At 42.6% G+C, this 72089-nt stretch overlaps 1 protein-coding gene across 1 annotated transcript; it reads left to right on the top strand.

Moving 5' to 3' along the window:
* The first annotated feature begins 24685 nt into the window (after positions 1-24685).
* enpp2l (ectonucleotide pyrophosphatase/phosphodiesterase 2-like) lies at positions 24686-68365 on the top strand. Its single transcript, XM_080734453.1, has 25 exons — positions 24686-25093; positions 28836-28938; positions 30391-30543; positions 31533-31658; positions 32255-32315; positions 33886-33983; positions 34205-34284; positions 35050-35169; positions 35985-36040; positions 36980-37045; positions 38657-38729; positions 39187-39295; positions 40498-40623; positions 41899-41930; positions 42413-42540; positions 43216-43294; positions 43785-43872; positions 44676-44848; positions 46369-46429; positions 46549-46688; positions 48210-48351; positions 49117-49194; positions 54140-54272; positions 56000-56153; positions 64660-68365. The coding sequence occupies exons 1-25, from the start codon at positions 25076-25078 to the stop codon at positions 64831-64833; spliced, it is 2571 nt and encodes an 856-aa protein (XP_080590579.1). The 5' UTR covers positions 24686-25075; the 3' UTR covers positions 64834-68365.
* Positions 68366-72089: the final 3724 nt, after the last annotated feature.

The raw sequence follows: 72089 nt of genomic DNA, 5'->3' as shown, positions 1-72089 counted from the left end.
TGGATGCGTTGAATAATGGCTACCAAAAGGAAACAGATTAAGGATAACATTGAAGCATTTGCCATTATTCCTACCTTCATCCCCGCAACAGCAGCAGGCCCATGGGGCTCCACGGTCTGGATGTGACACGGTCTGTTTCCTCTCACCACAAACCCCCAGCCTAACACGTCGCCGTCGATCTGTGCAAAGACAAAACAACAAGTTATTTTTTCTGTGAAAACACAACAGTAGTAGCGCAGACAATGTGGCGTGTATGTGTATATATGTGTGTGTGTGAGTGTGTGCATCTTTTGAGCTACTGTATGATGAAGTGTTAGTCCAGAGCTGTGAAATAGTGTGGGTACGTACAGTGAAGGTTTTCTTCATGTAGGGTCCCCCTGGTTGCTGTAGTTCCTCCTTACTCACTGTTTTCTTCAGGACTGCAAAATGAAACATGCATCATGACTGACATTGTTGTGATTTATCCCTTCCGCATGCATGCAAAGATCAAGCCACAGCACTATAGATTTGCGTATAGAGCCCGACCAATATCTCGATATATGTCGAACGAAAATAGTTCATGTGTTTGTTTGATCCAAATGATGTTTGTTTATACATTTTAAATATGTTCAAATAGAAACTTGAATGAAATCAAAACGATTAGAACATTTTTCACAAATTATCTGTGAAAACATTGGTAGTCTTCAGTAGTCTTGGACTCTCCGATATTGGGATCCTGACCCATTGGCATACTGACCCATAAATCTGCCTGATTTTAATTTGCAAAATCGAGAGAGAGGCCACGCCTCTCTCTCGGTTCCATGCAGATTAATTATACAAGCACGGCTATCAAAAAATCTATTGAGTCATTCCCTTACCTCAGTGTGGTTCTCAGACTTGGGGTCGGGACCCCAAGTGAGGTCCCCAAATTATTTTGTGGGGTCCCCAGATGATTAGCTTAATGTATTTTTTTTTCACTCAATGGTAAACAAACCAACACACAGTATAAGTGTATACAGGGTATCTGCACATTTATAAAGTGACAATTTAAGGAATTTCAAGACCATTTTAATACCAAACTGGCCAAACTGTCAAATATTAAGTAAGCAAGAGGCGAACATTGTGAAAATAGCCGATCTACATGCTCACAACGCCTCGCGTTATCTGTGGAACCGAATCACCTTAAATGTAATACCTACAAATCCAAGTGCTTGTCAGGGTGGAGGACCCCAGGTCAAATATGTTTATTTTGGGGGTCACAGCCTAAAAAGGTTTGAGAACCCATGCCTTACCTGATCTGGGGTTGGACAGCACAGGGGGCAAGGTGGGTGGGGCGGGGAGTACGGGCCCTCTCCTGTTGTACAGTCTCCTAGGACTACTGGCGATCATCATGTTTTTGGGGAGGATTGTGTTGGAGGTGGCGATGTGGGGTACATCTTCTCCTCTCCTGTTGTACAGGCTCATACTATCACAGTTGTTCAGCAAGATGACTCCTTCTATCTGACCTCCTCCTGTCTGTTCTGCCGCCTTCACCACCTCCTTCGATGATGGAGCAACTATAGGGGAAAGAGACGCAAGAAGAGTTTGTGAGCGAGAGTGAAATCCAATCCAATCCACCTTATTTATAGAGCACACTTGAAACAACAGTGTTGAAGTGCTGTACGTTCAGTAAACAAATATTAAATACAAAGAGTAAAACAATATAACTGGGGAAAACACATAGAGGGTTCAACACAGGGTTAGACACAATGCCTGGAAACAGCAACTCTCAGTCTGGATCATCGAAAGCCATGGAGTACAAGTGAGTTTTCAAACGTATTTTAAACACAGGCAAGGTTTGAGATGCTCTAATATGGGGTGGTTCCACAGTTTGGGCACTACAGCGGGAAATTATCTGTCTCCCCTGGTCTTTTTTGTGGTACCAGAACAAATGACTGGTCAGCAGACCTCAAGACCCTTGGGTTATTGGGAGGTAGAAGCTGGAGCTCTCAAAATGGTAGCAGTAGGTGAAACTAATTGAATAAAGCACATGCAAGTACAATCCAACCTCTCTCAGTCTCAAACACATGCAGAGATGTTGTGATACCACCAGGGTTGGGTAATAATGGGTAGTTACTTGACACATGCCATTTGGCTAGGTGTAAAAGAGATGTAAATACATATGGATGAGTCTCACCCACCTTCTATTGTGAAGCTAATTCTCAAGACAGGAAGACGAGGCAAATTATAATTAATTACAATGTCTGAGGATGGAAGAGGAGATGGACTGGTTAAAACCACCATCTGCCAATGAATTAATTTCTGTAAAAGAGTGCAATATTGGGCCCAATGCTATCTTATCAAAATTTTTTATATCAATGTTTATCAATGTTTAATTCGAAACTGATATTATCCTAGATAAAGTAGGCCTACTATGTTCTATCCGTCTGTCTTTCAATGGTATATGAGATACTTAAAGTGAGGTTCCTGTGGAAATAAGCCTCGGCTTTCTAGGATCTCCTTTTAGTTAACCTTGTACCTGCAGTGATTTGTAGATTTTGTACTGTACCTTTTTCTATTGCAAACTCCTAATACATTCTTCAATCAATTAATCAATCAATATTTTACCCCCCCCCCCCCCCTGCAAGCTTTTACCCTACCAACAAGCTCACAACTTCTCTTCGGGCTGTGTGAGCTTGTAGATCGGCTATTTTCACTTTCACTACTAGCCTACTTCTTAAACATTTGTTTTCTGAATTTCTTCGATTTTTTTGAAATAATGGAAAGAAATATTGAATTCATGAAAGCTCTTTTGGGAATGTTTTTGGAAAATATGTTGAATAATAATAATAAAAAAAGGGACCCTAAAATGTGTCTGCGCCCCACCCTCGCCTCCCAAGCCACTGTTTGGGAAACAGTGCTGTAGCGTATCCGCCTCCGGTAATTTGCACGCACACAATGTGTACACACACACACACACACACACACACACACACACGGACAGGAGTGTAGAAAGAACTCCCAATCGCATCCAATATTCTATGACAATAACACCAAGCCAAATGCATCACGAATAATCACTTACAGTCAAAGCATTCAAAGGCCTCGGTCATGGATATCCACTTTGCTAGATTCATGTCCTACTGCAAACAAGTCCTGCTGCAGACCTCGTTATCCTAATCCTGTCTTCAGCTGAGAAGACGAAAGATTCAGATCCCAAAGAGAAGTCGCCCAGGTAATTGATTGATGAAGGTCGGGATGATAATTAGGCTACATTTATTTTAGACCTTCTTAATTCTAAGCTGCTCTCCTTGTCGTCGTCATTACAGTAGAATGCCATATTGCCAGCTCTGGTTTTTATACTGAGTGAGTGTGAGGATGTGGCTGGTTGAGGACTTTTAATGTGATGGTCTTTATGCAGAGCCGACTATTGTTCTTAACAACACACACACACACACACACACACACACACACACACACACACACACACACACACACACACACACACACACACACACACACACACACACACACACACACACACACACACACACACACACACACACACACACACACACACACACACACACACACACACACACACACACACACACACACACACACACACACACACACAGTGGCTGGGGGGCCTGGCTGGCCGACCACAATAACAGGTAATACAGTAATGACTGAGTGAGATGCGACTAGGCCAAGTCGATACTGAGGTGGAAAGCAGGACATTGAAATGGGGAGAAATTGTAGGCCTACTTATATTATAATTTTGCATTTTCATATAGGCTACAATATGGTTTGGGAAAAGGTGTTTGAACACATACCCAGACCCCACATTCAATAACCTAGTGTGTGATGTCAATTAATGGAAGAAGGCCAAGCACACTGGTTAACTCCCCCAATCTATAAACAAATAAAACTATCTAGCCTATATCTAATAAATACACATGTAATTTAAAAGTTTACAGTAGATGGCTCTCAGAGCATTGCAAATATAGCTTGCTAAGAAGAGCATCTGCTAAATCCTGAATTGTAAAATCTGGCTTTGAATGCTAGACAATGCTAGACAAAGTACAATTATTAGGCAACTGTTTGTACTTACAGTAAATACGAATTTTACTAACAGTGACCTTAACTCTCATTAAGTAATTCCCATAACGGTATAAAAAGAAACAGATATTGTTGTTGTCCATAGCCTATAGCAGTGGTTCCCAAACTTTTCAGGTCATGACCCAAAACCTGGGATCCAAACTAGTGAAAATAGCAGATCTACAAGTGCACATTGGCTATTTTCTTAACTTAATTATTATTTATTTATGTAATTTCTTAGATTTGATTGTTTGTTTGTTTGTTTGTTTTGAAATGTACGTATACAGTTATTTTAGAAAATAATTATAAAAAATAGATATACTAGTCCTGTGCCCGGGGGGTATACACACTCACAGTATATGAGGGATTGAATGATACCTTGTTTCGATACTTTTGAATGCACCCCTTTCGGGTAGCATCTGTAACAGTTGGGCTACTGAAAGTTTAATGACTGCTTTAGTAGGCTACACTCGTTACTGTGAAAATAGCAGAGAATAGCCTATAATGTTTATTATTATGTCGATAATGATCCAATGTCTATAAAATAGCCCATAGAAAAAGGCAAATAATAATTATAATAATAATAATAAATAAAAAGTATCGAAAATGGTATCGAAAATGGTATAGAAAAAGGTATCGTATCGATTCCCAGGTATCGAAAAGGGTATCGTATCGATTAAAAGGTGAACGATACCCATCCCTAGACCCCATACAAAAAAAAAAAAAAACTTTTAACTGGTTGTCCCTTATGTTTTCCCTAAGATTTTCTTTTCATGTGTTGTTTTCTCTTCAGGGTTTTAAAACTCATGTAGTGTGAGCCTGAGTGTCTGGTGAGTACTTTTACAATTCATCCAACAATTCTCCCCAACATAGGCTACTCCCCCACCATGGTGGTGTGGTGTCATAATGTGTTAATGAGTCAGTTAGCAGCACTGAAAGGGTTCATGAGAAGTAATGAAGCCTAATGGTGCAGTCATTTGCATTGTCATTTAACTCTACCGGGACAGGGTATGTGTGCTGCAGTGTGTACATGTGTGTGTGATCTGCATTCTCATTGATGGAATGTGGGCTCAGACCGCTCTCTCTGCCTTGAAACGTGCTAAAATGCAGGTAATAGAGTGCCCCAGTTGCAAATTTGACCTGCAAGGTAAAAAAACTTGAACGTAGCCCCAAAATGCATTAAAAATGTTGGCCCAATCAGGGGTGTCACACCAAATTCTGGGCCCTGGATACAAGGATTCACTGCGGGTCCCCCATGAATGTTCTTCATAGGGGGAGGGGGTTTAACCCATTTAGACTGGAAACGCATTATTACGCATTATTTTGTGCTTTAACTATTGAAAAATAGCAGATATACAAGCTCACAGCTTTTGCGAGCTTGTAGATCTGCTATTTTTGAAAAATCATGAAAAAGTATTTGAATATTTAATTAAAATCCTTCTAAGGTTTTTTGAAAAACCCATGTTTCTGTCAGTGGTGCTCAAACCTTTTCATGTGAAGGACCCCCAAAATGATATGTATTTTTTGCTTTTGTTGTGTTGTGTGTGTTGTTTGGTATGTAAAAAAAGAAAAAGAAAATAAACATTGTTTAAAAAAAAAAAAAAATGATATGTATTTGGCCACGGACCCCCATCTAAAAATATTTAGTTTCAGGGACCCCCAGAAGCAAAATTTAAGTTACAAATGTTCGCTTAAAATACATATATTCAAAGATTTGCACTCATTTTCACGACTTTTCAAAAATATCAGATCTACAAGCTCGCAGTGTGGCACTCGGTGTATATATGCTATTTTTCAATAGCTAAAGTATATAATAATTAAAGCCCCTTCACCTTGGGCCCTAACTCAGTCCCACTCCCCCCCCCCCCTTGTGACGCCCCGGGGCCCAATATCCCCCCTCAAGCCCATCTGCCCCCAGCCCAGCCCCCCACCCCACCCCCGAACAGTAAACCAAGGTGAAGTCTATGGTTGAACAAACACTGATCATATCTAATTTGTTATACCAACATTTAGATTATTTTTTTTAGAATACAGCATTACACTTGAAGACACATGAAGAAGTGCCTTATATCAGTGGCTTGCATTGCATTGTCTTGTATTGTCTTGATATTGTTGCTGCCTGAATACATTGCTGCTCTGCTCCGCGTGTGTACATGTATACGAAATTAATCAACAGACTATGTAACTCCTTGAACAGTCTATTCACTGGAGATTGAAAGAGAAATTATAGATTGACGTACAACTGACAAATCCAACAAATAAGATCCCAGTCGCTACAGTAAAAGTAAGGCTTGAATGTGTGAAACTCCCTAACAACCAGTGGTCCTTGAGGGGGGGTTCCAGGTGGTCCCCAGCTAAATTGTGGAGATTTGGCAACCAAATGGACCCTTATTATCTTGACTCAAGAGTTAGAGAGGGTCCATTTGGTTTCATTTTACACTCAAGAGTTAAATTATTGTTAAACATCTGCATTACTTAATTGAAAAGAACTAAATTGAATTGTTATTTTGATCAATGATTGCCTGTTATCTCTCCTATGGCACCAACATCAATACAGCAAGTTGTGGACAAAATCTTATCCAACGACAACAAAATACAGTCTTGAGTCTGAGAGGCTAAATCTCATCAAACGGTGGTCTTTGGCTAAAATGTCCAATAAATAATGTACCTTAAAATGAAAAAGTTTGAAAACCACTGCTCTAAAACATTGTCTCATGTCAGTCAAGGCAGCCCACATTCCATCGATGGTAATGGAGGTCACACAACTGTTCACAATGCTTCACACATTCACGCCCTGTCCGGGTGGAGATGCAATGGCAATGCAAATGGAATCACAATCACAAAAATAGTAGCAACTAGAGGTGGGCAAACCCGTTCATTTCAATGAACGGATCATTTTGTTCACGTTCACGGCAATGATCGGTTCAAATGATTTGTTCACGTGAGCTTGTAGATCTGCTATTTTTTCAAATGATTTTTAAACATTTGAAAACTTCAAATAGGACATTCTGCATAACGAGTACTTTACGCTTTGGTACTTTCAGTACATTTTGATACGAACACTTTTGTACTTTTACTCAACGTACATTTTGAATTACAGATTTTTACTTTCTAAATTGCAGTATTGACACTTTTACTTAAGTAAAACATTTGAACGTTCCATTTTAAGGAAATTAACGAATCTTTCATGGTTCTTTCTTGTGATTCGTTCTTATGAAGGAATCACTCGTGAACGACACATCACTAGTAGCAGCCAGCAAGTGCCATTGATTTGAGGATTCTCAGTAGCCCTGGATGTAATTTTTCTCTTTTTCAATTATTATTAAAAACAATGTAAATTGCATGTAATGTCTGCAATAGTTATGGTGATGTGAAATGAAATTAAGGCAGTAGTGCCTGGCCAGATGTGACCAAATTTGATCTGCATGCCCCCGTACTTTGTAAGGACAACATGAGCTGATTGAGCTCAGCCACAACCTTTTGAGCCCCCCCCCCCCCCCCCCCCCCCCTCCAACCAAACAGTGGGTCTTCTGACCTCATTTGAGTCAGAAGAGGTGATGATCCTTTTGTTCAGATTATCTCTAACCACAGTACTTTTTTTTCTCTCTCTTTTTTTGTCTTGGACACAAGAGTTAAACCAACCCAGCACATAAAAATGCACTCATTATACAAAATATTTCAACACCAACGCATTCCAAATATCACAATCCATATAATAACAGATGTCATGGGTTGTGATCTTAGGGCTGAATCATCCGACCTTTGCTCCTTTTGCGCTAAAACAGAGTATAAAATAGGGTAGTCACTTTTGGGGGGGGAAAAACATAAAAAGATTACATTTGGAGATACCCGACAACAACAAAATATAATGTAAGCAGTAAACTGTTTTATTACTTACCACAGAGAACAGTATACACGAAGTCCACAGCGGCCTTACCAGCTGTCCGTGGTCCCATCGTCCCTTGCCTCCGACAAACTGTTCACCTTCAGTGAGAGCTGTCACAATAGTATCCTGGCAAAGTCAAAAGTCTGATGCTTCAGTTTGTTTTTCTGCACTCAAGTAGTCATCTAGTCAGTCAAATCAGATATGTCAGCTCATAAACCAGTCAGTACAGCATGTCAGTCAGTGAAGCTGTCACTTTGACAGCCATGCTACTACAGTATGTTGATCAACCAGGTACAGTAGCCGGCCACACCGTCAGCCTTGCAGTGAGTCAGTCAGTAGGACAGTCATTCAGCCAATCAGTCCACGGCCTGCTAGTCAGCCATCCGTCAGGCAGGCAGTGTCACAGCTCTGCAGTCCACACATTAATATAAACCAAGGAGATGACTTTCTGAGACGGCTTCAGACTCAACGCGTGTGCAGAGATCTGCAGGTGGGGTACAAAAAAGAACCCTGCTGGTGCATGTGAGCTAAATATTAAACCATTAAACAAACACATGGACTCTTAGGGGGAGGGAGTAGGAAAGGCAGGGAGGAGAGAAGGGTGGTACTGGTAAATAAATAATTATGTGTAGTTTTTTCAAATAATCTAAGGGTCTGTTTTGGGACAACACACATTGGTGCAGTACAGCATAATGCACTGTATTAATATTCTGGACGGGTACACATTAAAGTGTATTACCCCCTCAGGCCGGGAACACATTTTTGTGTATTACAGTAATTTTCAAATCTGACTTGGGTCTTTAAAGGCTTTTTTCAAATGAAATTAGGCCTAAATGGGTTAATAACAAATAACAATACTTTTGAAACAAGATGTCTTGTTGGTAACGTCATGCTGTGTTGAAAATACAGCTTAGAAACTTCTCAAATGTACATTGTCCCAAGTAAGAAACATTTTCTTTAATTGTAACTTATGAGCACAACTCAGCTTATAAATAGTACAATGTCTACTAAAATTCGAATAAGTCTAATGCTCATGCCGCACACCAATGATTCACGATGCAACAAAACAGTTGCAATATGTTGCAGAGAGAAATCACAGCAGCCTGAATTGTTTTGAGATTCCGTTGTCAAGTGGTTGCAAGTTGCAACTCATTGCATTGTGACTCATTGGTGTGGACCAGGCTTAAAAGTCTAATCAAGTCTAAAAAGCTGGGCTGCTCCTTTCTACGCGACTGGTGGAGATTTTGGCCAGAGGTTGTCACTTGAGGAAAGGTTATCCCAGAGGAAAGCAGAATTTAAATTTGAGATCTCGTCTATTAGGCCTACACTTACTTTGTTTCTATATAGCCATAAATGAGATCAATGTGAAATCTCAGCTTATTTATTTTTTCTCACCTGAGAAATGGACTGTCTGTCAGCATGTCTCAGATGTCATCTTTGATTATCTGTACAGGAAATCTCAAAAATGGCTTAGATGATGCTCAGTTAGCAGAATTATTGCATCTCAAACTTAGCTCAGACTGATATAAAAGAAAGCTATCAACATAATCAGACTTTTAGACAAACAGACTGACCGACCGACATTCAGACATCCTTAATGGATCCCTAGAGTTACTAGTGGGGCTAAAAACAGAGTTGGATCTCTGCTCTTTCTATATTGAGACTGTAGCAAAATGAGAGAGAGGAGCTCTGGGGGTTTTTGAACCCAAGCCAGCAGGGTTTACATGTTAACCACAATGAAACCTAGCATCCCCATTCTGGGGGCAAACATTCTGTGAAAAAACAGATCTAGAAGTTAACAGTGTGTCGAAATGCAACGCGTGAGCTTGAAGATCGGCTATTTTTGGTGAATAAATTTGGTATAGAGGGGTCTCCGGTCAACGAGCATATTATAGAGTTTAAGTGTTTTTTTAATGGAGGTGTTAATGCAAGTGTCCACATCTTCTCCGGAGAACCAGTGAACTTTATATATCTGTGAAGTTAACCAGAAAAGGAAAAGTAACACAGCCATAGCATGGTTGCTATGCAGGCTGTATATAGGATGTGACGAGGCAGAGAGAGACAAAACACCAGCATCATTAATGGGTGGATGGAGAGGGCAGAAGTGGGCCAAAGGCAACAGTAGTGGAGTTTTCCACTGGTCAACATGGACCAGTTAGGCCAGTGAGGGACTGCAGTTGGTATTTGTGTTATCAAGCACACTGATAAAATGATGTCTGCATGTGATTGTGATATACAGTATATAAACGTATGTGTGACAGAGAAATGCACTACATGAAGGTAAATATCTAAAGGGATGCTTTCTAAAAAAGTGGCATTTGTTTTGAAACCTTTGTATCTGTAACAAGCGCCTGCCTTAAGGCCGCAACCTGTTTGCTCAGACTTTGGACAGCATGTCTGGGAATGCATCGCCGGAACAATTTGTCACTGTCATTATCACCATCGTCAACAATAACGACGACGTGTTGCTAATGCATTTGGCCGACAAAGATTACATTCCGTCATCGGGTGAAGAATCCATGACATTCCTGAGTTCTCTTACAACACTGTGTTCAGAGTGGGATTGATCAATGTTGCTGTTTTGTTTTCTGATCAGTGTTGTGGTTCACAAACGTTTCAGGCCGCGACCCCCCCCCCCCCCCCCCAAATAATCATATCTGAACTGGGGACTCTCCAACCTGACAAGCACTTATTGGAATTGTAGGCATCACATTTAGTTTGACTCGGTTCCACAGATAAATATTGTGAAAATAGCCGAACTACAAGCTCACAATAATTAGCTCACGTAATTAAATCTCACAAAAAGCAACAGATTACCTCCTCCTCTCATCTGCATTTAAAGCCTTTATAGAAGCAGGCACAAAGGAGAACTTATGCCTGTTTGTTTTGGCCCCTGGAACTTTCAGGCGAAGGCCAGAAGGAAGCAGCTTGTACTCAGAGCTCAGAGGATGAGAGCTGTCCATACGAATGGACTTGGCTTTCTTAAGCACCTGCTTTTGGAAGACATGATCCAGGCTACTGAAGTTTACTCCAGCTATCTTTGAAGCCGTTCTCACAATTCTCCTGAGGTGATGTCATCTAAGGTGATGTCATCTGGTTGACTTGATACTAGCAAGGTCAATGAGCAGATCCAAATGTTGAAAACCAACAGGCAGATAAGAACAGAGGTCACAGGTCTGTCCTGAACTCGGTGACGGAAGAAGTACTCACAGGTTTTACTTAAGTAAACAATGCAATGTAGAAATACTCTGTTTCAAGTGGAAGTCCCGTATTAGGCTGAAGCCACACCAAAGAGAGTAGAATCCCCATTAGCCCTATTCACGGCCCGCCCACTCAGCAAATTTCTCAGCAACTTCCTGGTGCTGACGTCAGTTTAGAAGGGGAAACTATAACAGAAATAGCTGGACTTAAAGCCAACAAATCATTATTTCGAACGGTAAAGTAAATTATAATGCTTTGTGCCTTTTACTATCTTGTGTTCTTGATCATGCTAGCCGTATTTTATACTATACTATTCGGAAATTGCATTAAATTTGCGATTTCTGTGTTAACTCTATGGGCTTTTAGCAGGGTTTTACCCTTCAAAACGTGACTTCAGCACCAGGGGGATGCTGAGTGGGCGGGCCGTGAATAGGGCTAATTCTGCAAATGCATTTAAATGGGAAGGGGGTGGTTTCATGCCAGTAAAGGATTTCTGAAAAAGGAACGCTCCATTCTCATTGAAATACATTGGCGGAATGGGGAATACTTTGGTGTGTCTTCAGCCTTATATCTTTTACTTGAGTAAAAGTACTCAAGTATTGGTATCAAAATGTACTTAAAGTACCAAAAGTAGAAAGTACTCATTACGCAGAATGTCCCATTTCACAAGTTCAAAATGTATACAAAATATATTTAGAAAATAGCCGATCTACAAGCTCACAATGTGTTGATTGTGCATGAGCTTGTAGATCGTCTATTTTCAAATGGCTGAAATATATTGAAGTGGTTAGTGTGTTTTGTAATAATAATCAAAATCTAGAAAAGTAATGTTTTGTCACACAACAGTAAACAAACCAACAAACCAGTGGTCCCACCCTAATTTACAGTAGTATACAGTATGTGTATGCAGGGTCAAGTTTTGAGGTTGTAGATTGGCTATTTTTGCTATTTTTGAATTGGAATCCGGAATTCTTTTTTGATTTTTTTGAATTGGAATCCTGAATTAGTATTATTATTTTCAGATGCGTTTAGTTCCGCCGTGGTCTGAAGACTCGCCTCTTCAGACTCGCCTCTTCAGACTCACCTCTTCAGACTCCATTCTAGCCCATAGCACTTACCGTAGCACTTGCCTAACCTCAATGACCATACATGTTATTTAGATAGATTGTTTCCCATATGTTTTTAGATTTTATAAAGTTTGTACTGAATAAGTGCTTGGTCTACTTATGTTATTGTTTTTCTTAGATGACTATTTCTATGCATTTGATTGTGCCATAGGTTGCATTTAGTATGAAAACCTGCAGATCACCCCATTTGAAATGTTATGAGATCAATGTTAGACCATATGATTCTTTTGTTTAAAGGATCTCAATTGAAACAAACCATAGGCTTTTTTGGGTGTATCTTTTTAGTTGACCGTGTACCAGTGAACTATACTGTCATGAAACTGTACCTTTTCCTATATGCAAACTTCTAATAAAGTCTTCAATCAATCAATCAATGTCTGAGAATGAATATGTATTACTATTTATCCTGCTCTGTAGGGCTAGTGAGGCTTGAAACATTCCAGGGAAATACAACCCATATATGCTTTTAATACTAGTTGAATGGGAGATGTGTTTTCATTTGTGTTGGTGGCTATCTGCACAATCAGTGACTTTTTTTCTGGCATGGTTTCCATTTCATCTCTTACACTACACCACCCTCTACTGGCCAGACTCAATGTCTGCACCATATTACCATATGTATGGCTCAAACAGTCTTGTCATTACTGAACGCGCCCCTGTAGGTCTACTGTAGCATCTAAACCAGGGGTCTTCAACAGGGGGTCTGGGACCCCTAGGGATTCTTCCGAGATAATAATAATAATAATAATGCATTTTATTTATAACGCACTTTACATTCAAAGAATCTCAAAGTGCTACAAGTTTAAAAGCAGGGCATAAAAAAACAAGGCAGACATTCAGTTCGTTATAGGCTACTAAAACAAGTTTCAAGGAAAACATTTTGAAATAAGCAACACAGGGCAAGAACAATAAAATAATAAAAATAAAAAGGCAAGTCCCAGTAAAATTAAGAGAACGCTTTGTTAAAAAGGTAGGTTACTCCAGGGGGGGCCACCAAATCTTCATGTGACCGGACTTTATTTATGTTTTACATTAAACACTAACAATCGCATTCATATTCTGTGGGGGACATTAGCCGAAAATAGGCGATCTAATTTCGACTATTTTCAGGCCAAGAGGTTTGGTGTACAAGGATTGTAGAAGCCATTGCACTGCTTTTGTTTGTTGCATTAATATTAATATTATCATTATTGTAGTTGTGATTATTTTGTATTATTTGGCATTATAGTAGTTCATTATAGATTAGTTTGTTAGATAATTGATTGATTAGAGCACCAAGGGCATGCCTCTCCCAGGCCCTGCTGATTGACAGCAAGGGCATAGGCCTGGTGATGAGAAGATGGTATGCACCATGGTGGACAAAATGTGTTTTTTTTTTTACCAGAGTCACACAACAATGCCAGCAAGACAGAAACTGAAGCTGTTTGTACCAGTGCACTTTGTGGATAAGTAAAATACATGCAAAACACTGTGGACAATGTGTTCTTGCCTGCGTACAACCAAAGTCTGGGTGCATCAGTGGGTTTGGAGGAGGTTTGTTTCGAGCCAACAAACTTACAGGGAGAAAGGAGCAGACCAAGTACCAAGCCCAAAGTCAAGTATACAAAGTAATTGTCAAGGCAGTCAGAGAACCCAAATGCAGACAATGAATCAGTCAGGGAAAACGTTTAAATGCAAAACTTAGTGTCTTTACTTCAATACTCAGGAACTGAAAAACAGGCTTTCAACATGAATAGCCAAGTGAGCCAAATAGGAATTATTAAAGTCCAACATAAACTAGGCTCCAAGCAGAACAAGCAGAACAAAATACCAAGGTCTTCTTGGGGGGGGTCAGTCTTTAGGCCTGGTCCTCGAACAAAGGTTGGAGCTGCGTGGGGAGGCAGTCTGGCTGGCTGAAGGAAGAGACCAAACATTAGCGTCCAGAAAAGACAGGGATCCCAAACAAGCAACAGGCTATTAGGATGAAATGACTGACCTAGTACTTGAAGCACAAAGCGTGCACTGGCGAGAAAAAGGTCTATCACAGAGCACTGGCGTGGCGCTTCTGCCAGGTATTTGTAGCCAGCCAGGTGATTGCCGGATTGAGGCCAGCCAGGTGATTGCCAGGACACACCTCCCCACAGATAGAATGCAGCTCCAACCTAATAAACATAGAAACAGAACAGTCAGAACAGAGAGACAGTCATACTGCCATGACAGTAATGAGGGTTTAAGTGGTTAAATGTCTCAATTTAAGCATTTAACATGAATCCAATATGCAAGTGAGGGGGTCCCTGCTTCATCTCTCTCAGCCAATGGGTCCTTGGCCTGACAAACATTAAAGACACCTGAACAAAACTGCTTTTATTTATATAGCTGATTGAATAGTAATCCCATTCAGATATTTGCGTATTCACAATGCAACCTGCATGTATTCCATTTGCTTCTCTTTTAAGTGCAAGACTCTCCAGGCCATGCTCCATCCAGGTCAAGGTTATTCTGTTCCACTCTTGACAATGAATTTGAATGGCAACAGAAGAAGTACCAGGTAAAGGTTATCCTGGTAGTAACGAATAAAGGTGAAATAAAGAAGTAAAGACTTATTGATGATGTGTTGATGTAATTTCCCCCTCCCCCAGTTGTAAGTACTTATTTTTGATGCTCAATTGCGATTGGCCAGAAAGTGTTTTCAGACACACCTTTAACCTTTTGAGAGAACATAAATCATATTGTGTTCAGAATACATGTGTAAAAGATGTGGTTATTGTCAGGTGATGCAGTTGGTAAGCTAATCATTGCGACCGTAGGTCGCACTTACTACAGAAAGCTCCACCAGGTGTCCGTGCGTCAGTCAGTCCGTCCGTCACACGTCAGACGTCACACTTTTGCCCTGCTCATATCTCCGCAACCGTTGCCCCGATCCATGCCAGATTTTGCACACACACTCCTTACCTGCCAAACTACAACCTCCAAGGACCCCCGGAGTTCCAGGGACCCCCAGGTCCCTGGGGGACCCCCAGGTGTAAAAAAAATACCAAATGTGCAAAAATGACCAAATGACCACCCCCACGGGGCTGCTCACGGGGAATTCCCGGGGACCACCCACTCCTGCTACTCCAGAACGGATGCAAAAGTGGTGGCGCCCCCAGTGGAGGACCCCCTCCACTGCAGCTCCCATAAAATGCCCTAACTCGGCCTAGGAGCGTCCGGGAGAGCCGGGGCCAGTACCTATTCGTCCGCCAAGGCAACGCGGAGACCCCACCCCTCATTTCTCAAATGGCCCTCTTCTAGCGAGACCTACGGTCGCTTATCTCCCGATTAGGGAGTCTTACTGGTGTACACTGTACATTGTACAGCATTTGTCTTACTATGACTTGTTCCACTTGATGTACTAGCAAGGTAGTGTTTATGCTTGTAAGTTAAAGTTTATTCCTCTTGCTCTAGTAGTGGGGTGCTGTGGTAGTAAGTTTATTGCGACCGTAGGTCGCATTTACTATCAAACCCTGCACAAAGTGTAAGTCAGTCCGTCCGTCCGTCAGTCTGTCAGTCTGTCTGTCACACCTCACACGTCACACTTTTTCCCTGCTTATATCTCCGCAACCGTTGCCCCGATCCATGCCAAATTTTGCACACACGTTCCTTGGCTGCCAAACTACAACCTCCAAGGACCCCCGCAGCTCCAGGGACCCCCAGGTCCCTGGGGGACCCCCAGATGTAAAAAATGACCAAATGCGCAAACATGACCAAATGACCACCCCAACGGTGCTGCTCACGGGGAATTCCCGGGGACCACCGACTCCTGGTGCTCCAGAACGGATGCAAAAGTGGTGGCGCCCCCAGTGGAGGACCCCCTGCCACTGCAGCGCACAAGGCCGATTCTTGCAAAACACATTTTTGGACACTGCTCCTACAATTTTTGCCCTAAAATCACGCAAATCGGTACACAGTATGTCTACACTCATCCCATCAACATGAATCTCTCCCATATAGCGCCACCTCCAGGCCGATTTTTAAAAACACATTTTTGGACACTGCTCCTACAGATTTTGCCCTAAAATCACGAAAATCACTACACAGTATGTCTACACTCATGTCATCAACATGGATCAGGAAGATTTTGTCAAAACACATTTTTGCCCTATTTGTGGAGATAAGTGACTTACGGTCGCTTATCTCCCGATTAGGGAGTCTTACTGGTTTGGTAGTAAGTTTATTCCACTTGTTGTAGTAGCAAGGAAGTGTTTATTCAACTTTCTGTTGTAGTAAGGTAACTTTAATTCCACTTACTATAATAGGTTAGTAATATAACTATTATTATCTCTTCCAGAGCCAAGATTATGTTTTTGCCCTGTGTGTGTGTGTGTGTGTGTGTGTGTGTGTGTGTGTGTGTGTGTGTGTGTGTGTGTGTGTGTGTGTGTGTGTGTGTGTGTGTGTGTGTGTGTGTGTGTGTGTGTGTGTGTGTGTGTGTGTGTCTTTTGTTTCTTGTGTGTGTCTTTGTGCACAACTAATTTACAATTTAGGCATTTATCTACTCAAGCAAAGACGAGGAAGAAGAATTATGCACATTTGCGTCGCCCCTGCCTCATTCATGCTGCATCAACTTGTGTCTTTGCATTGACTTTGTATGGAAGCCTCCAGTGTGAATGCAACTTTTTGGTGCACTATCAATGGAAAAAACTCAACAAAAAATATACCAAAGTGTAAAAATGTAAAACCATATATCATATCATAGCATTAGGTCTACAAAAACTGGCATGCTGAATTTGGCCCAAAGACACCCCTGTTTCTAAACCTTCCGCTTGTCCTAAATCTGTTGGTGTTTGCCCAGCGTTGTTGTTTGCATTGGTTCATTTTGTGCACGTGTGCGGTGTGTGTGTGTGTGTGTGTGTGTGTGTGTGTGTGTGTGTGTGTGTGTGTGTGTGTGTGTGTGTGTGTGTGTGTGTGAGTGTGTGCAGTGCACACGTGCGTGTGTGTGTGCGTGTGTGCACACGTGCGTCCGTGCGTGTTTGTGCATATGCATGTGTGCGTTTGAGCTCAATGTAAACATCAAATACAAAAAGATATGCTGCCTAATCATTTTTCTCTGAAGATGTAGGAAATCAGTAGGCTAACCCGATTACGGGGATGCACATTCATAGAAAACATAATTTTTACAGCTCACATCGCATTGTGAGTGATGGGTGATCTTTCTCCAATGCAGTCATAGTTTTTGCTGCGACCATAGGTTGCATTTACTATGAAAACCTGCAGCTCATGTGCGTCAGTCAGTCACGGCTCATGTTACGCTTGCAAGTGTGGTTCCCGACGGCCTTTGCTTCGTGTCACTCCCCATCTGTTTCCCTGTTACATGTCTACCTACTGTACTATCAATAAAGGCATAACAAGCCCAAAAATAAAACTTAAAAAAAGTGTGTGTGTGTGTGTGTGTGTGTGTGTGTGTGTGTGTGTGTGTGTGTGTGTGTGTGTGTGTGTGTGTGTGTGTGTGTGCGCGTGTGCGTGTGCGCGTGCGCGTGTGCGTGTGTGTGTGTGTGTGTGTCCAAGCTCAGTGGTGCAAATATTTACAAACTTTGTCCAAAGTGCATTGGTGCTCCTGAATTATTCAGCCCCAAAAGTCAGCAGCACCAATGTATTTCAGAGCTTGCCCATGTTGAAGCTCAATCTGCCCGTGGACATAATGGTTCCCTGTAAACAATCGATCAATTGCAATGAAGGGCGCAGGTCACTTGGGAGTCACATTTATCAGGGTCATTGTGTATGGATCCCATGGGAAATGTGTGACGTGTTGGGGGTCAGAGCACAGATATAAAGAGCTAGATGCCTCGTTCGCCTCTGCAGTTCATTGGAGCGATGTGCAAAAGTTCCAGTCCGGACTTCCTGAAAAAACTAAGGGAACGCTGTCAGTCAAAGTGACCAATCAGTCAAAGTGGCCAATCACAACGTGTCTTTTCCGTGACTTATCCAAGGACCACAATTCAATTCAACAGAGCCAGTTCCGATGTTGCGCTGCTCAGCTGTTCTTATAGGCTGCATACGTAAAGACCAGCCCCCACCTGCCTCTGATTGGTTTACCGACTTCCGTATGTGTGACGCACGCGGAAGCAATGAACACGGAAGCGACGAAGATTCCCTTAGTTGCTCAATGCATATGCCCCCTAGCCGAAGGAGGCGTCTACCTTTCTATGTCTATGTGTGTAAATAAATCTGTGATGTATTTCTCAGGGCATGGATACACTATGCAAACATTTGAACAACTAGGGGCATTTTCTTTATAATTGTCTCCACCAGCCGAAGGCATGGGGGAGAGTATGTTTTCCCCTCCATCCGTCCGTCCGTCCGCGCGCGCCCGTCCGTCCGTCCGTCCGTCCGTCCTCGCAGTTTGTTACCACCTAATCTCAGTCGCCGTTGGCCCGGTCGCTGCCAAAATGAGCACACACACTCCCTGGATGCCAATTCAGAACCTCTGATCCTAATTTTTTTTGGGGGGGGGGCATTTTATGCCTTAATTTGATAGAATAGTAGACTGACAGGAAATGGGGGGAGAGATGGGGAATGACATGTGGCAAAGGTCATCCGGATCGGGAATCGAACCGGCGACGCCAGCAGGCATCATAGCCTAGCATGTGGTATGCGCCTTGACCACTAGGCCAGTGGGCGCCCCCAGATCCTCATTTTTCAAATGGGCCTGTTCTAGCGCCACCATGAGGCCGATGTTTGCAAAACACATTTCTGTACACTATACTCTTACAGATTTTGTCCAAAAATCGGTAGGCAGTATCTCGACAGTCATGTGATCGACATGGATCTGTCCGATTTTTCTTATTCCATCCTGATTGGCTAATATTAGCTTCCAAAGTTTGCAGGATTTCTCCGTTTTTGAACAAAATGCCTCAAATCATCAACGCAGCTTGCGATTACCGTGAAATTTGCCATACATATTCCCACTATGTCAAGGAACAAATGCTACCCTTTTCGCATTGGCCTGTTATAGCGCCACCAGCAGGTAGACTTTAGCAAAACACATTTTTGGAACACAATGCCTCAAATCATGCATGCAGCGTCCGATTGCCATGAAAGGTCTAAGGTGAAGAACATATGCTACCCTTTTTACATTGGCCTATTATACAGTAGCACCACCAGGACGCCTGGCCTGGTGGAGACCTGTGCTCGGAAGAGCACTGCTTCTAGTTAACATTCTGGATTTGTACCACTTGAACCCCAGATTCCCTTTTCTAGTCATGACAGGATATAAAATACCCCAGTCATCGAAGTATATAGGGTTTAAGTGGTTTTAGAGGTTCTCAAAGTGGGGGCGTCCTTGAAGGGTTTCCAGGCAGTCCCCTAAACGTGTTAACAGATTGTAGCATTAAATTCAGTTTAACCACTTGAACCCTATTTCATACTTTAAAAAAAAATAAAAAGAGCCGCGATGCAACACATTGCGAGCTTGTAGAGATTCTGTTTTACAATTTTGTAATAAGTAACAACTGTTCTCTTATGGGGGCACAAACTGTTTTCAGATGGCGACAAATCCATAATTAACTTGGGGGGTCCTTGACATGAAAAATAGCCCACTGCTATGAAACAATATCTCACATAAATGTATTCCAACAGGCAGTCAGGAAGTGTGGACGCTACCTACCTGTGCACATTCCTGCGGAGCAGCAGCTCTCTCCACTTGGACCCGGCAGTGCCCAGGACCAGGTGCACTGAAACTCTAGCCACTGTTTGACTTAACATCAGGATCAGTAAGCTAAGCATGGCCCCAGGTGCCAAGAGGTGCACCCAGCCAATCGGCTCACTGTGTGGCCTCTGACATGATAATCTACGCCAGGGGCTGTGTGTGTGTGTGTGTGTGTGTGTGTGTGTGTGTGTGTGTGTGTGTGTGTGTGTGTGTGTGTGTGTGTGTGTGTGTGTGTGTGTGTGTGTGTGTGTGTGTGTGTGTGTGTGTGTGTGTGTGTGTGTGTGTGTGTGTGTGTGTGTGTGTGTGTGTGTGTGTGTGTGTGTGTGTGCGCGCGTGCGTGCGCGTGCGTGTGGGGAAGCTGGGAATCATTCTGCTGTGTCATTCACTTTAGGCACCACAAACAATGATGAATGAGACCCCCCAAAAAAAGATATAAGATATTTTTATGATGTTTTAATTGAATGCATGTGTGCACTGAATATGTGCCAGCCAACATGTGTGCATGATTATGTGTACATGTGTGAGCATGCATCTGTGTGTTCATACATAGTATTGTGTTTGCAATATGCATATATTTGTGTGAGCCTGTCTGTAGATGTTGTGTGTGTTCTGTGCGTGCGTGCGTGCGTGCGTGCGTGCGTGCGTGCGTTCGTGCGTGCGTGCGTGTGTGTGTGTGTGGTCTCAGTAAACTGAGGATGCTACCCCGAGGCTGAGGATGCATGTGCAGATCCATTTCAAAGCAGGGGGGAGGGGGGTCATCGTGGGACCCTGACTCGCTCTGTGTTTGTTCACTGATGATAATGGTATCTTTGAAAAGCCCACACAGCAGGTGTGTTTTGATAGCATCAAGGTGTCCAATACTCAGTGGTCTGCCCTGCTCCACCATGCAGTGGTATCCAGCTGTGAAATGACACTGATCTGTATCTGCACCTTCCAGAGTTAAGACGGCAGAGAAACCAGAGAATACTTATTATGAACATCCCTCTAGTCCACAGCTCTGACTTTTTTATTGTTGTTTTCAATGGGAAACTACTAGTGAATTATACTGGCAATTGGGGAGTTGGCAGAAGTTAATTAGACTTCAGAAGAACAGCACCACTACCATCCTGGTGTCCCAAAATGTTCCAAATTAAAAAACAACAAAAAAGAATGTCTATTTTCAAATAGCTGAAGAATAAAACATGGTTAAGTGATGCAATGTTTTTTTTTTTATATTTTATTGCTTCATAAATAGTGCACAACAGAATAGCAGGCAGCTCACCTGCATCTTTTCCGAGCCCAGCCTGTTTTTAATGCTCAAAGTGCTACAAGTGTTAGTTCGCATTTTATTGTCTCCGCCAGGCCGAAGGCATGGGGAGACTAGGTTTTGCACCCTGTCCGTCCGTGTGTGTGTCCGTGTGCGTCCGTGTGTGATTTTTGCAAAACACATTTTTGGGCAGTTCTCCTACAGATTTTGTCCAAATATCACGCAAATCGGTAGACAGTATCTCTACAGTCATGTGATCGACATGGATCTGTCCGATTCTCCATATTCCATCCTGATTGGCTAAGATTGGCTTCCAAAGTTTGCATGATTGGTCCGCTTTGAATAAAATGCCTCGAATTATGAACGCAGCGTGCGCTTTGGTGAAATTGTGAATGCGCATTCCCACTAGGCAGAGGACCAAATGCCACCCTTTTCGCATTGGCCTGTTATAGCGCCACCAGCAGGTTGGCTTTTGCCAAACTCATTTATGGAACAAAATGCCTCAAATCATGCATGCAGCGTCAGATCACCGTTAAAGGCAGAAGAAGACATTGCACCCTTTTCACTTTGGCCTATTAAAGCGCCAACAGCAGGCCACAATAACATACATGACGTGCTCGGAAGAGCACTGCTTCTAGTTCTTTGTATTTTTGTCTTTATTCAAAAATATTTGAATACTTTGAATGGGATTTAGTCTCATGGCAACAGCAGTAGCCTCAACCACAACCACTGCTTTTCACAGACACCTGATACATTTAAAACAAAGTATATCCGTAGGTCAAGGTCCGTGGCGAGATTGTGCAGAGTAGATTAGCAAATAAAATCAATTGGAGCCTTCATTAAAACATTTAATATGGATTTACTGACGTCAAGCTGTTGGCCTCAGTGGACAGAGACATCCTTTAACACTAATAGTTTTAGGGTTTCTGTTTGCTGCACTGCTCACACATTAACACTGCCAGGATTCGTTGCATCCCATTGCTGCCGCCTGCCCACCCATACTGTACTGATGGTACTGTGAGATTTCTTGTGATAAATGTCCTCCCAGGTCTTCCTCAGGTTGGTGTGTGGCATGCCGCCGCTGTCGCATGTAGCAACTGGCAAGCAGACGCAGACTGTACGGAGTGTACGCACACACTAGAGGTCATGCCCACCATCGCCCGGCCAGTGAGTTGATGCAGTGAACCATCTGGATCTTTCCTGCATAGAGCGGCTTCGCCACTGAACAGTGCAATGTGCTTTGTGCACCTAGTACTGTTACTGTATTTTTACTGTACATATTTAGGCCTAGTCCAAGTGCAGGCAGCCTCGCAAGGTTTTGTTCTGTAGTAACCTGGCGTCTTGTTTTACTCCTTTGATAGTAGTAGTATGATGTTAACTTCTGACCCTTTTATATCTTTATCATAACTATTAGTATCTTGTGATACCCTTCTGTATCTCATTGTCTTTACAGCATCTGCCTTCCCTTTTTACCCTCTACATTAATACCTTAACTGGAAATAGCTAATCAAAGAGTGTCTATTCATTCGCCCCTGAATAGGGACGCTATAGCTTAATGTTTCATAATGCATTGAAAGGTAAAGCTGCATTACATGTACTAATGCCTAACACAGATGCTAGTGATACTGATCTGTAGTAATCGTGTCCCACCCAGGACCCTCACTTTGCAGAGTAGGCCATGGGGGTGATTTGTACACATAGTGCCTGCAGGTAGGACTTCTGTTTTTGTTATGAAATGGGATGTTTTTTGGGGGGGATGGTAAGCAAGTTAGCATGGAAAACAGTTAGGATCTTCACAACCGGATTAGGTGCTGTTCTGTGGGTCCTCGAATGGTCAGACTCAAGTTGGCTCCCTCCTGTTCCATTATAGCCAGCTCTCTTTTCCAATGAATTACAGTAACATACATAGGATACAATTTAAACACAAATAATTTCAAGATAATAGACATATCAGAATGCACAAGTACAGTTAGATATCAAAGTATTCCTCACAAGTATTTTAAAGCGATCAAGTGAAATCAAGTTCTCTAGTTTCAAAACTGATTGTAAGCAGTTCCACATGTGAGGGGCATAGAAAGGCTGTCTTACCCAGTTCGGAATCAACAGTGGGAATCTTTAAAACAAAATAATCTTGAGAACGTGTGCGGTGATTGCCATCTTTAGGTTCTGATGGGCTGTTAAGATAATTAGGACATTTCTTTAGTAAGTCTTGTGCAGTGCTGTTCTTGTCTTATAGCCAATGAAGGCCAACCGACTTTTTCATGTATACGTAAGATACGTAAGAAACCCATCTCCAGTTACAAACCCGAGGGCTTAGTGGTAGACTGCACAAGTGGCTATGACTGTTGGGCTGCCTGCTAATTGTCTGGGCCCGGGGCTAGAGCTCTTCTGACTGTAACTTGAAATTCACAAGTTTAAAGTTGTGACTTGTGACCGGTTGGTCCCTGGCCATCAAATATTCATGCATGGCAGTACCTGCATCCTCCTTGCAAGGCGTTCTGGGTAAAGGTGTGTCAGCTAAAATGTGGATGTCTGGATTCATGAAAACCTTAAAGGATAGCTTGATGTTCCTCTTTAGACAGAGACTTACAGAAGTCAGCCAGCTGGCTTTTATGTTGTAGTATTTTGTTCTTTTTCCCTCTGTGTTCCTCTTGTGCAAGAGGCAACACAACAAAAGCATCTGCCAGGCCAAGGGAGACAGATGGGCTTGGTCCAATGTTTTTCTAATCTTGGTTGTCATCCAGCGAGTTTCATCAGGGTCTAACTAAACTGTTATTATAAAGAAAGGATGGTTAAATGGTTCCTGTTGTGTAGTTGAAGCTGGGCATTGCTAATAGACTCATTTGTTGAAGTGGGCAATCTTTATTACATAGTGGTGAGGGCATATGGTATGGAAATGATTTTAGGAACACCCAGACTATGTACAGTAGGCCTACGCCTACACACTGACATAGGCATACAAGTGGCACCCAAAGCAGTGCCGTTTTGGACATGGCATTATTGGGTAACTGACTGCTCTCTTTGCATTGTGACAGTAAGTAAACAGATCACAGAGATTCAGGCCCACGCAGCCAGCCCACGCAGCCAGCATTAAACATATAGGATTTAGGTGGGTTTCTGGGAAATGAGATTTAATCCTGATAAGAGGATCAGATCATATCCTGCTATATTACCTACGCAGTAAGTACACTAGTATTGTGCAAGTGTAGAATTGGATGGATGGATTAGTTCAAGAAAGTTGGGTTACTGTAAATCATCCAAGTTGTTCCCAGTAGTAGCCTACCGGTACATCTCTCTACTCTACCTCTCAGTGAATGGACCTTGCTTCACACAGTGAAACGCTGACAGCAGTGTTGGAGCGTCACCCCGACCCCAAGCATTGTACCAGAGAGCACAGCTGTCAGCCTGTCACTATTAGTCCATCCCCACTTCAGCCAGCGGCGCAAGGCAAACAGAGCAGAGCAGAGGAGAGAGAGAGGAGCCAACGGTGACAGGCAGATTGAGCAAGAGAGAGAGAGTTGACCCCACTGCATTGAGAGAGAGAGTTAGAGAGAGCAAGGGGAGAGAGAGAGAGAGAGAGAGAGAGAGAGAGAGAGAGAGAGAGAGATGCCCCCACTGCATTGAGAGAGGGAGAGAGAGGAGAGACAGTCAGAGAGAGAGTTGATCCCCCTGCATAGTAGAGAGAGAGAGAGAAAGGGAGAAAGGAGAGACAGAGAGAGTGTTTTGACCCCCCCACCCGCAGAGAGAGAGAGAGAGAGAGAGAGAGAGAGAGAGAGAGAGAGAGAGAGTTGACCCCCTAGCTCTGCGTCCTTGCCATTGATTCGGACAGACAGCGTCTCTGCTGACTTATTACCGGGAATGCAAAAAGCGGATCATACTGCATAATTTGGAACATCATGCTTCTGGGAATTTTGGTACGGTAAGACTGTAGACCGCTTGTGTTAATAATTTAATTTGGGGTATCGTTTCCCCCCCCCCCCCATGCATTTAATTGTGTTTTCACGGCAACTAGTTGCTGCCTGCTCCTCGATCCTGGTGGGGATATTGCAGTCTTGCAGAATTGATGCGGCCGGCCATTATTATCGACCTGCGAACTGCACTTCTATATATATTATGAGAAGAAGTCACGACTATGAATAGTTGAAAGACTACAAAGCATACTAGTGACATTACATAAGTGGGTTTTATTGAAGTATTATCAGGACGTCTGTTTAGCTCTGGTCCATATAGCGTCAGAAAGAGTTCTCCTTAACGCTATGAGGATGAGCCCTTGCGCCGCAGGAAAGGCTGCGCATCCTCTCGTCTGTAGTACAAAATAAAAAATACAGTTTCGCTACTCACCAAAACAAAGGCGTCTCTAGCGAGTTGAAAGCCTACTGTCCTTAGTGGGAACACTCTGAGCCCCCCACTTCACGTCTAAAATACACCTTTTTGACAGAAAAGGAAATATTTCACCGGAAGGCAAAATCTGGTCTATGGAAATGTATACTGGCAAGATCTGTAGAGGGCGGTGTTGAGTAGCTAAAACTTCAGGTGACATATTTTCTTTTCTGGACAAAAAGTGTATTTTAGACATGAGGTGGGGGGCTCCGAGTGTTGCCACCAAGGAAAGTAAGCATTCAAAATGTTAGAACCGTCTTAGTTTTGGTTAGTAGGGAAAGGGTATTTTGTATTTTTACTACAGACGATAGGCTGAGCAGCCTGATCTACCGCGGCTGTGAGCGCAAGGTCTCATCGGTGACACAAAACGTCTGTTAATTGCTCTGTCATGTTGTTTCTAGGCTTTGTGCTTCTGTTGACAACGTCAGCCGGTAGATAGCCTACTGTATGATGATGAATGATGAATTGCCACTTCTGTCAACAGTGACAGATTGTTTACATGAAAGGGTGTAGGTAAACAAAGCCTTACTAAGTGTTGTTGTTAATGGGTTACCCCCTGTCCTCCCTTTTACAAACTGCTCTCTCTGCCATTGACGGCCATATGCCTCTTAATTATTTTGGCAATGACTGATGATGATTAATTGCCACTCCTGTCAACAGTGACAGATTGTTAACATGAAGGGGTGTAGGTAAACAAAGCTTTACAGTTAATGGTTACCCCCTGTTCCCCCTTTCACAAATGCTCTCTCTCTCTCTCTCTCTCTCTCTCTCTCTCTCTCTCTCTCTCTCTCTCTCTCTCTCTCCAATTTGTTGTATAAATAGTTTGATGGACTTCCCTGGTGTGTCCCTGAGCCCCATATCACTTTTGTGAGGTTATTATTACCTGGAGTTGTTGAAGTACCAGATATATACAGCAGTTTTAGAATCAAATTTAATTATTGTATGGGTTCAAGTCCAATCACTATATGGGTTAGGTTAGTGTCCCATTTGTTGTAGCCTAGTAAAACCAGCTTTCTGTTTATTTATTTACAATAAATGCTGTATGCAAAGCACTTTGAATTGCCTTTTTATGCATGAAATATGGTAGACCAATGCATTTTCCTTGCATTGTGATACCTTTAATCCCTGTCGCCTACGGATAGCCCTAGCATGAGAGCATGTTGTCAAGTCTTTCTTCCCCTGAGCTGAGTCAGGCTGATAAAAACAAGCTTACATACAGTATTCTCATTTTGGTGGGTTATTTCACTTATTTAACAATAGGCAGTTTTTCAGTGCAACAATCAGTGTGCCGCAGGGTTTCGCTCAAGGACACTTGGACAGAATGCATGATGTGGAATATGGTCCCATGCAGCACACTAGGCCTCCATACTGTAGCATTTTAATCTAGGCTTTTAGCCCTGAATCATAGTTTGAGAAAGCTCTTTTTGCAATGCACGCAATAGCTAAATGTTTGCCGGCCTGTTAACCTTGAGTGACTGTCTTTGTTGTTATCAAGGTCTATGCTTTGTGTGTCTATTTTGAATCCTATTGATGCTGTAGAAACCTAAACCAGTGGTCTTCAACAGGGGGTCTGAGTTACTATAGGGTCCTCCAAATCTTCTAGTCCTTTTTATATTAACAACTTGATTCACTTGAACCCTAGTGTCCATATTCTGAGAACTGTAGCCTCTCACGCTGCGAGACGTTGTGAGCTTGTAGATCAGCTATTTTCAGCAAAGAGGTTTGATGTAGAGGGGAAAAAGGGCAGACTAAGTACAGAGTAGAAGGTCAGGTTTATTAGGTAATGTTGCCTCAAGTGGCACCTCAATCTGAAAACACAAATTGACTTGAATCCAAAATACACTGATGATTTTTCTGTCAAACGATGAAACTATGGAATCTATGAAAAGGTTGTGGGGGTCCCTGCTTCATCTCTCTCTCAACTAAGGGGTCCTTGCCCTGAAAACGTTGAAGACCCCTGCTTTAGGCACTTGGGTGGCGCAGTAATAAAGTGCCTGCCCTGCACCACAGAGACTGTGGGTTCAGAACCTCTGTGGTGCATCCTGCTTTGTCGAGCGTCTATATGCAAACACAATTGGCCTGTGTTTTGGGGAGGAAAGCTGGGCGGGGAGGGCGATATTTATCCTACGGGCTGAGGCGGCACCTGTCAGCGGGGAGTGGTGGGTGGGCTCCTCACTGGCAAGTATGTTAGTAGGATACAACAGTAGTGAGAAAGGAATCCATCTGCATAAATTGGGGAGATAAAGGGGGTAAAAAGCAAAAAAAAATAAAACAAAAGGGGGAAAAAATCTATAAATTTTCTTGCCATTTCCATTACGCTCCAGTCAAAGTCCTGACTCTCAGTGCACTGATAATATTATCATAATAACAACTGGGCTTCCATTGATAGCACTGACATGATTCCACCAATCACAAAATGAAACCGTATAACTGACTCTTGAGAAACGTAATAAAACAACAAAAATCCTTTTTTGTCTTCGAGGGCTATGACGATGATAATAAGTATGGGCGGCTGTAGCTCAGGAGGTAGAGAAGGTTGGCCAATGATCCATGGTTCAAATCCAGGCTCCTCCTGTCTACATGTCGAAGTGTCCTTGGGCAAGACACTGAACCCCAAGTTGCTCCCGGTGAGCAGGTTGTTGCCTTGCATGATTTCCACCGCCACTGGTGTATGAATGTGTGTGTGAATGGGTAAATGTAATGCACATTGTAAAGCACTTTGGATAAAAGTGCTATATAAATGAACCATTTATTCTATATTATGTTAAGTTGTACAGTAGTTGTCAGATGCTGTAGAATTCTCAATAACTGGCAAAAAGAGGGGAAGAGATTGTGAAGACTAGGTCTTGATCATAGGTTAGGATTCATCCCCCCTTCAGACCTGTGTGCAAGTAGGACTCTCAAGTGTTCTGCTACAGTAGTCAAATCATCAATGTCTTTCTCCCTCTGGGGTGCATGAATGCACTCAGCTCAAGTTCAATGGTAATCCATCTATTAGATTTTGGATTTGTGTAAGAAGGGAAATTTGTGCACAGCAAATTCCAGGCCAATCCAGCAGGTAGTTTTAAAGATGTCTTGCTTGCTTGATATAATGTTGAATATGACATGGAAATTCCTTGTTTGCGAGATCTGTGGCCATTGCTGTAACATTTTTGGATGTCAGATGGAGTGAACGGAGATGACACAACTCTTCCTATCTCCATCTGGAATATAAGAGCTATACTTACTGTACCAGCAGGCTAAATAAAATGTCCATTAATACTGTGTCGTCCTCAGGTAGTGGTGGTGTTGACCTGCCTGTTAGGTAGTGACGTCAGCAGAGCATATGTCTTCCAAGCTAGCCGACCTGGAGAAGGAGAAATTCCGCCGCCACCCAAGAGTAAGACAAGACATGGATGTCGATTACTGCTTTATGAATGTATGGTTTCATTTAACTGAATTTGCTAGAGCTCCTTATTTCAAAAGATTGTTGTCACTATCACCTAATTTCCTGGTATCTTTTCTTTTACAAGCCCTTGCCTTGCTTCATACCAAATGTTCTTTATTGTGCAACAGACGTGTGTCCAAAAAAGACTATGAAAGGAAAGATTGTAAAGGCCTGCCCATACTTTCTCCAAAACAAAACCTAAAGTCGGAGAGTTCCGACATCCCGACGTGCAGCTTTCCGAACTCTAATTCGGCGTAATGGTTTTCAGAAGTTCAGAGTGACGTCATTTAGTAGTTGAACGGGTTTCAGATAGAGTATGGACAGGCCTTAACATTTTGATCTACTGTCTCACCTTTCCACTATGTGTTAGACACACCATCAGTGCACAGAAATAATGTATTCCTCCCTGTTGTCGGATCCAATTAGTCTTCCTTTCATAACTAGGCTAGTAATTAATGAATTACTACGTTAAGACTGTCAGCCCAAATCAGATTTTTTTGCCTGTCCACATTGGAATCAGATTAAAGGACAACTTTGTTTTTTTACAACAAGGGTTCATATTTTAGATTGTAATTAAAGAATATAAAAGATTAGTGTTAAAACTATTTCATTTACTTCTTTCTATTGTTTTAGAGATTCTTATTTAGGTGGTTGGGGGCATGCGTACAAGTGACTAAATATGTCATTTTACACAGAATAAGCCCATTCCCAAGATACAACGCAACCTTTCATGGTTGGATGTGACTTATGGGGGCTAGTAGTGTTACTGTAAATAGCAATAAAAAAGAAACTGCTGGCTTTTTGTGTTAAAAAGACATATTTAGCCACTTGTACGCATGCCCCCATGCGTACGCATGCCCCACATTTTAGCATGGTAAATGCAATAAAACAATAGAACGAAGCAAATGAAAACATTTTAACACTCACTTTTGCTTTTCTCTAATTACAATCTAAAATATGAACCCTTGTTGTAAAAAACAAAGTTGTACTTTAAGTCTAAAAAGCCAAAAAGCACACGGAAACAGAATTCTGCGAATCAGATGTGGTTTGAAATGCGTCTCAAATCTGACTTCTAAAGATGTGTCTTGAGTCTGGACACTCGGACACTGAAGCCTGATTGTTCGCCAAAAACAGCAGATACAAACTCACAACCAGTATACCTGAAAAAAGGAATACTGATAATAATCATTTCACCCACTTCTTTACACCTGTAAACCTGTGAGGTGACAATAAAGACGGCACTGAGCAACCAACACCGTTAATATAAATTGACGGTGTCTCTGAAAACACAAATCAGATCTGATCGCTTGCAAACGAGAGCGTGGACAGTCATTCCTAAAGATCGTATTTGACTTGCCTGCAGTCTGAACAAAGCCATAGTTCATTTCCTCTCCACCCCACCAGCTATCACTATCGTCACGAGTCCAACAGGCACCTGTAAGGGGAGGTGTTTTGAACTGGAGGAGGCTGACACTTCCATTTCGTGCAGATGTGACAACCTGTGTAAGACCTACTACAGCTGCTGTACTGACTTTGACGAGCTCTGCCTCAAAACAGGTACGGTTTATGCAGTCTGCTTCGATATATTTAATACTATGCTGTTAATGTATGTATACTGTACGTGATTGTATTGCTGGGGTTATTTTTCTACTTGTTACTACCACTACTATACTACTACACTTTTGAAATGCAACTAAAGACCTTTGATTGACTTACTTTTCTTATTTATTTTTCTTTTCTGCACTGTAATTGTAGCTGTTGTATGCATCCTAATGTTTTTGTATAATTGTGTTTCCTTTGCTTGATGTTCTGTGTAAAGTAAAGCACATTGAATTGCCTTGTTGAAATGTACTATACAAATAAAACTGCCTTGCCTTGCCTTGCTACTAGAACAACTACTGCTATTACTACTACTAACAATAATACGACTACTGCTATATTAGCATTAAAACTACTACTGTTATTCTTAATACTACTAAAACTACTAATGATATTGCTATTACTACTACTACTGCAACCATTTAGATGTACACCACTACTAATATTACCAACTACAACTAATGCTACCACCACTATAATGATATAATTACTACTACTATTATTATTAATAATAATATCAGCTCTGTAGAAGTGCCTGCCATTCTACATATCATTGCATTCGGGTATAAACCTTTGTATCTCCATATTTCAACTTTTAATCTTTTTAAATGTTCTTAAATAAACGGCCTACTTTGACGTACACAAGTGTGTGTAAAAAGTAGCGGAAATAGCCGATTTACAAGCTTGGCAAAACAGACACACTTCACTTGAAGGTGAAAGTGAAGTGTGTCTGTGGTCTTTTTAAAATATTGAACCAATGAAAAGATGCTACATTGGAACACATGTTTCTGTTTCCCCTTTTTCGGAAAATAAAAAGGTTTCCAGTTTCCACCTGACAGCAGCGATATGGTTACTGACTGTGCATGGCCTCCTGTTATTCAGTTATACCCGTTTTATTTGGTCCAGTGTGTTGACTGATAACCTGTGGTGCTCTTCCGCTGTGTCAGCGGGGGGGTTTGAGTGCAGTGAGGCCCGCTGCGGGGAGGAGCGCAACGACAACCATGCCTGTCACTGCTCGGAAGACTGCCTGGAAAGAGGGGACTGCTGTACCAACTACAAGTCAACTTGTAAAGGTAGACCAGAAGAAGGCTCATTTATATGACATTACAACCACAAAAAAAGGCAAATATCCAGTTTTATGTACCAATATAGTAAGTTAATGAATTAACCTCTATGTCTGAGGTCCCCCAAGGGTCTATTGTTGGCCCCCTTCTTTGCACGCGAGACTAGGACACTAGGGTCATGTTGTTAAAGGTAAGAAACCACTCGACAAAGGTCCCCTATCATGAGTAAAAAGTATTTATAGGAGTAAAAAGCATAATAAAACACACTACACTTGGAGCAGAATTAACCACCATATTTTCATTAATTTTAATAGATTAATATTTTATTTTTTATTTTTCAAGCTTTTCTTGCTTTTATTGATAGTCACAGTGTGGCGAGAGTCAGGGAGTGCCATACACCAAAGGCCTGTAGAGTTTTATGTGGGTAAACACCTTAACCACTCAGCAATCAGCGCCCAAAGCATATTTACCAGCTACATAAGGGAAAACTGAAAATGAGGTATGATTAGCTCTGAAGACACATTCTCAGTTGCTGTACTGTCAATTGGTACAGGTAGATGTTAACGTTCTAATGTGTTTTCTCTGCCATCTCTGTTCTGTGTCAGGTGAAAGTTCATGGTTGCAGGGTGACTGTGAGGAGATCAAGAGTGCTGAATGCCCCGCAGGGTGAGTTTAAATGCACGCCCTTCAGCTACATTTACTTCACACACTTTATGAGTACATTTCAGACCAATAGCATGCATTTAGCGTGACCTTTCCTGCCGACCCCGAACCTTTGTGTACACACCACCATGGGAGCTGCTCAGAGGCCAACAAGCAGACGACTGTGGTTGAGCCGCGTGGCAGCGCCCAGGTGTGAACGTGTGAGTGTGATGCAAGGCCAGGGGTGTCGCACCAAATTCTGGGCCTGGGTACAAGGATTCACTCACATTTTGTGCTTTATCTATTGAAAAAAAGCAGATATACAAGCTCACCTGCGAGCTTGTAGATCTGCTATTTTTGAAAAATCGTGAAAATGTGTGCAAGTCTTTGAATATTTCAAAGGTTTTTTGATAAACCCATGTTTCTATGTCAGTGGTGCTAAAAACCTTTTCATGTGAAGGATCCCCAAAGTATTTGGCCACGGACCCCCATCTCAAAATATTTTGCTCCAGAGACCCCGCAGAAGCAAAATTTGAGTTACAAATGTTCGCTTAAAAAAGACATATATTCAAAGATTTGCGCACATTTTCACGAGTGCCGCGCTGTGAGCTTGTAAATCCACAATTTTTCAAATAGCTAAAATATTAAATAAATAAGGCCCCTCCACCTTGGGCCCTAGTAACTCAGTCCCACTTTCCCCCCCTTGTGACGCCCCTGTACAAGGCCATCAGTGCACTGTAGAGGAGTGTGTGTGTGTGCTTGGTGAACTTTCCCTGGGTGCATTAAAAGTCAAAACATAAGCCACTTTCAGACATGCCTTATGTAAGTTTTCCAGAATTCAAACGGCTGTATGTATATGAACGGAACACAACATTCCGGATCAGTAAGATCGGACATGCACTGCATTGTGCAAGTTTTCCAGAGTTCAAACGGAGGGGCTGTGTGTATGAGCACAACATTCCGGATCAGTAGGATCGGACATGGAACACATTTTATGCCGGCAGGACGGACCCCAGATGTACGATTTGGCTCAAACCGCTCTATGTGTGAATGGATGCACTGATTGTCCGGAGAATTTACATTCAGCATGTGGTCGCATTGATGCGGAGCCTCCCATCCTTCCGAGGTGTTTGGAGAGAGAGTTTAATCGCCCTGCCTTTTATTTCCGTTCGAGTTGGATATATTCACAGATCGAACATAAACGTTTCTCAGAAAAATATTGCATTTGATCCTCACATCTACCTCTGTGCCTGAGTTATACTTACATGGGAGCTGGTCTACACTATGTGTGCGTCTAGTAGGCTACTACCCAGACTCCGCCCCTCACATTATCATACAGAGTATTTACCTTAATGTGTGAACACATCTGAAACGGAAATTCTCCTGTTGCATGCTACAATACCCTGACCTGATTCCTCTGACATTGCCCAGTGTTCATATGAAAAAGTGGCTTTACTGTGTCATTTTTACCCTGTTGAAATAAGGTGCACTGGTGAAAAAAAATCACTTGTGAAAGCATACCGGTATCTGTCATTTGTGTATTCTGCTGGTGTAATTGTGAATTTGTTGTTCTTATTGATTGTTCTTTTGCCAGATTCATCCGCCCTCCCCTCATCATGCTGTCAGTGGATGGGTTCAGATCAGGCTACATGAAGAAAGGCAAATCTGTCATTCCTAACATAATGAAACTCAGTGAGTACTCCTATTACATTCTAATTCACTGTTATATGCATGTATAGTATTACAAATAAAGTCACGTCCTATACGACTCCCATTGATTCTCCCAACACAAACAAATAATTTGATTAATTGTTGTAAGCTAACTAAGTTGCACATCAATGTATAGCACATAAATCTTGTGTCTGAGAGTAACATAGCAGACAATGTACTCATATACCTTTCTCTACACGCAGAAACATGTGGCACATCGTCACCATACATGCGACCAATGTATCCTACCAAGACCTTCCCCAACCTGTACACACTGGCCACAGTAAGTCATCCTATCTGAATTGCTGCTTTAAATTGAAATGCAAACATTTAGCTTCTTTCTTCCTTCTGTGCTGTATGGGCACATGGGGACATCCGTCTTTTTAACAGTTTTTTGGCTCGTTCTTTTATCCTCCGTGCCATAACGAGCGTTCGTTCTTTCCGCGGCTGAGCCTGGCTGAGCAGATGAGGGCTGGCGCAGGTGTGTACAGTAGCAGCAGCTCCCGTAACGCTAGTCGCTTTTCTGGTCGTTTTCTATGCTTGAATCAGTTTCTCCATTCCTATGTCTGCAACTGGTGCAACCGAGGGACAAACTTCAGCCTCGTTCATTGGAACAGCTGCGCCCGTTCAACTTGTTTTTTTTTTCTTCTTCACAACTCGTGAGCGATGTCGTTTACAAAATAATGCGTTTGGAAATAATGGATGGATATTTTTCTATAAAATGGCAAAGTTAAGCTTCTTTGATGGCGTTACAAAACACCCTTAGATCCTTATAAAATCATATAAATGGCAGTAAAAGAGTTAAAGTCACAATATGCATTTTGGGGAGTGAGACAGGGTTGGCAAATTACATACTGTACACCAATCAGTCTAGACGTCATTGGTGGAATGCATACTGATACACACGGTTGCAAACTCAACTCATACAGTGCAAAGGAGAAGTGCATGACATACTGCACTCGACAGACTTCAAACTAACTGTATACTACAAATATACATTGAACTACAAGAAGCAGTAACCTCTCCTCTTGCTGTGCTGCCTGTGTAGGGTCTTTACCCAGAGTCTCACGGCATTGTGGGAAACACCATGTACGACCCGGTGTTTGATGCCACGTTCACCCTGAGAGGCAGAGAGAAACTGAAGCACCGCTGGTGGTACGGTCAGCCTGTGAGTATTTACATCTTAACTATTCATTTACCCAATGTCTGTCTGTCCGCCGTCTGACCGTCTGTCTGCATGCTGACATCACTGATACTAAATTAACAGTGTCGCCACCATGGTAACAGCTGCATGCTGAAACAATGCCCAACTGACATCACTGACTGACATCACTACAGTAGCCCAAATTTGGAGATGACATCACAGACCTGGACACGGAACACCATATATGGGCATAAAAGGGAGCCAGCCAGACAGATGGAAAACAATGCCCAACTGACATCACTGACTGACTGCCCAAATTTGGATATAACAGAGAGCCAGACAGACAGGCACATACAACGGGTATTGCACAACTGGACATCAATGGTGACTATTCTGCCACCGGCACCGGTCTGGGTTCTCCAACATTACTTCTGAGACTCCTACATTCAATCCCTCATATACTGTGTGTGCACACCCACGGGCACAGGACTAGTATTATATACCGGTACATATGTTAAACACATCACATCACATATCGTGCATAGGCTATATACGGCACTGAGTCGGCTCATGCAACCTTTGCAACGCTCGATACAGCGACTCACTCGCTACCGCTCGCTCAGCAGTGTCTCACGTGGCTGAAGGTGAAGGCATGGATCCCCAGTTGGCAAAAGTGGGGTCCATGAAGTAAATGAGTAAACCAAGCAACAACCAGCCAAATTGCCAGGTACACATCCCAAACATAACACAGGAATGCCTAGCTAGCAGAATATTTGGCGTTGGCAACACAATTGTATTTTATTTTGTATTTATATGTTGTCCATTTCTATTTGCTTTAGATCTGGATCACAGCAGAGAAACAAGGAGTGAAAGCAGGCACCTTCTTCTGGCCTATGTGAGTCAGAAACAGAATAGTTCCCCTGCTGATGTCTGTGATTTAATGCTGTACATTTGCAAATTTATGATTGTGAAATCATGAAAACAAGTAATATTGTGGCCCAATGTCTTGGAATGGCCGAGGTAGTATGCATACCTATTACATATCGTCTCTGTCGGGTGGAAACTTCACATGTCCAATACTTTTCAGGATTCAAAGTCAAAACCAGCTAAAATAGCAGATCGACAAGCTCAAAACGCGTCGCTTCATGCCGTGTTTCAAGCTTGCAGATCAGTTACTTTTGATGCTTTTATGTGAAGCTGTAGTATCATTAAGCAAGGCATTAATTTACGGAGAAAAAATTAGGGCAGAGGTTTCTGCCCGATAGCAACGAATGCTACAAAGTGAGATGACATCCCCAGTACTGCTCACACACTCACAAAAGTTCTAATTATATACTTACAGACAGTAGTACCTAAACCTGAATAATTGTATTGCACCTGTATTGAACTTTACACAGACAACTATAGGAAATAAATCATTCTGTTACAGTATGAACACAACGGGTACAGAGATAAAAATAAAAACACACCAGAGATAAACTGGCAAAGAATATTGCAGCACAGAAAACACACAACTCACAATGTAATCCGCACAGGAATAAAGGATAAAGTTATCCTTGAATGATTAGCATTTCTGCATAAAGTATGACCTAACAAGCACGAGGACAAGAGGGGCGGACAGTCGGCCACGCACACACACAGACAAAACCCCCACACGATTAAACAACAGTGGCTATTGAGAGCTCAAAGCATGGCAGCCGAAGCACCATGTTGTTTGTCTAGTGAGCTGTGGTGATTTGCATACCCCCGTGTCAACCACAGCTGTCATATTGTTTAATAAACAATATAAAAAACCAACAAACCAGGCCGTTAACTCTTATTCTTTTGTTGCTAGGGTGATTCCCTTGGAGAGGAGGATTTTGACCATTCTCCACTGGCTCCATCTTCCTGATGATGAGAGGTACGACCCCTGGGTTTTGTTCAACAGTCAAGGACATTCATTAAGGAAACATTATAAAGGGTGTTTTCACTGAGTAGCGGGTGCTCCCAGACTCAAAACACTATTTGTGCATTGAATGAATGGTAGTATGACAGCGCTCGATCTGAGGGAACCGGCGGATTGAAGCTGCCTCTGTTCTGAGGAGAAACTGTCTTGTCTTTATGCTGGCTGAAGGTTTTGTTTTGTTCAGTAGGCTGATGTAAGTGATGGTATCTAACTTGTGTGTTTAGAAAAGTGTCAGTACTGTATCTCTGTCAGATAAACGTTCATTTTAGAGGTCCGTAGAGTTCAGGGTCCACCAGCTGCAAAAGTGTTTCTGTGAGCCTATAGAGTTCCACTGACATTATGGTTACTGTTAACAAAAGGCAACAGGAAAGGGGTAGGTGGAAGGAGCAGTGTGTGCCTGTACAAAGAGCAATAACTGCAGTCTACCAATGGACAATGGCCAGGGGCTTTTATTCAGAACAAAACAGAAGCAAATAGAAAGCTTGTCGATGCAAAGTACCGGTAATACAGGCTCCCGCTGGAGTCCCTAATTAGGCCAGACTGCTATCCAGCTAGCTTTCGCCGTGGACTGAAGACTCACCTTTTCAGACTCCACCTAAACCCTTAGCACTACTGGAAAAATCAATGACCATACATGAAGCTAGTTAGCATTTGTTTTTAGGTTTTTTAGAAACCTTTTGTCTTATATAGTTTTTTCTAGATAGATATTCATTTTGCATTTGTTATATTGCTGTTGATGTACTGACATATTATCTTGTTTATTATTGTGATGTTTTATCTGCTTATTGTAAGTCGCTTTGGATTAAAAGCGTCTGCTAAATGCCTAAACTGTAAACTGTAAACTGTATCCACCGTGCCGATCAGAACTTAAAACAATGCTTGCAAAATGAGCTGCCTCCCAGCTCTGCCAGGTGTCTCCCAAACAGTTCTTCTCTCTCTGGCAGCCACAAAACTAATAAGGGTAACAAATGGACCCTTACGGGTCTGTACCTCTGTAGCTCGGCTACATGTTTACACAACACCAAAAATCCAGATTAGAATCTGATGGATTTTTATCATGTATGAACAGTAAAAACCCACATGGAAACTGATTTGTGTGAATCAGATTTGAGCCTTGTTCAGACTGCATAAAGCCAATCTTACTACAAGCTGATTCTGGATAGGAAATCAGATTTGGGCTGCCAGTCTGAACAAGACTAAGTGTGCAGATGGAAATCGAACCTAGCTGACCACATCGGCCACTGGGTTAAGTGGTCAGATGGGTGGGCTGTGAAAGCCTGAAACGGTCGAGAAGCACTGACATAAAATGTTTCCACCAAACAATTTGGTCTTTGTCAGGTAGTAGTCCACATGACCAAGACTCTGATTATATAAACGTATTTAATTCCCTGATGAACGGTGGAAGATTTTAACGCATGGTGAATCCATGGCTTAATAAAGGATGCCTATGATACTATAGTCAGTGTGCCTCAGATGGTTTTATCAACTGCCATCCAATACAATGGACCTACCGGTACATGATTTTCTTATATAATAATAATATATATATGATGTTTCCCTCTCCAGGCCTTACGTGTATGCAGTCCACTCAGAACAGCCTGATACGTTTGGACATCGACTGGGACCATTCAGCAATGAGGTATGTTTGTGGTACATAGAGAGACAGAGACAGAGCATTAGTAACACCCATGTGTGTGTTTGTGTGTGTGTGTGTGTGTGTGTGTGTGTGTGTGTGTGTGTGTGTGTGTGTGTGTGCATGTATACCACAATGAGAGAGAGATAGCGATGTATGTATGTGTGCAATAAAAAGAGACTATACTTTAAGAGAGTTGGAGTTGGGTTTCAATAACAACAAGGCTGATCCAAGGTTCAGTTAAGGAAACAGATAGTGTAGGAGCATACTTTATTACATATGGTATGTACACGCGCACACGCACACGCACGCACACGCACACACACACACACACACACACACACACACACACACACACACACACACACACACACACACACACACACACACACACACACACAGTCAGCAGCAGTTGGCTTGGCTCACGTGTATGGGTGGGTATGTTGCCGTCCTTGTCCTATAGCTGGATAACCCCCTGAGGGAGGTGGACAACATCATCGGACAGCTGATGAACGGCCTGAAGCAGATGAACCTCCATCGCTGTGTAAACGTCATCGTCGTTGGAGACCACGGTGGGGTTCCTACACAGCTGTTAAAGCAGGGGGTCTTCACCGTTTAGACAAGGACCCTTAGCTGAGAGAGAGAGAGAAAGAGAGATGAAGCCACTATTACATACTGTATAAAATTGTGTTGCAGATTCAACGTTTCCATAGACTTGTTTGACAGCAGTGTCATCAGTGTTGTGTACATTAATGCATTCAAGGTACAGCAATGATAGGTGTTTTGTGTCTATTCTAGGATGATAGGTGTTTCCTGTCAGTGTTGCTGCTTTTTGCAGAGGCCTTGCCTTGCTTTCCCGAAATATCTATTTTAAACGTTTTTAAAAATCCCCCCACCCCTTGCCACCTAGCCACAAAACAAGGTTTCAACATGCTTCAAATGTATGTATTTATTTTCTGTGTTCAACAGGGGGTCCGGGACCCCTAGGGGTGTCCTCAGAGTTACTACAGGGGGTCCTCCAAATCTATCTATGTTTTATATTAACCACTTGAACCCTAGCATTCATATTCTGATAACTTAACCCGAAAATAGCAGATCTACAAGCTCACAACGAGCTTGTAGATCTGCTATTTTCGGCAAAGAGGTTTGGTGTAGAGGGGGAAAAGAGAAGGCTAAGTACGGAGTGAAAGGTCAAGTTTATTAAGTAATGACAGTTCAAGTGGTTAAATGGTAAATGGTGCATTTATATAGCACTTTTATCCAAGGCGCTTTACATAGATTGTGCATTACATTCACCCATTCACACACACATTCATACACCGGTGGCAGAGGAAACCATGCAAGGCCCCAACCTGCTCACCAGGAGCAATTAGGGGTTCAGAGTCTTGCTCAAGGACTCTTAGACATTAACTCAGGGGGAGCCCGGATTCGAACTGGGATCCCTTCAGGAACCCTTCGTGCTCTAATAACGGTTTCTCTACCCCTGAGCTATGCCGCCCCTTAAACATGGTTAAACATGCAAAAAACACAAATTGACATGAATCCAAAATACACTGATGATCATGACGTAAAACGATGAAACTATATGGAAACTATGAAAAGGTTGTATTGTGGGGTCCCTGCTTTATCTGTCTCTCAACTAAGGGGTCCTTTGCCTGAAAACGTTTAAGACCCCTAGTCTATAATGACAAGCCCAACATTTGGCGACCCCCCCCCCCCCCCTAAACGTGGTGGATTTCATGGTGCGCTGTGTGTTGCTTGTGTCTCTCCTCAGGCATGGAGGAGGCAGGCTGTGACAGGACTCAGTTCCTCAGCAGCTATCCGCTCAACCTGGACGAGATCAAGCTGTTCCCCGGGTCCCTGGGCAGGATACGACCTATGGACCCCAGCTCAACCACATGTAAGCCTGCTGGTGGTGGCTCTGTTTGTGGGATGCAGAGTCTGTAGCTCTGCTGAAACTTTGATTTGACCTGTGTATGAATCCTCTGGTTTTTGAGCGGTGCTCCTGGAAGGAGCTAAACTCCAACATCTGGCTTTGTCCGGGACGCGAAAGCGTGGCCTACATCTAGGCACAAAGCACTCAAAGTTTGTTGTACGCCCACTAAATGTCCAGGCTCTGAAGTGTGACCTACATCTTGCCTACATCTTGGCACAAAGCACTCAAAGTTTGTTCTGCCCCAGGGTCACTTTGACCAAGCTTCACGGGACGCTTAATGAAATTAACTCATGGCACCGCTCATTTCACACTAGGTGTGATTTATATATATATATATATATATATATGTTACAGTATGTTTGGGTAACTCAGGACGGTAAGAGTAAGAGCGCTTGTTTTGTCGTTCACCACACACTAATCACCACCAGATGGCGACGACAGCCCATAGACAGCCATTCACTAGTGCAGGCGCTGACGTCACTCGTTTGACTCTCTTTCTTTATTTACTAGCCTAGCTGGGCGGTGTTTAGCCATTAGCTTAGCCATTAGCTTAGCCATTAGCTTACTATGAGCGTTTATCGTGGGCTTGCCCAGGCCTTACGGCCTGGGCATAAATATAACGATTGCATTCACCACGGCTTCGTAACTCGCGCGGCCGGCGCCCGGAGGACGTTGTTGTGGGCGACCGCTTGTTCCGCCCCGTGCGGCACCACGAGTGCTCCGTTTCTCGACCGTCCTGTTTCTCTAACAAACCGTGACATATATATATATATATATATATATATATATATATATATATATATATATACACACACTATAGGTTTTAAGAGCTGAATTGACAGGATTTCACACTGTGCAGTAGGCAGATTGTCGGTTCTAAATTTGTAAAACAAAATAATGTGGCAGAGTTGAGCAAAAGAGGACAAAATGTGCCACAGAGGCACAAAGAATCCAGGTCCAGGCACTCAGGTGGATTTTAGAAATAAAAGGCCTTTATTTGGACAACAGGCTAGAATATTAATGTTAATAATTAATGTGGCAGAGTTGCTTGAACATCCTTCCTCCTGAATAAGTAGTGTTGGTACAGCTTATGGAGAATATCATTAGAGCAGGACTTGGTGCTATCTTTTGATGACTGCAGCGATTTTTAAACGCTGACTTTGCAATATCAGCTTTTCTTAAGAAACAGGATCCAGTGGAGAACATCATATTCATAATATTATGTTTCCCTTTTTCCAGATGACCCAAAAATAGTGGTTGCCAACCTTACTGTAAGTGCCGTAAGATAAACACCCCACACGCACACTCACACGCACACGCACACACGCACGCACGCACGCACGCACGCACGCACGCACGCACGCACGCACGCACGCACGCACGCACACACACACACACACACACACACACACATGCCCCATGTGCCCCATGTGCCCCATAGCAATACATGGCAACAGAGCAAGCTTGAGAAATGATAACTAGAAGTGTCACTGTGAATAACAGTGATGCCGAAAAACTGTTGTATGACAAAGTATAAACTAGGCCATACAGCCAAACATAGACACACACATACCGTACTTACATTACATGCGCACAATGTTTTACAATTCTATATTTGTTCAGTGCTGTGTGTGTGTGTGTGTGTGTGTGTGTGTGTGTGTGTGTGTGTGTGCGCGCGTGCGTGTGATGTGTGCATGTGCGTTCAAGTGAGGCCAGCTCATTAACCCCCTGCTGTCTGCTGTTGTGTCTTCAGTGTAAATTGCCGACGCAGCACTTCAAGCCCTATCTGAAGCAACACCTGCCCAAGAGGCTCCACTATGCCAACAACCGCAGGATAGAGGACGTGCACCTGCTCATGGACAGGAAGTGGCACATCGCCAAGTAATTAATTTGTGCTTTTTACATTAATTTGCTTTCATACATGAATTATGAATAAACAATGAAACTGGTACATCTGGTTACGGCCATAGCTGAGTGGTTAGTGGTTGTCCCAGGTACGATTCCATGCCAGGCCAGCAATGTGTCGATGTGAGTCCCTGAGCAAGACTCTTAAACCCCTAATACAATTCTAATACATTCTACTTCTATGTGTAAAAGGAGTGGGGACTATTATTCTATTTTAACATTTTATTCTACCATACAAATTGTATATTATGTATTCATTAAAATAAGTTCCGGAATGCAGCTATAATAGGGTCTCTGTCGAGTCCAAAGCTATTACTTCTCAGGACTCAAATGTATCAAAGTTTCAAAAGTAGTAGCTATCTATAACCCATTACTACTGCTACTTTTGATACGCTGTGTGACGCTGCAGTATGATCAAGTCGGCAATTCATTTTACGAAAAATAACACAAAAGGTTAGAATGTCGATAAGAGTTTTATGCAAGCGGCAACGATAAGGAACATTCGGTCATTTTATCCTTCACTTCCTTTTGAGCAGTGCCCTGTTTAACACCGATACAAAGCTGCCTCAAAGTGTACCTCAACACCAGTGGTTCATAGAAGTGGTTGTGTAATATAATATAATTATAAGCCATGTATTTGATCTGTTTCAGAAAAATGCCAGAGAAGAAGAGAACAGGGTGTGGTTTCTTTGGTGACCACGGGTTCGACAACAAGATCACCAGCATGAGGGTATTCTGTTCTGTTCTGTTCTGTTCAAAAGTGTCTTTTGAATCCTTCTTAAGGTTTTTGGAAAAACCCTATGTTTCTATCTATGTCAGCAATCTGGCCAGCCATCATCAAAGAAAAGGTCCTTTTCACTTAACTGGAGCTCAGTTAGTCTGTTCTTGAGAGACTACTATGTCAGTGGTTCTCAAACCTTTTCATTTGAAGGACCCCCAAACTGATATGTATTTGGCCACGGACACCCATCTCAAAATATTTAGTTCCAGGGACCACCCAGAAGCAAAATTTGAGTTACAAACGTTCGCTTTGAAAATACATATATTCAAGTTGCACACATTTTCACAACTTTTTCAAAAATAGCAGATCTACAAGCTCGCAGTGCGGCACTCGGTGCCGCGCTGTGAGCTTTTTTTTGGTGCTATTTTTCATTGGTTAAAGCATTCAATATTTCTAGGCCTAAATGTTAATGATGAGCCTTTACCTTTCCCTCACGCAGACAATCTTCATGGGCCATGGGCCATCCTTCAAGTTCCAGAAACAAGTACCAGCCTTCGAAAACATAGAATTATACAACGTCATGTGTGGTAAGTATGTTAAAAAAGACTGAACTTCTGTCTTTTCCTCTTAACACCCAAGCCATGGTTTCTTTTTCTTCCCTGGGAGTCACTCAAGTTGTATTGCATGGGGGTATTTCTGCTTTTGATTTCCTGGTCGTTAATTTTTATGGCCGGTGGCCGGGATATGTTTAATCCCTGTTTTATTCTGGTCAGACTGAATTAAATACTTGTATTTCCTTTTGGGAAATTTAGACGGATATGTTTTATATTTATGTTTGATATAATCATAATTCAAAAATCTTTCTTTTATTCAACAATAGCGGAAATAGAAGCTCTATAAGCCAGTGTTGATTTTGACTTGCACATTTTTGATTTAGTCACAGTCAAAGTCGTAGTCTTTTGAATAAAATGGCATTTAGTTTTAGTCATATTGTAGTCTTCTTTTTTAGTTTGAGTCGACTAAATATAAGATTTTAGTCGATTCAATCTACAGTCTATTGTGTTGCCAAAACTGAAATTTGGCGGCGTAATGCCTGATTTTACACGTCTTTTAGTTCTACTGGAGCTCTTCTCCACTAGTCCCTCCCTGACATTTTAGTTTTTTACTTGTTGACCAAATTGTCAATATATTTAGTTTTAGTCATCATTGCTTAGTTTTTTGTTTGTTTTTCATTTTGTTTTTGTCATTGAAAAAAGGTAGACTAACATTTTCTGCCATAGGTTTGGTTGACAAAATCTGTTGACACTGCTACAAGATAAGAAGTATATGGGGCTTACGTGTTTCTCCTGTGTAAATGAGTAGAATCAAATGTCCTTGTGTACCCTGTCAGATCTGTTAGGCCTAACACCAGCCCCTAACAACGGGACATACGGCAGTCTGAACGACATGTTGAGGGAGCCGCCGCACCAGCCCGCCATGCCCGAGGAAGTCACGGCACCGTCACCCGCGTCCGACGGGGAGGCCACCCCGACCTTTGACCTGGGCTGCAGCTGTGATGATGAAGTCAGTGGAGGATGTTGAAAAAGACACGCAATGCACGAACGCACGCACCCACACGCACAGTTAAATCTGCAGTCTGTAGGATGTACTGTATGTCCTTTCTGGGATTCGAACGCAGGTCCTCCTGTGTCTGCATTTTTGCTAAGACAGAACGCCCGTGTTGTCTGGGGAGATTTAGCACTTTGCGCTTCAGGCAATGCTACTGGTCAACCAGTAAGTGTCCTACTACCCGACACCAAGGTCTAAATAGGCAATTTAAGCTTTGGGCGGCTACGGCAGATGACAACGGTAACCGGAAATGATCAGCGCTCGATAGATAAACCTGTCGCCGTCGCAGCTGTCTCTACGCCAGAAGCTCCCTTTCCACGTAGCGTCTACAACGTCTGCTGCATAGACGAATCGCCATGGGAACCAAAGAGTTCAGTAAAAGGGGTGGGACCCCGTCGCCGACGGCTGTTTGCTTAACGATTTTGACCGCTACAGTGATTACATCATAGCTGCCGTAGTCCCGTCTTGCATTGCGGTTGTAGAAACGGGGAGCTTAATTTCCTAATTCTCAATGGAAGTGGAGTGGAGTAGGGAGACCGCCTCCCACTACTGCAGATGTGTCTAGTTACAGTATATTTGAATCAGTAGTGCAGTCGTCGTACCACGGCTTGTGGCTGGAACTGTTTTCACGCGCATTCACAGGAACGGCACGGAACGTTGTGTGTGTACGTGCATGGTGTGAGCATCCCCAGGCCTAGATTCACAACGACCCAAGTACCCTAATGGCTTTGCATAACAGGTTTCCAGTGGTGACTGTGAGTGTCAGTATTATGGCCTCGGACAGTTCTGTGGTATTCCCTTTGAGATTTGTTCAAAGCAAATCTTTTTAGTTTAGCTACTGCAGTGCAGTATTTTCTAATTGAATCAACTTAAACTAGACAATAAAAACTCAAGTAACAATGCACATGTAATTAAGACTAGAATTACATTTAAAACATGTTTACCATTACAGTAGTGTACTGCAGTGTGTTGATATCCTTTCTTTTTATTATAGCCTACACCTTTTTCAGCTCCTATAATTCAAGCATTCCTTGAGAAGATTTACAAAATGTTTCCTACTACTATTTATACACCTGTAAATGTAAGTAACATTTATATTAATCACACTCATAAGTTAAATAAGAAGATATTTTCTAATGCTGGTACACTGTATCAGCTGTTCTGCTCGCATGCGCGTGCATACACAAGTAGAGGTCATGAACTGACCCACCCCCCCCGGAAAAGAAAACACCACTACACCACTGATTGTAATAACATGCTCGACTATACAGATTGGTCAAAACAATGTTTTAGTCATTAACATAAGTTCCAGGGTGCATGCATGTACAGTACATTACACGTCACGTATAGTAGTAGCATTCACAAAACAGTACTTGTCTAAAACGAATTGTCTTTGAAGGGTGAATCAAAACATACGATGATGTCTGATGTTACCCGTGATCTAATCTGCAACAATGTGTGTTTCATGGTTGTAGAATAAAGTGGAGGGGATCATCGAGGTGTTCAGCCCTGCTCCAGACGGAGTCTATGCTTTCAGTAGGTTTGGAGCTTTCATGGATGATAATATTACAAGGAATGTGCCTTTCAAGTCTTGCCATACGATAAAACATGGTCAGCTTCGGTCTGAAAAACGTTCATTTTTTTTGCTCTCCCAGACACCACCCACCTGCCGTTTGGTAGACCAGCAGTGCTGTATGAGACCCAGTACAGCCTGCTTCACCATGTGGACTTTATTAGTGGATACAGCAAAGAACTGGCCATGCCTCTATGGACGTCATTCACACTATCTAAACAGGTAAATACACACACACACACACACACACACACACACACACACACACACACACACACACACACACACACACACACACACACACACACACATATATATGCATGCACACACACACACACACACACACACACACCTTTATATTTTGAGTAAATATTAGTAAGCCGATAAATATTTTGTAAATATTAAAAAGAGTTTTGCTGTGCAAAAAATTTAGCTAAACTGCGTGCTAACTTGTAAATGCAGTTCATAGACGAAATTGTGTGCACATCTCAAGCCTATATTCAGGCCAGGTGCTGGACATCAAGGTATCAGATAATGGAAGGAGAGGAACGCCCGCACACTGTTTGTATGCTCCAAAAACTCACTTTTATTATAGGCAACTTGTAAATGCATGCATAAACTTGCCTACACAGACATAAATACACAATTATTGTGCGCGTTTGCAATAACCTGTGTCTAATTTGACAACATCTCCCGACATAGGCCACATTTAAGGACTTCTGTCCCCAGATGTGGCCTAGGTGGGGAACACACACACACACACACACACACACACACACACACACACACGCGTGTGCATGTGTTTGCGGTAGGCCAGTCCATGCTCTACACCAGTGGTTCTCAACCTGTGGGTCGGGACCCCCAGGTGGGTCCCCAAATTATTTTGGGGGGTCCCCAGATGATTAACTTAATGTGTGCAACATAGTTTTCTCACTCAACTGTAAACAAACCAACATAAAGTTTAAGTGTATAGAGGGTATATGCACATTTCTAAAGTGACAATTGAAGGACTTTTTAATACCTCTAAAATGACAAATTAGACATTGGCCAAATTGTCAAATATTAGAGGCAGAAATTGTGAAAATAGCCGATCTACATGCTTTTAGCATGTAGATCTGCTATTTTCACAACAGAACCGTGTCATACAAACCACTGCTAGCCACGGCCACACACACACACGTGTGCATGTGTTTGCGGTAGGCCAGTCCATGCTCTACACGGCCATACCAGATGGTTGTGCGTGCAGGAACATGCTCACAAACATCCGAACACAAACAACACAAGGTCAGAAACACCAATAAATGTACTTACCTCGCCCCGCTGGCTGTTTATCACACGCCAACATAAACACATTGCGTAACGCTTTCCAGTTTTATAAGACACAGCTGCACATATGATTTGCGCACAGAGGACACACACACACACACGTGTACATGCACACATCCACACCAAACCAGTGTTTCCCAAACATTTTAGCTCGAGATCCAAAAGTGATTGTACGTTTGCCTGTGAAAATAGCAGCGTTGAGAGCACATATGGGTGTATACAAACACTCACTTTTGTTCATACACCCATACATACTTTAATTGTAGTTACATACATATACATCATACTGTAGAATAGATCATAGTCAACACGCACACACGGACACACACACACACACACACACACACACACACACACACACACACACTCACGCGGGTTCTCTCTTTCTCTTCACTGGTCTCTCTGTCCATGTCTCAGGAGGATTTGACTCCTCTGCCGGAGGTGTCAGTGGGCAGTGAGTGCATCAGGGCGGACCCCAGGGTGTCTCCAGACCACAGCCAGACATGTACAGCCTACAGCCTGCACCCCACGCTCACGCACGGCTTCCTCTATCCTCCAGGTGAGTTGTTAGTGTGGTTGCCCCTGCAGGGCAACCACACTATAGTACTTGTCAGACTTTATTCCATCCATCCATCCTCCATCGCCTCCTAGATTTTGCTGCGCTACTCCTCCCACAGTTTTGGTGGCACGCACTTGGACCATATGTCAAATCGACCAACTTCATCAGGAATTGATTCCTTGCATTTTGCAAAGAGATACGTTATATATAGTTTAATTTATATAAATGTATTTGTGAATTAATTTTCTCCAAAAATCACACCCAATGTGAAGTGAGCGGTAGTTGTGCTTGCATAACGTCTTCAATTGGTAATTGGTGATGTAATACAGGCTACACACACACGCACATTGCTATGGCAAAACGCTGAGGAAAACACATTGCTATGGCAAAACGCTGAGGAAAAGTGGCTACAGACACACGCACAGCCACTCTTGCTTGAAAGGGACAAGGACTGACACTGAGATTTCCGTATATGGCCATTCATTTATTAGTGAATGGTGACTTGAATGGAGAAAATTCAAATGGTAAGACGAAATTCATTTGAAAGTGCAATTTGCGTCACCGCAAACACACTTGCAATTTCCAATTACATCTTTCTATTTGCCACATGTTCTATCTAGTGAAATGTGGGCATTGGTTTCGCCTATAGTACATGAGGCAAACCCTAATCACAGGTCGACATACTGTATACTACTGTACATGATGTAAACAAAACAAAACAAAGCCAGTACGACCTTTTTGTTTCTTCTTTTTGTGTGAAAACAGAGCTGGCCACCTCACCTGAGTCCAAATATGATGCCTCCCTCATCACCAACACTGTCCCTATGTACCCTGCCTTTAAAAGTAAGTAACTCTCTTAGTTGTTCGTATTCTTTGCAGTGAAGGATAGCTTGCTATTGATGTATGTAGCGCATAGCCATGTGCGCACTGTCTAAACACGCCTATGCTTTCTTTCCTGCACACTGTACCGATCTCCTTTTCTTACTGCACCGTTTGTTATTGCTGTAAGTCAGTGGTTTTCAACCCTTTTCATATCAAGGTCCATTATTTATTCCACCATTTGATGATTTCGCCTCTCAAGACTGTGAGCTTGTATATCAAAAACAACACAGATGCGTTTCAGGTCTTGGGGAGCTCAAGTGGACCCCAACTCCTATCGTACAATATCCGTAGTGTTGGGGAAGCTAGTTTGTGAACAGCTTGCATGTTTTCTGGATGTATTTGGTATAATGTCTGGGAAGCAATCAGGTTTCTGTGCAGATTATGGCTATGTACTGTAACTGTGACTCTTTAAGTACTTAAGGAAGGCCCTTGATTTCAAACAATGCTGTGCCGTACTGCTCCCATATGTATTGATCTTGCTAAAGCAGGTAGCCCACGCACACACTTTTTGGGGGACGGTTAAGTAGCATTGATCTCACAAAACCTATGTACTGTAGGTGCACTGTGGCGCAACAGCTAACAACACTGTAGCTCAAGACCCTGATGTTAGATTGGAGAGGGTGGAGGGCAGCGATCCAGGAGTCCCGAGTTGATGTTGGCTAGACGACACTCTCGCAAGCAAAAACAAACAGAAAAAGCTAAATGAATTTCACCTTTGTAACTATGTATCTCTGTGACATCAGTATTTTCATGCTGGTATATACCTTGGGGCGGCCATAGCTGAATGGTTAGGGAGCCTGCCTGTGGAACCAGTTCCCCTTGTTGTCCCTGGTTCGATTCCCGGCCAGGATAGCAATGTCGATGTGTGTCCCTGAGCAAGACTCTTAACCCCTAATTGCTCACGCGCTCCTTGTGGGCAGCGAAGCAGCTGGGTTGGGCTGCAAATACTGAATTTCCCTCGCGGGAGGAGTTAGGTAGCCAATAAGATACAGACTCGGACAGACCACCCATAATCATGTGATGCAAGGGTCTTCAACAGGGGGTCCGGGACCCCTAGGGGGTCTTCAGAGTTACTACAGGGGGTCCTCCAAATCTTTGTGTGATAGAAACTTTTTTCTCCTTTTTTTGTATTAACCTTGATTCCTAGCGTCCATATCCTGAAAACTTTAGCCAAAAGTAGCAGATCTACAAGCTCACAACGCCTCGAGGCGTTGTGAGCTTGTAGATAGGCTATTTTCGGCAAATATGTTTCGCGTAGAGGGGAAAAAGAGCAGACTAAGTACAGAGTGAAATGTCAGGTTAAGTATTGACGGTTCAAGTGGTTAAATACGTATCTGAAAAGACAAATTGCCAAATCCAAAATACACTGATGGTCGTGCTTTCAAACAATTAAATGGTACAGTATCTATGGGTTGTGGGGGTCCCTGATTCATCTCTTTCAACTAAGGGGTCCTTGGCCGGAAAACTTTGAAGATCCTGATGTAATGGAACACTAGTTGAGAAACAGTTCACTCAATGACCTGGTGACCTACTGTAAGATGATGCGGTGATGTAGTTGACAGCAGTTACTGGGAAGTAGGAGGTAAACATCTTCTATAGAAAAGGGAGGAGAAGATTGCTTTAGTTATCATTATTAGGAAATATGCCCATGTACTGTAATAGGGTGTGTTTGCTCACTCATACATAAGTTCCAAGTATGATGGATAAAGTAAGAGAAATTCTAAAAAAAAAAAAAAAAGAAAAGAATGCTCACTAGCATTATAACAATAGGAATATTTCATTTACATGTTCTTAAATATTGTCATATTGTCCGTGGTCTTATAAAGGGTTATGCGTATTTTATAATTGTTATGCGTTCTTATAATCATACAGTGTTATAAGCTGATTATAACGTTGTGGTTCAGTGGATCAGGGGTAGGGTGGCTGGAAGAGTGGCTGGATGGGAACTGCGAGGTTCACAGTTCAATCCTGGGCTCCCCCAGAGTTTGTGTCAAAGTGTCCTTGAGCAAGATTCTGAACCCCTAATCGCTCCCAGTGTGCAGGTTGGTGCCTTGCATGGTTTCCTCCAACTGAGCAAGATCTTAAAGTGAGGAAGACACTTGCATGGAGGGCCCTGAATAGCATGGCCAGTGTATGTAACTCCAATCTACCCCGACAAATCAAACTCAGCTTCTTCTATGCAACGGTAGAATCTGTTTTCCTACGTATATGGCAGTGAATGCTGGACCCTGAAGCCAACTCTGCAGAAGTCTCTAGACGGGTGCTACACCAGAATGTTAAGTGTAGTGCTCAACATCAGAAAGAGTACACATGTTACCAACAAGAATCTGTATGCTGGAATATTAAGGGTGAGCGATAGAATAGCAGCCAGGAGAATGAGACTTGCAAGACACTGCCAAAGACACCAGGAGCTGCCAGCCAGCAAACTGGTGCTGTGGGAACCAACACATGGGCACCGGTCACAAGGACACATATTGTATGTGGATGTACTCAAGAAAGACTCAGGAGCACAAACCACCAACGAGCTGGCCGGATATATGGAGAACCGGGATGACTGGAAGTGACGATGGAGGGCTCGTCTGAGGACGACCTAGAGAGAGAGAGTGTATGAATGTATGTGTGAATGGGTAAATGTAATGCACAATGTAAAGCGCTATACCAGTAAGACTCCCTAATCGGGAGATAAGCGACCGTAGGTCGCTTATCTCCACAAATAGGGCAAAAATGTGTTTTTCCAAAATCTTCCTGATCCATGTTGATGACATGAGTGTAGACATGCTGTGTAGTGATTTTCGTGATTTTAGGGCAAAATCTGTTGGAGCAGTGTCCAAAAATGTGTTTTTAAAAATCGGCCTGAAGGTGGCGCTATATGGGACAGATTCATGTTGATGGGATGAGTGTAGACATACTGTGTAGCGATTTGCGTGATTTTAGGGCAAAAACTGTAGGAGCAGTGTCCAAAAATGTGTTTTAAAAATCGGCCTGAAGGTGGCGCTAGAAGAGGGCCATGTGAGAAATGAGGGGTGGGGTCTCCGCGTTGCCTTGGCGGACGAATAGGTACCGGCCCCGGCTCTCCCGGACGCTCCTAGCCCGAGTTACGGCATTTTATGTGAGCTGCAGTGGAGGGGGTCCTCCACTGGGGGCGCCACCACTTTTGCATCCGTTCTGGAGCACCAGGAGTGGGTGGTCCCCAGGAATTCCCCGTGAGCAGCCCCGTTGGGGTGGTCATTTGGTCATTTTTGCACTATATAAATACACCATATAGGCCAACTGTAAATGCACCTTTTACCATTTACCATTATAACGCATTATAGACATGGGATGCATATAGCAAGTGTTAACCAAAAAACACTAATCTTAGCCAATATCCCCGCCCAATACAACAGTGTTGATTCTTAGTCAGGGTGGTGGTCCGTGGGTTCACGCTCAGTGTAAAACCCCTGGTATATACTATAGAGCATAGATATGTAGTGGTCTGGAAGAGGGAGTGAGGGAGAGAGGGAGAGGAGAGGAGAGGAGAGGAAAGCAGTGTGATGATGAGGTCAGGTCTAAGAGAAAGCACAGCCTGACACCCATTGTCTCTGGAGAGACAAGCAGCTTATCAGCACAGGACAGACTCCCTCTCTCTCTCTCCCTCTCCCTCATAAACACACACACACACACACACACACACACACACACACACACACACACACACACACACACAAGCAGGCCCAGATTTATAAGACATGAGGCCCCTGGGCAAGGGGAAATAAAGAGGCCCTCGTGCGCGCACAAAAATTCCACCTCTGGTCCACCTGACCACACCGTGACCTCACCTCCGGACCGGCCCGTGCATAATCTGACTGTGTATCCTCATTGGCTCATTGGAAGAGTCTAAAGCGGATACAGAAGTGGGGTTTGTGTGCATGTGTGTAGCCTATGTGTGTGGAAAGTACCGGATACATAGAGTGGGCGAGCTTTAGACTGCACTAAGCTTTTAGGGCAGCTACATGCAGTGCGGCCAGCAGAGCAGAAGCTATCAATGTTATTACCATAATAAAACAAAATGTACTGTAACTAAACACAAATATCACTTTATTTGGATTGCAATATTAAAGAATTTAATCATTAAATTAACTCATTCAGGGTCTTTTCAAATGGCTTCCAAGTTCCACACCACCTCCCTCTCCATAGACTTCCATGTAATTCATAGTGCACGGATCATGCACGCCCATGCCTAGATCATGCATCATGTGTGTGCACACTGTTCACAGCTTTCAAACAAAAAAATCGGGCATTCATGAGCTAGCAGCCATTATGTTTTCTTGAAATGTAAACAAACATGGCTGCCATGTTTGAAAGATGGGGTTGGTATGGGGGTTAAACATAACCTTAAATGGTGATGCACACACATTTGCTCGTGGAAGCGGAAGTGGATTTGTTCACCTTTATTTATCAATCGTTAAAATGTGTGTGTGTGTGTGTGTGTGTGTGTGTGTGTGTGTGTGTGTGTGTGTGTGTGTGTGCGTGTGGGTGGGCGTGCATGTGTGGGCGTACGTGCGTGCATGACTGCATGTGTGTGCGTGCAAGGTGCCATATAAACATTGAGGTTATTGCACTGACAAGCTACCTGTATGTGTTGGTTAGGTTCTTTCCCCCTTCTCTCTCTCTGATCAAGCTCTGGTCTGATTTACACACACACACACACACACACACACACACACACACACACACACACACACACACACACACACACACACACACAGAAACCGTTGTCAAACATTGCAATAATGCGCTTACTGCTTCTTCTCCCTTTTCAGTCATGGTTCACGGTCATTGGTCCTAGAAGCACCCTCAGTCTATGTTTTTTTAACGTTTTCTTTTCAAGGTAATTACCTATATCTTTGTCTCGATTTCTGTGCAGGAATTTGGATGTACCTCCAGTCGACGCTTCTGAGACACTATGCTGAGGAGAATAACGGCGTTAACGTAATGGTTGGCCCCGTGTTTGATAACAACTACGACGGCCTCAGAGACACCACAGAGCAGATACAAAGGTAAGGGGGATACGATATCTGACAGTACCACGTATTGGTTATGTTCAGTGGCGGCCTTAGCTATGTTTCAACTGTTACAATTGAAAAGTGCCCTGCTACCCCCGACCAAGCGTCAGTCGGGCCCCCAACCTCAGTCACTGACGCGACCTGGCGTTTCCCAAAGAACCTAAGCACAACGGTGGGGGCCAGTGGTGGGCAAGGAGGCACTAGGGAGCGCTTTGCTGTGTTCACTTGGACCGCACGGAGGTGCCAAAAGTCGGGAGACGAAGATTTACTATTCTGTCCATAACGGCACATGCGACCGTCGCAACGCTCGACAGAGCGACTCGCTCGCTACCGCTCGCTCGGTGGTGTCTCACGTGGCTCATGGTCGCCTGAGACAACGTGCCTCTGTCGTCATCACCGAAAACAAGCGCTCCTTTCCCGTGCAGCCCCCCGTGCCCCCACCGTCGCGCTTAGGGTCATTGTGAAAAACGTGGACGCGTCACTGATGCACCATGGTGTGATGAACAGGCTTTATCTCTCTCTCTCTCTCTCTCGCTTGCTCTCTCTCTCCCACAAAAGTACACTCTTAAAAGTTAGACCTATTTCCTGTTAATTTCCAGAGTAGCTTATCGTATTCTAATAAAACGTGATTTATTTGTGCACGTCAGAAACATATCTAATATCATGTATCAAAATCCGGGCTAATCCAAATTAATCACCAGATTATTTTGAAAGGAAGTGACTCATGTAATGCAGACTGGTGTCGGAAGTGCGCACCGTGCCAACTTGGATAGCTGGTGCAACAAGATGAAAACATTCTTGAGAAGTTGTAAATTCTTCCACTGAAGTCTTCATAACCAGGCAGCTGTTTTTCAGCCGTTATGGTGAACCTTACTTATTTTAAATCATCTCCCATATAATTATTTTCCAAAAGCAGCTGATATAGTCCGATGCCGGACTAGTGTGTAAATATCGGAAATTGTAATTGTACTGTATCTGAATATTGCCTTTGCTGTCTGCAGTTTCTGCAGTTAACAATTCATTCTTTTCTTTTCTTTTTTCTTTTTCTATATGTTGTATTTGCTAAACTATTGAGAAAGTGGCCTAGCCATGCTTGCTACATTTCAATCTCAGTGTAGTTTTGTCAGGCAATTTAGACCGGGAACACAAATCGGTGTCATGTTAGATATAAACCTCTTGACTCAATTACCCCCAAATCCTGACCTAGCAACCTCTTAACCTCTTTTATGCTTTAGCTATTGAAAAATAGCAGATATACAAGCTCACAGCGTGGCACAGCTTGTAGATCTGCTATTTCTTAACATTTGTGCAAGTCTTTGAATATTTTTGAACCAATTCTATAAATGTCTTCTAAATCCTTTTTCTAAATCAGTGGTTTTTTCATGGCAAGGACCCCCAAAATTACATGTATTTGGTCACAGACCCCCATGTCAAAATATGTTGTTCCTCGGACCACCCAGAAGCAAATATTTGAGTTACAAATGTTTGCTTTTAAAAAGATATATTCAAAGACTTGCAAAAAAATATATATCACGATTTTTCAAAAATAGCAGATCTACAAGCTCGCAGCACGGCACTCGGTGCTGCGCTGTGACTTGTATATCTGCTATTTTTCAATAGTTAAAGCAGGAAATAATTCTAGGCCTAAAGGGGTCGGTCAGTGGCCTTTCTAGGGTCAAACACAGTGCTGCTACATCATGTTGTCTTCTTGTGCCCTCTAGTTCCTCAGGAGACTCCCCTCCCGTCCCCAGCCACTACTACACGGTGGTGAGCAGCTGCCAGGAGCTGAACCAGACGGTGGAGGAGTGTGACGGTCCCCTCAAAGTCTTCTCCTTCCTCATCCCCCATCGAGAGAACAACCACGAGAGCTGCAATGTGAGTGCTCAGCCACCGGGGGGCAGTATGGCTACAAGTGTTGAGTGGATGAAGTGCTTGTATAGTAGTGTAATAGCAGCATTAAACTGTGCCCTGTTCATCCTGGTGATTTATCTGAACTTGGGATTGGAAAAGGGTAAATGCAAGGAAGCAAAAGGCACAGCGAGAACATGTTATTTGTGCCAAGCGAAGGAACTACCGGTATACATTTGCCATAAGCGGATGAAGGTTTTGATTGATTGAATACTATATTAACAGCAAATAGTACCGTGGTATGATTATGCAAAGATGCTAAAAAAACAGCAGACATACAAGCTCACGTCGCGTCGCAGATGCAACCGTTGTGAACTTGTAGATCACTCTTGGCTGCAGTGCCGGAACTGCCGCACTCCTTCTGCGCAATGCACGATGGGACGTTGGAAAGTTGTGCATGGGGCGTGTTTACATTGTGGTCCTGTGTATTCAATTCATCAAGACGTTTAAAGACATACAATAATACACAAGACAGCATCAACACTCAGGAGGCATTAGAGCTCAGACAATATTGCGGTGCAATAATCATCATAAGATCATAATGAAATAGGACACAGAAAAACCTTTTGTGGGCAGAGGTTCTTCTCTGGCTTACTGGGCGTGCAAATTCCAATTCCGATAAGTCCAACGGTGCCGGAGAATAGCCCCCTGTAGACACACACAAACACACACAGACGGACAGCCGGACGGACAGGAGTAAAAACGTAGTAACCGGAGAAATTTAAAAGAGAAATAGACTTAAGAGGAAGAATGGATAATATGAGAGGGAGATGGTGATGATTCTGCGGTTGAACAGTTCAGAGCTTCTTGTGAGTCGTTTGAAAAACCTTTAGGAATTCTTAATGAATCAGCTTGTGAATCAATGACAAAGCAAATCTGATAAATGTTGATTCTTTTAGGATGAGAGCTCAGCGTGAGTCAAGTAAGACCTTCTTAGTCATCAATGATCCGATTCCGGTTCCTCAGTGTTGGATCCGGTTCCCCCGATTCCTCTGCAGCACCCTAGTCCTAGTAGTATACCTAGCCTGGGATCATTACCATTTCCGGTCGGAGCAGAAATAACAACGTCATCAGGCGACTAGAACCAACGACCGGGCGGGAACCTCCGGTGCCATGCGTCCCCAAAATTATTCCCATAGTTTAAATGTGTTTAGTTTGGTATAATCCAGGGGTCTTCAACAGGGGGTCCGGGACCCCTAGGGGGTCCTCAGAGTTACTACAGGGGGTCCTTCAAATCTTTTCAACTTTTTTATATTAACCATTTGTACTCTAAATTTTGCCAAAAATAGCAGATTTACAAGCTTGTAGATCGGCTATTTTCGGCAAAGAGGTTTGGTGTAGAGGGGAAAAAAGAGCACACTAAGTACAGAGTGAAAGGTCAAGTTTATTAAGGATTGACTTTTCAAGTGGTTACATATCTGATAACACAAATTAACATAAATCCAAAATACACTGATGATTGTGCTGTCAAACGATGAAACTATATGGAATCTATGAGAAGGTTGTGGGGGTCCCTGCTTCATCTCTCTCACAACTAAGGGGTCCTTGGCTGTTGAACATTGAAGACCCATGTTTTAAAATGTGTTTAGTTTGGTATAATCGTTTCTTTTGGAATAATAATCGTTTGGTCTGGCCATCTTTTATAACTTGTGGCGTGACTAGCGAGACTAAACTACCGTAATTGATTAGCATTGTATGGGGAACAAAAACAATGCAACGCCAACCAGAACTCACCACCGGCGGACCACGATACGTATTTTTTCCTTTTGTCTAAACCTGATCACACAGGCCAGTTTAGAACGAATACCAGCCTTTCCTCCGCGGTGGAAAGTCTGGTGATGCGAGGTTAGTTGATACCTGGCAGCCCTCCACCCAACACAATTTGCTTTTCCATTGAATTTCTGTGCAATGTTCTGTACAGGATGATTCAAACGCACACCGATGTGACACATGCGTTCCCTCGCTGACATTTGATTGTGGTCAGTGTGTCCATGGGGGTTCAGTCATTACTAAGCATGGGTTATACTTAGTTTTGCACTGGGAAATAAACTATTTAGGTGAGCAACACCCACAAAGTGCGCACGAACACGAGGTATAAATCAGGCTTACCAGTAAGCATTTTTAGCTTCAGTATGACTGGACATTTCTGTCAGACAAACTGAATTTCCCAGGTACTTGCCCTGCATGTTTACCTACCTTTGTTGTTTTTTTTTAAATCACCAGGATTTCCTTGTTCTGGCAGGAAACAAACTGCTGTTCTGTTTCAGGTTTCTGTTTCAGTGTGTCTGCTGTTCTGTTTTAGTTTTCAGTTTCAGTGTGTCTCTGCTGTTCTGTTTCAGTTTTCAGTTTGTGTGTCGGTAACAATTTGAAAGATTTTAAAAAAAATACATTACTATACAGATACTACAAGCTACAATACTATTTTATGCTCCAGTCTATTTTCAAACTGGTGTCATGTCATTATAGGCCAAAATAAATTACAATGTGCCAACTTGCGCCTTGTGCACTCGTGGCCACATGGCCTACGTGTTTGCCAAGTACTGTGATCGGTGATGAGTGCTGTCTGTATGTATGTGGGTGGGTAAGTTGGCATTCTGTCGAGGTGCCAACTTGCGATTTGTTATTTATATTAGGTCGCACTTGTTGGTGGTGACAACAAGTCACCAATGGTCCCAATGCTCCCTCATTGGCTAAAGGCCCTGCCTTTGTACAGTACCGTCAGACGGAAACAGACGGCACCGAAAGTAGTACTTGCGCGCTCTGCTGGCACAAATAATAAAAGTGTTTATTAGAAACCTGAAAAGGTGAGAGTAGGAAACATGAGTGAAAGCATGCGCCCCATGTGATCTAGCTAAGAGAAGAGCAGAAGACAGAATGCCCCAAGACAGGCAGTCACTCAGAGTAAAGGCATCACTGTTTGTCTAATTGCCCCAATGCACTGAGTTGTGCAACTGGAAAGTTACCTAAAAATACATCAATCAGAGAGAGGAGTAGAGGAGAGCTCTTAGTCTTAGACCCTTGGACCTAAGTACAAAGTGGGCGTATTAAAGTGAATATCTTCTAGCCAAGACATTACCTCACATGTTTTGGAAACCACAGGTCAGTTTACCCAGCATTATAAAACAGTTTTTCTTCCCATGTCAAGGGTAAGGTTGGAATAAAGGATCAGATGAAGCAGTTCATGTTGGGACAGGCTTAAGTACATAATCAACCTAACAGCTGGGAAAGACCCCAAAAGCTGGGTCAGATGAGATGGGGTTTCCCCCTCCCTGCTAACACAACTTATAGTATGTAAAATATCACCTTCCCTCACTGATAACATACTGAAAGAAAGCATTGTTTTTGTTCTTCCTTCCCACTTTGAAGGAACACATCTTGTGGTGCTATATTCCTTCCAGGAAACAGATTGCACGATTATGATTATTATCCCATTCAGTTTGTCTGATTGCCTATTAGTCTGTCTGCGACCTAATAGGACAGTGCCTGCATGGAATGTGTCGATTGCTAGATCAGGATTTGGGGGTAATTGAGTCAAGCTCAAAGTTCACAAAAAGTTCAAACTGAGAATAAATGTATTTCTGTTTTGTAGCTGTATAGTCACACCTATAGAAGAACAGTGGTTCGAACCTTCTGTGCTAAAAAGCAGCTTTTGGCTGGTCTAAACTAGGGATGGGACAATATGAAAATTTCATATCACGATTATTGTGACAAAAGAAATCACGATTTACGATATTATCGCGATTTCAAAATCCATTATCCTGGGTCGGAACATTTGCCAAAAAGTAGCAGTGAGCTTGTAGATTGGCTATTTTTTGGCAAAGACATTTGATAGAGAGTGAAAAAAAGACTGTATCAAGTACGTATATTATAAGTACCTTTTACCAATTATAGAGGGTTTAAGTGATACTGGATATGCAGCTCAGCAAATAATAGGTGAATTGATCCCAGTGCATGACGGAGGACGATATCACGATAAATTAAATATCCACGATACGATTATTGTGCGTTTTTTATCACGATAAACGATGATGGGGAATTTAAGGAGCCCGTTTCTACTACCGCGACGTGAGGCGGCTATGATGTAATCGCCGTTGCGGTCCAAATCGTGAAGCAACCAGCCGGGGTCAACCCCTTTCGCTGAACTCTTTGGTTCCCATGGCGACGCGTCTATGCAGCAGACGTTGTTGCCACACCGTGGGAATGGAGCCTATGCTGTAGCAGAGACGGCCGCGGCGGCGGCAGGTTTATCTATCGAGCGCTGATCATTTCCGGTTGCCGTTGTCATCTGCCGTAGCCGTCCAAAGCTTAAATAGTCTAGTATCGCTTATCGTCCCATCCCTAGCCTAAACGCAAAACGCTAATTGCATTTAGCCCTGGGCATAAGATAGCAATGCGCTGTGATTGTGCCAGACCACACCTTGTTCACACCCATCTGCGCAAAATAGGCGCATGATCATTTGCAGGCTGACAGCTGATTAAAATATGACTTGACCATGACCTGCATGAACAAATGCAATGTGTAATTTATCACATGTCATCATGCTTTTCAACCACAGTGCCCTGTAATGGGAACGAAAAGGCAGCGTACCGCAGACATGGAAATCAAAACAACTTAAAAATAAAAAAAAAAGGAACTAAGCATTGCAAGACACAAGAAACAGGCTCATGATGAGAACCGTAAGGATAACCATCATTGCTGGGTAGAGGTCTGTCACTCTGTCTCAAGGCTATGACTCAGCTACCACAAGTTTCTCTCTGCTGAAGACAGGACTTTTATGGTGAATGTATAGTGTGGCATAGGATTGTGCCCCTTGCTATGAATAATATGTCATGCTCTCAGGTGATGCACAACCCACGGTACAGATCAGGGGTTTCCCCTAGAGTCAGTGGACTCTAATGTCTTTGTCCTTATCTACTGCCTGACTACTGCTTGTTGTGTCTGTTTATTTGAAAGAACTCAGATAGCCTGGTTTACCACTAAATGCTGCATTCACTGTACTCGTAGGGCTGGGCAAGCAAACTGGATATTATTTTAGTGGATGAGAGCAGGACAGTAAAATTAGATTGGGCCGGCATAAAATACAGGCAACAGTAACATGACATGACATGACTAGAAAATACTGTTCCTGAAGAAACAGTGTGGGAATCTCTAAATCTCTGGAGAAAAACTATGGAGATAACGAGCAATCTCGATAACAAAAAGCGAATCATTTAATGTTGGACTGTTTGACTTTCCTGTGCCATCCACAAGGTGGTGTTCATCTCGCGTCTACCACATGAGTCCATGTGGATGCACCATAAACCCTGGCCTATATATGTACATGACCGGGGTCACAACAGAGCTATTTTCACAGAATGATTCACACTCAATTATGTCAAAATGCAAAGACAACAGCAAGAGTGTAGTTAAAAGTCAATACAGTACATTCACTTCCACATTTTTGCTGTAGCATTTTACGGCGAAACATGTCATGAATATTCTATGAATTGACATTATAAAGCTGTAGCTTTAACTTTGTTTGTAGTGTGGACTGATTGGCTGAATAATTGGTGCGATTGGGCTTATTATACTTTCATCTAATGGTGGTTTTGTTCTACTTAATTGAGCAGTACTCCTACGTATTTCTTTTGACTTTGATCAACTTGGGCTGTAAGATAAATAGCTAAGAAAGAAACAGGGTCATAAGAATAGGGAGGCACAGGAGGAAGGATCTGGCAAGATGTGATTGGAGGCAAGTAGTGCCTACTAATTTATCAATGGACACTCATTTCCTCACAGTCCTCAGCTCAGGAAACCATTATATATCCTGGGGCTAATTTCATATCCTCTCTAAGATGACGTTGCAGGCTGGAATGAATGTCACGGTCATTTTTGGTCACATCTGCTTTATTTCACAGTACTGAAGTCAGAATAGGAGAAGGGAGTGCAGACTCATTTCATCCCATCTTCATATGACTGAAGCAAAATCTTAAGATATCACTTTCTATTCTTGTTGCTACAACAGAGCTGGAGCACAGAATACACTTTTCAAAATCCCATACATTACGTGAAGTCATATAGGGCGCTCTGTACGAATTTCATGAGTGTCGGAGTTGTAAAGCTGCGAAAAGTTGTGTAATTTAAATAATCCATTAAAGGAGTAGTTCACCCCCAAAATGACTTTTTTTCTATTGATTAGTCACGCCATGGAGAGTAGAGTTCAATAATATTTTTTGTTTTTTGTCACATTCCTAAGACAAAAATGTGATAACAATAAATGTACCCCCATTGATTCCGGATGGTGACCCGTTTCGAAACGGGTCACCATCCGGAATCAATGGGGGTAGATTTACTCAAATCAAATTTTTGTCTTAGGAATGCGACAAAAAACAAAAAATATTATTGAACTCTACTCTCCATGGCGTGACTAATCAATAGAAAAAAAGTCATTTTGGGGGTGAACTACTCCTTTAAAAAGAGTTTAAAGATTCAACAAGCACACACAGAATTGATCCTGAATGTGATGAGTGCATTCATCACACACTGATGAAGGCCGGATGGTCGAAACGTTTGTGGGCTGTAATGCCATAATGAACTATTAAAAAACAAATGAATGTATCCATTCTGAGTGAGATCCCTATTATTTCATCGATGTTGACCGTTTAAGGAAAACGCACCACACGGTCAGAGTGCAGTGCTTAACACACCTGCAAATAACGCTAAGCACCACTCTTGCATACAATGCTTCTTTTCCCCCTCTATTGTACATTTCTGGATTATTAGCTGTCTCACTGCCTGCCTGTTGCTCTGTCAGTCACCACATAACATAGTTTAATCTAATCACAACAGAATGGCAAGATGGGACATGTACTTTAGAAAAGAGATGCCAGCACTCACTTTAGAATGACTTCTTCCATTTTATTTAATTTTTCCCCTGCAGCTGCAACAATCGGACGTTTCGACCATGCCGGGTCTTCCTCAGCATGTATCAGATACATGCTGAGGAAGACCCATTAGGGTCGAAACATTCGTTCCCTGAGCCGTGCACCCAAGACAAGTATTTGGTGGAACTGTGTTTGTTGACGAGTGCTCCTCTCTCCCTCTTGTGAAGATGGGATATGTATCATAATAATTTACAGTAAGCTAAAGCTAAAGTGCGTGCCTGCGTGCACGTGCATGTCCGCGTGTTTGTGTGTGTGTATGTGTGTGTGAGAGAGAGAGAGAGAGAGAGTGGTGAATAAGTACGAAAAGGCGACCCTAATCTTTGACCCTGTTACTGCTTATCTCTCTCTTTCAGTGTTACACCCACTGTCAACTGGTCCTGCCACAAGTAACATTGTAATGATTGGCTACTGGCTCAGTGAAAAGGTGTTATGATGTTTCTTTGACCACATCTAAATACATTTAAGTAGGGTAGAACTGGAAGGAACCAGCTCGGTGGCTTTGTGGTTAGAGTGTCCACCCTGAGACCATGAAACCTTTGATTCTGTAAAAAGACACATTTTAAAACCGCTAAACATAGGGTACTTATAGGGACAACTTTAGTTTTTTACAACAAGGGTTCATATTTTAGATTGTAATGAAAGAATATAAAAGATGAGTGTTAAAATTATTTCATTTACTTCTTTCTATTGTTTTAGAGATTCTTATTTCAGTGATTGAGGGCATGCGTACAAGTGGCTAAATATGTCATTTTACACAGAATAAGCCCATTCCCAAGATACAACGCAACCTTTCATGGTTGGATGTGACTTATGGGGGCTAGAAATGTTACTGTAAATAGCAATAAAGAAACTGCTGGCTTATTGTGTCTAAAAATACATATTTAGCCACTTGTACGCATGCCCCCATGCGTACGCATGCCCCACATTTTAGCACGTTAAACGCTATAAAACAAAAGAACGAAGCAAATGAAAACATTTTAACACACACATTTTCTTTTCTCTAATTACAATCTAAAATATGAACCCTTGTTGTAAAAAACTAAAGTTGTTCTTTAATTGTTTTAATTGTTTACTATCAGAACCGTCACATATTGTCCGTGTCTGTCCGGACGTCCGGACGGGTAACGCTTGTCTTTTTGTTGATTGACTCTCACGCTCTGACATCACGCTCTGTCATCACTGTGATGTCATGGGAACCAAATCCCTTTTATTGCCATATATGGAGATCCCTGTGATGCCAGGGGAACCAAATCCCTTTTATGCCCATATATAGAGATATGGAGATCCCCGATGTCATCAATATTAAGCCCATATCTATGAATGCCAATATATACTGTAATCACTGTGATGTCAGGGGAACCAAATCTCTTTGGCCAGATGGCCAAGACATGGCGCGACCTCGCCCTTTACGCTTTTCGCCCTTAGGCGACTTACTGGTAAATGTAGTATCGTAATTATGTGTGTGTGTATGTATGTATGTATATATATATATATATACTCCAAAGTATAATCAGGCTTTACCGCTACTTGTGTGTCTTTGTCTGTGCAGAGTCCTGAGGACGAGTCCCAGTGGGTGGAGGACAGACTGCAGCATCACACAGCCAGGGTGCGAGACATAGAGATCCTGACGGGACTGGACCTGTACCGGGACACCAACCTCACCTACACCCAAGTCCTGTCCCTCAAAACCTACCTGCACACCTTTGAGAGCGATGACCTGTAGAGACATGGATAGATTCATATATAAATATATATATACAGTCATTTACTTGTACTCGTGGACTCGTATGTTTATGTACTTGCACAGAACCATCTGAAAACATCACACAGGTATTTGCACACGTATACAGTACACGGACATATAGGTACAGGCATGTACACACACATGCCCAAAGGCATACACACACATACACAATGGTGTGCACTCAGCACACATCATATTCACAGTACGTAAAGTGTGTGTGCGCGCGGCCGTGCACACACACACACACACACACACACAAACGCATGTTGATACCCCTTTCCCGTGCTGTTTCCACAACCTTTTCTTCCCTTTCCTGGCTGATCTCCTAGTTGTATATTTTTATATTAAAATAAATCATATTTATTATGTATCAGAATGATAGAACAATAGCGCCACCCAGTGTTGCAGTACTGAGCCATCTTGTGGCTCCACAGACCATTAATTCTTTCCCATTGAGATTCTCGAATCATGACGTTTTTGTCAAAATATATTTTAATATTTAATTATTGCGACCGAAGGTCGCATATACTCTGAAGAACCGTGTCGCTTGAGTGTCCTTCCGTAACCTCTGTGATGTCAGTGTGATGTCAGCGAGTTGTGACATCACTTCCTGTACAGGGCGGCTACACGAAATGTGGATAACACTATATATGGAGATAGTCCAGTCCATCATGTCATATGGGACTACCGTCATAGAAAGTAGCCATTGTTAGGCCGGAGTCAATGGCTGATACGGGCGGCTGGACTTAGATCACCTATGAAAGGATGTCCATGAAAGAATGTCCATCCACCTGGAGAAAAGAAAATGTAACAAGGAGGTGTCAACGGGGCGGCCAGATAAAGTTATTAGGCCTGGATCCAACTTTAAGTCGATGTATCAAACCGGTACTCAAAACGTACTTAGAATTTAACATATTTTCTAAAGTAAATATGGGGGCGGCTGTGTTAAGAACGTTTCGTTGTCAAGCTCAACGTTAGGCATTTGGACCTATACATGGAGAAATGGAGCGAATCTGTTTGGCCTAAACATGGAGATGTGGATAACACTATATATGGAGATAGTCTAGTCCAATATGTCATATGGGACTACCGTCATAGACAGTAGCCATTGTTAATCCGGAGTCAATGGCTGACAGTCTGTACAGGAAGTGATGTCACATGACATGACACTTTTTATGCCCATATGAGTCCTAACATGGAGATGTGGATAACACTATATATGGAGATAGTCTAGTCCAATATGTCATATGGAACTACCGTCATAGACAGTAGCCATTGTTAGGTCGGAGTCAATGGCTGTCTGTCTGTCTGACTGTCTGTACAGGAAGTGATGTCACATGACATACTTTTTATGCCCATATATGAGTCCTTCTGTACCACATCTCCATGTTTAGGCAAACTCCACACAGAAAGGCCCTATCGCCAACCCAACCTAGGGTGTGAGCGATAGGGCCTTTCTGTGTGGAGTTTGCATGTTCTCCCCGTGTCTCCTAGGGTTGATACCCACACAAAAACATGAACAAACTCCCCCCAGAATGACAACAACTAGAATCGTCAGAGAAACGCTGTGGTTGGCCAGATGGTCAAGAATTGGCGCGACCTCGGCGAGGTCGCATGTCACCATGAGGTCGCATTCCACCCTCAGGTGTCTTACTAGTAATAAATACTACGGTATATTTAATAAATACCCTTTAAAAAGAATGGACAGAGAATCAAATGTTTTATGGTCATGATCAATATTTTTGGTTATTTTTGGAAAATGTATGGGTTTTCTATCTGTGGCACCACAAAATGTCCGCCACTGCCCTATACGCAGTCGTGTGGTACTGTGACACCCCCCTCAAACACACACACACACACACACACACATACACACTCACCCCATTTGATTGGATTGTAAACATGCATTCATGCCATGCGCAACTTAAAAAAGTGCTCATTGGAAGCGTGTTCATTTTCCATCCCCAGAGTGCGGTCAGCATTTTTGATGGAGAAATGTTGACTCAAGAAACACGTTTTGGCTGAAGGCGTCCGTCAGCAGCCTAGCATATTATTATACAGTACTAATGTTGCTATTTTCTGCAGCATCATTCTTCTGCATTCCGTTTGTGTTCCATATAGCAACTAATGAGCTAGCTTTAACTGACTATCGGACAGCAGTGCCGTGACATTGTTGCCATTTATGTGAATGTGGTGTCAGTCCATTTGAATTAGGCATTGCAGACGTTACCATATTATTATTATTATTATGCTCAACATAAATATGTGTAGACCCTTGAAATGTAATTTCAGGTTTTTGCCAATGGGCTGGTATGGCTTTGTTGAGAATGGAGTGTCGTGTTTTCCGTACAGGAAAAGATTCTGAGTGCCTTATGGGGTTTTAGGTGGACAGCCACAAACTCAAGTCTTCTCATGCACACAGCATATATTATATATAATAACCTGTGTGATCTTATAAGGAGAAGTGGAAACTTAAGTAAGTACATAACATAAGTACACAACAGTGGCAGTCTCTACAGGAGAAGCCAATCATCCATCATACACTATTTTGTAGATAGCTATTATAGACTGTTTACTTCAGCCAGGGTAACCTGCCATTTCTGAATGCAGTGAGTGTAGAAAACATTCGAGACTGCTTTCCATGAAATACACCAACCAGGTCGATCCAGTAGCAAGCTGTGATCATGTATTATTACTGTAAGTTCACTGTTTAAATATTCAGTCATGAAGGACATGTCTATGAAAGGGTAGGAGACAGGTTCAAGCAGTATTGACGGATTTCAAACGTGCAAATGAGGGGTGCAGCTTGAATTTAGGAAAGTGGTCATATATTTACAACAGGCAATATTTGTGCTATTCCATAGCCCTTTATAATGTTTTCTCATTGGTTCAGTGGTTTATATTGTGCTTAAAACTGACATTTTCATCTAGAACCCTTGTTGAAAGCCAAACATACACTGAAATAGTGTTTTTGAAGCACTGGTTTGGGATCTAAAGTTGCCTCGTGACAATGGGGACAAAATGGGTCCTCAGATCATTTAGGTTTTAGGAGAAATCATAGCCATATCTCCTGACATGTAGTAGTTATATTACTAGAGCCTAACCATTTCCATTCAATATAAGACAAACACAATACTTATTCTAAGCTTGTACAGTTACACTGCGCCCCAAGTTAATCTATAGTATTTTCTAGTTGGGGTTTGGGGTTGTGAAGAGGGGAGAGTTCAAAATGTTGCCCACATGTAGTTGCCAATTGTACGAGACAATTGTTGAGTTGTGTAGTGTGTTGTTTTTGGCTTCGGTCAAAATCACACTTTAGTTTCGTCCCCAGGGCCCAGGTGTCAATACAAAAGTAATCACATAGAGTTATTAACAAGTCTTCCATTGTTCTTTTTTTATGAGTGCCATGCCATGTAGATTGTCTTGATGAGTTTTCATGTATTTGCTCGGGAACATTTTGTTTTCCATCCTTAACTGTGCATTAACTTGTGATCTCAATAAATTCTTATAATGTTGCTGGGGGTATATTGTCATTTGTGCGTACAGCATGACTTTAATACAACTTGAAGCTGATAAATGGGTACACCCTACTGATTGGCTGAAATTGGCAACCCACCTGAACATGTATTTCCCCGTTGGACCAATAAAGGTCGTCTTGCTATCAATCTATCAATCTGTTTATCATTTTACTAGACCAGCGCGTACCGGCCTACTCGGGAAAGATGCAAGTTGGAAACGATTAAAGTCGGGAATGCATGTCAAAGACATTTGGTGTAGAAAGAAACAAAATTAGAGGGCAATGGATAGACCCCTGGGGTAAATGTCTTGGAGAAAATGTGCTCTCTTTGAATGAGAATCCTGCAGTTTCTCATAACGATCATTAGCTGCACATGGGTGAATGAGACAGAGTGGATAAAAGTAGATGAATGAGATAGTGTTGTGGCCAGGCTCTCACTATAGGAAGTGATTAGTTGAAAATGTATCTCATAATGATGTTTGCAACAATGAGTAGCCTTTTCCATTATTGTATGCTTATGTGTGCATGCCCCCCCTCCTCCTCCCCCTGAGAATAAATATATGCCTTAGAGGGTGTAAGAGATGTGTGCTTGTGTGCGTGTGCACGCACGCTACATCCTACATGCATGCGCTAGGCGGGTGTGTGCACAATCACATCTTTTCGAATGTGTTTTAGATGATGCATGTGTTTACCCAAAGTGATAGCAATCACAGCAGCATTAAAAATAGAGCACAACCTGTGACGCAACAACTGTCCTCCTGCGTGGCATCAATGACGTTCATAGCTGACCTTAACCTAACCCTCAGCTGTTTTCAGTAGACTACCAATGAACAATAAACTCATTTGTAAAGGTTTGTCAATAAAATGATATACCAGTATCAAATGGAAAGAGATAAATGGATCCATGTGTGTTTGTTTGCCTGTCACTATATCAGTCCCTATTCTGGGGGGATTGCGACACATTGTAAATCGGCCATTTCCTTAGAGCAAAAACAGAATGGTGTCTACATCCCTCGAGAATACTATCAAATAAATATAGGATCTGTGTGATCTTTCACACAAAAATAAATATTTGGGGATTTATACGCTTGCCCTACCGGCATCATGGAAAAGAAAACCTTTGTCAAATCTTTCAGTCTCAAGATTTCACTCAGGTGAGGTGTCCACTCCTGTCTTGAGAGAAGAGGGTAAGATAAGATATGTCCTTTTCTGATCCCCCATGTCTGAAGAACTATGATAAATAATATTCTTATATGCGTTACGTTATATTGTGTTCATGCTCTGTTTGTGCAGTTTTCAATCTTGAACGTTTCTAACAGAGAATGCACACAAAGTACAGTGACTCAGGGGGAGAGGAAACAAATAAAAGATGAGTTGGAATGGTGTACATGGTTCCCTAAAAGCTTTTGGTGATGGAGGCATATTTGTTGTCAGCGGTCTCTTTTGTTGCCAATGACGCAATCCCATCTGGTGAACATCTTCCATGCGAAGGTGAACCCTTATATTATCATCTCTCCTCCCCCCAACAAAGTTTAAATCCCTACTTAAAGTAAAGGAGTGTAAATCCCTACTCCAATTCAAAACCACTCTAAAAGAGCACTTTACAGGTGGTTGCGATTTGAATCTGGCCCCTGTAAAAAGTCAAAGCCTACCCCCCAAATTGTATACTGTACATCTTTTTTGAACGGTTTATATGATGTTTTGCAGTATTGTATATTTTTCTGGCCATATGGGCTTTCTTGGGTTTAAAATCTTCTTAGCCTACTTTCCTGTGCTTTTTTGCAAACTGCTAATAAAGTATTCAATCAATCACTCAGTGTCTCTGGGCATGTGCTGCTGGACACTAAAAAAATAGCAGTACAAGCTCACAGCGCCATTCTAAACATACGGACAATTAACCATTTGTCATATCTGTCTTTCAATGTTTTATGAGATAGGCCTACAAAGTAGTTCCTGTGTGAATAAGCCAAAATGCTTACTAGGATCTCCTTTTAGATGACCTTGTACCAGTGATTTTACTGTCTTGAAACTGTACTTTTGAGTTTTCCGATGCAACCTTCTAATAAATTCTTCTTCAATATCCTACAAATTGGCTAATGGTATAGGGCCGGCGCAGTGGCAGCAGACCACGGCATCACAGACAGGTCTCTGACTCAGCCATAACCATGTCTCAGTCTAACCTCAATGTGTCATCAAACTCATCATGGCATCAGGTGCAAATGAATCAGTCAGCTCCATATGGGCACAAAAGGGGCATGCCCATATATGGGCATGACAAGGTCTGACAGATACAGATATGGGCATATCAGTCGGATCGGTAGTGCAATGTAGGTGTGAGGGTAGCATAGCGGCCCGATCCTCTAGCAGCTAGAGCTAGTAAGCATGTACTACCTAGTGACTAGGAAGTACATGCTTCACAAACATGGACTGCATGTGGGGCACATATGAGCTTCTTGCTCCTCCTGCCAACAGTCTGTCTCCCTGATTCAGATCTGGGCTTTGTCTTGGCTATTCCATAACCTTCCATTTGTCCTTCAGCATTCATTCATCCATCATGGATTCATGGATGATGCATGTGACGAGCATGCTGGCCAGGTCCTGCGGCTGCAACAGCAAAGAACCACAAACCATAATGCTCCCATCACCAGGCTTTAAGGTTCTTTAGTTCAAAGGCGGTTTTTCCCCACACTGGAATTGTGGCCAAATAACAAACTTAAGATTAATCTGTCCAAGACACATTATTCCACAATGCTCGTTATTCTCAAAAGTGTTGACTGGCCTCAGCAGTGCATTCACATTGTTTTCTTGGCAACCAGAGGCTTCTACCTTAAAGCACCTCTCAGTCCCACACACGCCTCGATCAAATTTATGTATTTTTTTATGCCGTGGATGTGCAGGAATCTAGCCCTCTAGAAGAGGGTCGGTCTGTCTATCTGTCTTACTGTCTGTCTGGAACAAATCTCACAAGTTTCTCACGGCGTGGGAGCTGCCACACTGAAGGCTGAAGGTTTGCTTGTTTGTTTGGGGGATAGAGAGGAGGTCTAAGCAAGTCTGTGGACCTCAAGTTCTGTGACTGTGACGTTTATGGAGGCCTGAGAGGTACTGTAGAGCCAGGGCGTAGAGACATTTGAAGGTGAGGAGTTTGTAATAGATGTGGAAATAGATGCGGAACAGGAAGTCAGAGCAGCTGTTCACTGACGTTTACCTAAATGGTGCATTTATTGCACCTTTATCCAAAGCACTTTACAAGGTGTCAATGCTCAAGGACACTTCAACACACTAGGGATCGAAGTGCGTACCGATTCCCAAGCGGCTGCCTCTACCTCCTGAGCACCAGGCTCGGCTAAAAGGTACGGTAGCCCCTCAAAACGTAGTAGTGTTGTTACTTCATCAGCCCACAGGGCTGGAGCCAAAATTGGAAAGGAGAAAAAAAGAGAGGAAAAAAAGAAGAAAAAAAATAAACAAATTCAATTACATTTCGATTACAAATGTAATTTCAACTCATAAGAATAATTGTGCCAGCTTAACCAACTTCAATCGAGCATCCCTATTTTGGCAAAGTAATTATTGTCAGTAGCTTTTTTTTTTGTTTGTCACGTGTCTGTCTGGGCTGTCATTGGTCAATTGGTGTCTGTTTGTACGCCCAGGGTCACATTGGCCAAGCGCCCCAGGATGCTTAATGAAACTAACTCATATACCAGTCACTTCATTCTTGGTG

Source organism: Nannobrachium achirus (genome assembly GCF_963921795.1).
Source record: "Nannobrachium achirus genome assembly, chromosome: 10".
Taxonomy (NCBI): domain Eukaryota; kingdom Metazoa; phylum Chordata; class Actinopteri; order Myctophiformes; family Myctophidae; genus Nannobrachium; species Nannobrachium achirus.
The sequence above is the reverse complement of the archived record's forward strand: the minus strand, read 5'-3'. Positions and strand labels throughout refer to the sequence as shown.

Coding starts and splice junctions, on each gene's coding strand:
- enpp2l (XM_080734453.1), top strand. Junction 30,544..31,532: donor CGAGCTCTGCCTCAAAACAG/GTACGGTTTATG, acceptor CCGCTGTGTCAG/CGGGGGGGTTTGAGTGCAGT. Junction 54,273..55,999: donor ACCACAGAGCAGATACAAAG/GTAAGGGGGATA, acceptor TGTGCCCTCTAG/TTCCTCAGGAGACTCCCCTC.